General features: G+C 42.5%; 3 protein-coding genes across 10 annotated transcripts in view; all 3 read right to left on the bottom strand.

Moving 5' to 3' along the window:
- rnf224 (ring finger protein 224) overlaps nucleotides 1–2,873 on the bottom strand; it is a 5,681-nt gene extending 2,808 nt beyond the window's left edge. The window contains exons 1-2 of one of the 2 annotated variants that reach the window (XM_046318003.1): nucleotides 2,350–2,873; nucleotides 1,379–1,655 (exon numbers count right to left, since the gene is read on the bottom strand). In XM_046318003.1, the coding sequence (XP_046173959.1) occupies nucleotides 1,379–1,654 (276 nt within the window). In that variant the 5' untranslated portion in view covers nucleotide 1,655; nucleotides 2,350–2,873. The remainder of the gene's footprint in view (nucleotides 1–1,378; nucleotides 1,656–2,349) is intronic. The other variant, XM_046318004.1, reaches the window with a different exon arrangement.
- A 12,302-nt stretch (nucleotides 2,874–15,175) lies between these two features.
- Nucleotides 15,176–17,064, bottom strand: si:ch211-202f5.3. The gene is made up of 2 exons (XM_046317868.1): nucleotides 16,699–17,064; nucleotides 15,176–16,299 (listed from the first exon to the last, which is right to left on the bottom strand). The coding sequence occupies exon 2, from the start codon at nucleotides 16,126–16,128 to the stop codon at nucleotides 15,808–15,810; it is 321 nt and encodes a 106-aa protein (XP_046173824.1). The 5' UTR covers nucleotides 16,129–16,299; nucleotides 16,699–17,064; the 3' UTR covers nucleotides 15,176–15,807.
- A 4,946-nt stretch (nucleotides 17,065–22,010) lies between these two features.
- On the bottom strand, nucleotides 22,011–64,466 carry pisd (phosphatidylserine decarboxylase). 7 transcript variants are annotated; one of them, XM_046317135.1, is made up of 8 exons: nucleotides 64,295–64,466; nucleotides 62,361–62,431; nucleotides 58,896–59,071; nucleotides 33,198–33,434; nucleotides 28,497–28,644; nucleotides 28,060–28,209; nucleotides 25,639–25,799; nucleotides 22,011–24,352 (listed from the first exon to the last, which is right to left on the bottom strand). In XM_046317135.1, the coding sequence occupies exons 1-8, from the start codon at nucleotides 64,396–64,398 to the stop codon at nucleotides 24,128–24,130; spliced, it is 1,272 nt and encodes a 423-aa protein (XP_046173091.1). In that variant the 5' UTR covers nucleotides 64,399–64,466; the 3' UTR covers nucleotides 22,011–24,127. The 7 variants fall into 7 exon arrangements, with proteins under 7 accessions (XP_046173091.1, XP_046173092.1, XP_046173093.1 ...); XM_046317136.1 differs by lacking the exon at nucleotides 64,295–64,466 and adding an exon at nucleotides 63,245–63,341; XM_046317137.1 differs by lacking the exon at nucleotides 64,295–64,466 and adding an exon at nucleotides 63,238–63,308.
- Between the last annotated feature and the right edge of the window lie 7,623 nt (nucleotides 64,467–72,089).

Here is a 72,089-nt window from a genome sequence, read left to right as displayed (position 1 = left end):
GCCACAACATTGGAAGTACGCTTGGGGTCATTGACCATTTGGAAGACCCATTTGAAACCAAGCTTTAACTTCCTGACTGTCTTGCTTCAATATATCCACAATTTCCCCTGCTTATGATGCCATCTATTTTCGCCAGTCCCTCCTGCAGCAAAGAAACCCCACAACATGATGCTGCCACCCCCATGCTTCACGGTTGGGATGGTGTTCTTCAGCATGCAAGCCTCCCCCTTTTTCCTCCAAACACAATGGTCATTATGGCTAAACATTTCTATTTTTGCTTCATCAGACCAGAGAACATTTCTCCAAAAAGTACAATCTTTGTCCCCATGTGCAGTTGCAAACCGTAGTCTGGCCTTTTTATGGCGGTTTTGGAGCAGTGGCTTCTTCCTTGCTGAGCGGCCTTTCAGGTTATGTCGATATTGGACTTGTTTTACTGTGGATATAGATACTTTTGTACCTCTTACCTCCAGCATCTTCACAAGCTCCTTTGCTGTTGTTCTGTGATTGAGGCACTGAGTTTGAAGGTAGGCCTTGAAATACATCCACAGGTACACCTCCAATTGACTCAAATTATGTCAATTAGCCTATCAGAAGCTTCTAAAGCCATGACATCATTTTCTGGAATTTTCCAAGCTGTTTAAGGCACAGTCAACTTAGTGTATATAAACTTCTGACCCACTGGAATTGTGATAAGTGAAATAATCCATCTGTAAACCGATCGCTTTGGAAAACTTACTTGTGTCATACAAAAAGTAGATGTCCTAACCGACTTGCCAAAACTATAGTTTGTTAACAAGAACTTTGTGGAGGGGTTTGAAAAATGAGTTTTAATGACTCCAACCTAAGTGTGTGTAAACTTCCGACTTCAACTGTATCTTGATGCAATCCATTGCTCTGCAGCTATGGTCATCTACAAATTAGTTTGAGATGATGCGTATTGGCTGATCTTCAACAAATTAGTTTGAGATGATGCTTATTGGCTGATCTTCAACAAATTAGTTTGAGATGATGCTTATTGGCTGATCTTCAACAAATTAGTTTGAGATGATGCTTATTGGCTGATCTTCAACAAATTAGTTTGAGATGATGCTTATTGGCTGATCTTCAACAAATTAGTTTGAGATGATGCTTATTGGCTGATCTTCAACAAATTAGTGTTCCTTTTCATGAAGAGAACAGGTGAGCTATAGTTTGACAAATTACTGCACGTTTTGGGGAAAAGGCCCAGTCTGAACTAGTCTGGAACTGGTACAAAAATATTGAATATCTATCAAACATATTTTACAGTTTAACTAGCGTAGCCTAGTCCATTGAGGTAGACTCACACAGAGGCAGGATCTATGGTGGGACCGGTGTCGTGACAGTCAGTCAGACCCACCTGTTCATTGAGGATGGTGTCGAGGCGTCTCAGGCAGGCCTGGCAGAAGGTGTGGCTGCAGTAGAGCTTGCGTGGCAGCCTCTCAGTCAGGTTGAAGGCACAGTAGCAGATGATACAGTCCAGTTTACGGCTGTCTCTGGATGGCTGAACTCCTCCGGCCTCCACACCACCCTCTACTGGGGGATCTTCTGGGGCCCCTAGGTCAGGGGCCTCTGCTGGGTCCTCTGGGGCAGGAAAGTCTGGGGCATCAGGAACTGGGGCTTCCTCCCCGTCCATCCTGTACAGGAGAACAGATGATGAATGGGTGCTTATTGCTATGACCCAGAGTTTTTCCTGGTTAGGTTGGATTCTCAAGAAAAACTCAGGGCCCTTTAGTGACACTACTACTACTACTACTACTACTACTTTACAGTTAACATTTCAGATAATCAAACACACACGCAACCAAATTACTGAAGTAAACGGTTACAGTTCATCAATAGAAAAACAGAGGAATTGAATTGCTAGTAAATTTAGACTCAAGGAAAGGATTTGAGACCCAGATGTTTGCTGTGAACTTCCCATTACGATCTCTGTCCGTTCAGTCAGTTGTGGGACGATACAACAAAACAGGCTGGTTGTAAGCAGAGACACAGATATCTATTCACTGGCTGAAACTATGTCACCGAATAGGGGAGATGGTTATCCTGATGTGCTCGGTGGTTCTCCCTTTCTGCCGTGTCTGCATCGAATACTCCATTGAAATGGTCCCTACTATGTAAAGTATTTTTTAAACTCCTAGCTAACAATCTGTTGGAAATGTATTCAATACATTTGGACGTCGACTCGGTGAGGGGAAAAAATGTGTCAGGAACATTGAATGTGTCAGTCTCACTCAGATCTTCTTCACTACCCGCTGATAGAAAACTGGCCTCAACCCAAAAGCATGGGTAACAGAACTGACAAAAAGGGGGATAAAAAAAATTACATACCTTCTAGTTTGTCCTCCAAACCCCCTGAAGGTCCTTGGTAGTTCTCTGGAGTCCTGCCATGGCTTCTGTTTTCAAAGCAACCTTCCCAGGACTTGTCCAGTGTAGTATTCCTTTACTCTTTCCCACTATGACAAACTAATGCTGCACTACTGATGTACATTATAGGATCAGATAGTAGAGAGAGAACCTTTATTACCTAGTCCCCGTGGATCCCGAGCACAGCCCGCTGGGGGTTACGTCCTCCCTTCATCTCCCCCTGCTGCTCTGCTCTTCCACAGAAACTGCTCTCCTCTCTAATGAAGGGCAAACAATGTGAGCCTGCAGCAGGTCATCAGGCCCTTTAATATTTCAGGCCGCCCTTCCATGTGAACACCCACTCGTAGGCCTGTCAATGGAGCGTGTTACATATTAAAGAGGCCACAGAGAACAGTGGGGTTCTCCAGGGGGAGAGCGGCTCCGATGGGATGGCCCCTCTGCTTCTCTGCCCGAGCATGTATGCAATCAAGCGCACATTGGCACAGGTGTGCATGAGAACACGTGTGTGTGCTAACAACACATACTGCACTGCGAGCAAACAGGCGTAAATGTGCACGCGCTAACACGTGCGCACGCACGCACACACACACACACTGAGCCGGTTGTGTCACAAGTCCATCCCCCCCTTTTCCACCTCCTACCTCTTGTTATGAGTATCCCAACAGTCTGACCAGCTGAAAGGCAAGCCAGGCTCACATTCCTGTATGGAGGGAGCAGGCAGCAGATCAGCTTACACTGGCAACAATAGACCAGCAGGAACCCGACACTCTCGATCCACCAGCACTCACAGGAGCCAGTTACCAGCACAGTGGGTTGGCCAGCTGAGTCCATAAGAACCAGTCACCCAGGGCCATAAAGCAAAAATACTGCAGGTATCCTAAAGTAACCTTTACAATGTGACATTTCCTTATCCAGGCTGAAAATGACCCTAGTCTCTTCTCCCAGCAAGCCACATTCAGTTCTGAAGAGACTGGATAAGCGAAAGTAATTATATGGCGATGGGCTTCATAGAACTTACACCTATCCAGTTCCTAGGGATCTGAAAACACCAGTGTCACGAACAAGGTTACCCTTCTTTAGGTTACCCTCTTGTCTATGTTGTAAACTCTAGGTTTGTTCATAAACAATGTACAATATAGACATGTATGTTAGTACAAAGCGTTGTTTAATTGCAGGCTTGAGGAACGTTTTAAATGGACTGTCATGAAGAAAAGAAAAACGGTGCTTGATGTGTTGGTGTTCAGACACTAGATGGTGCCAAAGATTAGCTAGACAGCCAGAGATATACATTTCAAGCCAACTCCACAGCATGTCCAGGGTTGTCGGCGGCCGGGCAAATGACTGTCTACACAAAGACTGACCACTGCAACGTATGATTGAGGGAAGTTACTGTTGTTTGTTTGTCGAGTGCGTTCCTTGCTTGTGACCGTAAAACAGGTCTGTGAAGGATGAGTAAAGGATGAAATCAGCTGATTCTTATCTTAATAACCTTCAGAAGATTCCCCTGTCCCTCTGAACTTCTGTAAAGTGTAAATTCTCACCAAGTTATCCCAGAGAGTAAATTGTAGGTAGTTTACTGTAGGTTATTGTAGTAGATTAAATGTTTTGTTATAGCGGAACAGTCCTTCATACAGAGATTCATTTCCACCATATACTGTCTCCTATGTGATGGAAATACATCGTGCTTGATTTTTAATAGATAGCCTCTGTTCAATCCTACAAAGTAATAGCACTGTTAATGTTTGATAGACAGTCACCTCCAAAATGATTGGCATCCTTGATAAAGATGAGCAAAACAGACTGTAAATAAATAATACAAATACTGAGCTATATTTTATGCTGAATTTGATTTTATACTAATACAATTGATAGGTGTAAAAAGTATTGGCACCCTGTTTTCAATAATGTAGCATCCTCCTCTTTCAAGGATAAAGGCAATGAACCTTTTTCTAAACTGTATTTTTTTCTAGATTGGAGAGGGATCTTAGTCAAGTCGTTCGTACAGAATCTCGTCGTTTTCATCATGTTACTGTTATTTGTGAGATAGCGTTGCAAAATGTTGATTTTGTGGTCAATTGACCATTTATTTGTGGATTTTGATGTGTGTTTGGGGTTATTGTCTTGCTGAAAGAGCCACTTGGGCCAAGTTTCCGCCTCTTTTAGTTTCAGGAAATATTCTAAACGTGTGCAAAGCAGCCTTTGAGCTACCATTCCATGAGGGTGGGGATAGTAGTGATCTTGATAATTATTGACGCATTTCCAGGCTCCATTGTCTTGCGAAAATACTATAATCATTGGTTAACAAACAGCTACGTTATTTTCTATCTGTAAATTCTAGATTTACTGTTAATCCATCCGGATTCAGACCTTAAATAGTACGGCTACGGCGCTTGTTGTAAATCACGCGTCAAACTCATTCCACTGAGGGTCGAGTGGGCGGGTTTTCGCTTAATTTACTAATTAAGGTCACTAATTAGTAAGGAACTACCCTCACCTGGTCATCTAGGTCTTAATTGAAAGGAAAAACTAAAACCAGCAGACACTAGGCCCTCCATGGAATGAGTTTGACACGTGCCTTAGACGATTGAAATAATTGTGCTGCCATGTTTGTAGACTTGTCAAACGCTTCTGAAACTGTACACCATGTTATTCTGCTGAATAAAACTGTCCTCGACAGGGTTGGTTACTGTTGCTTGCCAATGGTTTCATAATTATGTCAATGACAGAAATCAGGCCGTCAAGGTAGCTGTGGTCAAATCTGAGGTCATTGAGTTACATAAAAGGGCTGCCCCAAGGTTCGATACTTGGCCAACTACTGTTTGCAATCTATATAAATAACATTTGTAATGCTGTAAAAAAATATATATCTATATTCATTTGTATGCAGATGATGCAGTGTTGTAGTCCATTGCGCCATCGTTAATCTGATCCCAGATCAGTGGTTGGTTGGGCACAACTTCTCCCTCGGTCCACGTCAAACCTTACCCGTCAAGATCTCCTGTGCTGCACAGCTGAGGGAATGAACGGCAAAACACTCCTCACAAACGTTATTAGGAAAGAACCGACCACGGGTGCTTCCAGTGCAGAATGTGTGCTAGTGTCATGGGGAGGAGTGTTTCAGTAGCTGGTGGATTGTATATTGAAACTCGTATAGATACCAACATTTAAACAGGCTTTACATGAGCACACAAAGGACAAAATGTGAGCTCGTGCTGATTCCCTCATGTAAAACACGTTCATGTATAAATAAATAAATCCCTATACTGAGAGATTCATACCAACATTGGGTCAGCAAAGAGGAAATGTTCAACTATCTGATTTGTTAATCATTTACCCTTACAGACCACCCAATTTATTGATTTGCTTATTTGAATCCATGTTAGCTTTTGCAGAAGCAGCAGCTACTCTTCCTGGGTTCCACAAAACAAAACAAAAAACATACGCAAGTAAGTGACTTCTTGGTCTCAATAGCTAATAAGGCAGCAAAGAGCTTCTGTTTCTGTGAATTGCCAAAAATAAAAACCCAGACTACCATTTCCCCTGTCACGTGAGGTTACTGGAGGCCGTATGTGGGAAGAACAGTCAACTGACTGGCCAAGACCAGTATGACCACCATATCTTTCAAATAGGATACCAGTTGAAATAAAATGCAGATTTGAAGCATCACAAGTCTTAGCTGATCAAGGTGACCTATGTTGAATCGAATGCAAATGTGAATTGTGACGTCAACTTGAGTCTTTCAATTCAATTCAATTTCAATTCAAGGGCTTTATTGGCATGGGAAACATGTGTTAACATTGCCAAAGCAAGTGAGGTAGACAACATACAAAGTGAATATATAAAGGTGAAAAACAACAAAAATGAACAGTAAACATTACACATACAGAAGTTTCAAAACAGTAAAGACATTACAAATGTCATATTATGTCAGGTAGTCCTGGGGCACGGTCCTATCAGGTCCTCCGAGAGAGAGAAAGAAAGAGAGAATTAGAGAGCATATGTGGGGTGGCCAGTCCTCTTCCGGCTGTGCCGGGTATATATAAGATGTTCAAATGTTCATGACCAGCATGGTTGAATAATAGTATTGAAACTGGAGCAGGAGCATATATGGTCCTATATATATATAGCAGCAAATCATATATATCATATATATATGGTTCTAGGGCTAGGTCCTCCGATATATATATATATATATATATATATACAATGTACAAATAGTTAAAGGACACAAGATAAAATAAATAAGCATAAATATGGGTTGTATTTACAATGGTGTTTGTTCTTCACTGGTTGCCCTTTTCTCGTGGCAACAGGTCACAAATCTTGCTGCTGTGATGGCACACTGTGGAATTTCACCCAGTAGATATGGGAGTTTTTCAAAATTGGATTTGTTTTCGAATTCTTTGTGGATCTGTGTGATCTGGGGGAAATATGTATCTCTAATATGGTCATACATTGGGCAGGAGGTTAGGAAGTGCAGCTCAGTTTCCACCTCATTTTGTGGGCAGTGAGCACATAGCCTGTCTTCTCTTGAGAGCCATGTCTGCCTACGGCCTTTCTCAATAGCAAGGCTATGCTCACTGAGTCTGTACATAGTCAAAGCTTTCCTTAATTTTGGGTCAGTCACAGTGGTCAGGTATTCTGCCGCTGTGTACTCTCTGTTTAGGGCCAAATAGCATTCTAGTTTGCTCTGTTTTTTTGTTAATTCTTTCCAATGTGTTAAGTAATTATCTTTTTGTTTTCTCATGATTTGGTTGGGTCTAATTGTGCTGTTGTCCTGGGGCTCTGTAGGGTGTGTTTGTGTTTGTGAACAGAGCCCCAGGACCAGCTTGCTTAGGGGACTCTTCTCCAGGTTCATCTCTCTGTAGTTGATGGCTTTGTTATGGAAGGTTTGTGAATCGCTTCCTTTTAGGTGGTTGTAGAATTTAATGGCTCTTTTCTGGATTTTGATAATTAGTGGGTATCGGCCTCATTCTGCTCTGCATGCATTATTTGGTGTTTTACGTTGTACACGGAGGATATTTTTGCAGAATTCTGCGTGCAGAGTCTCAATTTGGTGTTTGTCCCATTTTGTGAAGTCTTGGTTGGTGAGCGGACCTCAGACCTCACAACCATAAAGGGCAATGGGCTCTATGACTGATTCAAGTATTTTTTAGCCAAATCCTAATTGGTATGTTGAAATTTATGTTTCTTTCGATGGCATAGAATGCCCTTCTTGCCTTGTCTCTCAGATCGTTCACAGCTTTGTGGAAGTTACCTGTGGCGCTGATGTTTAGGCCAAGGTATGTATAGTTTTTTGTGTACTCTAAGATGGAATTTGAATTTGTGGTCCTGGTGACTGGACCTTTTTTGGAATACCAGTCTTTCTCCTGCCACAGAATTTGACTGTACAGCATCACAGAGATTCATAACATATCCTAGAGGCTGTGTGTGGGTTGCTCTACCAATTTGGTGCCTTTTGAGAAGCGTAACTTGGTAAAAAAAAAAAAGGAGAAAAAAATCACATGGTCAACTTCATAAAAAACGAGTTTTCCCATTTCAAGAGGTAACATTTAAAAAATGACTTGAATAAGTGCCAATTAAGTGCCAAATAAAGTAATAGGTTGCCCTTAACAGGGTTGCGATTTCATCTTAAATTAGCCATAAATCCTCTTGTGACAGAGGAAATGGAAGCGTCTTATGTGCAACAAGGAGGGGCAATTGAATGCAAGCTTCAATTGTTTTTATTTTACTGTTAAAGGTCCAGTGCAGTCAAAACTTTATTTCCACAATATGAGGTTGGAATAATACTGTGAAATTGTAAAATGCTGCTAATGCCCTTTTAAGTCCATGGTGACATCACAATGCGGTAAAATAGTTAATAGACCAATAAGAAATAGAGTTCCAAACCCATAGAGACCCCACATGCAATTATGTCTAAACCTCTCTGCCAATAACAGCAAATCTTCATTTTTTTTCTTTGCTTACCTAGACCTCTCCCTGACAGTCCTAGCAAAATTCTTGCTTGAGAAATTGTCCTTTGCCTATAAGAAGCTAAAAAACGTTTTTAAAAAAAAAACGATTTTAATTGAAAACGCACACAGAAAAGTATTTAATGGTTACCCAGAAGTGATTTGATATTGACCTTGTGAAGATACCATTGGACCTTCTCACCCCCCCCCCCCCTTAAAAGATTTAGATGCACTATTGTAAAGTGACTGGTCCACTGGATGTCATAAGGTGAATGCACCAATTTGTAAGTCACTCTGGATAAGAGCGTCTGCTAAATGACTTAAATGTAAATGTAATGTAAATTTCTAGCCTGTCTATCTATGGATAAGAGGGTTGACATGTTATGCTGGACCCGGTCGGTTTTCTACCACAAAACAACAGCAAACAGCCCAAAACAAAAAAAGAGTAGAATCAGCTCACCTGCTTTCACACCAGTTGACTATTAGATTTTCAATGTTCGTTTTGAAAATAATATTTAAAAATGAATAGTTTCACCATATTAAAATGAGATTTCAGTTTGCTTGTGTAACTGGGTTGACTCTAAAATGAGGGACAGACATAAATGAAACACTAATCACAAATAATACTCTTCAGAAATGACTTTGTCAAAGCAACAAAATAACTCGAGCTTTACAATGATGTTGAAAATGTAAAACATTTGGGGGTTAAGTGGGTTAAAATCTTCCTAGAAGTCACAGATGGAGCACTAAATGCTGAATTTTGGCACTTTAGCAAGTCTTTATTCATATTGAAAATCAGATTTATTGAATTCTCCATGTGGTCTATATTAATATAACAGATTTCAAAAATTCAATATTGGTGCACAATTTCTACTTAAAAATATCAAAGGGAAGCAAAAGGCACTCATTTCGTGGAACTACCCAGTTACATTGACAGACCTATCCTCTGCACTTTTACATTAAATGTTGGCAAATGTTATCTTTCTGGGTTGTTGTATGTGTACAAGCAAAACAGACTTCCCTTACAGGGACAATAACATTGTATATTATTGTCTTGTTGTGTGATTACTGTGAAATGAAGAGATCTATAATGTACGAGGTTGTGCAAGTCATGAGAAGTACATTGCATTTGGTGGACGTTTACTGGTGTGTTATTATTTTCTAGCTTTGACCGAACTCTGTTTATACTGTCAACCATCTGTGGGAAGTAGAACAAATACACTCTCTCTGTGTTGCCATGGATACAAATGGTTTTCACTAGCACTTAAAGAACCTATTCATCTTGGTGCCACTGATAGCTACAGTGCCTGATCTAACAGCATGTACACATAAACATAGAGGACACTGTGAGAGAAATGACATCTTATTATGCAAATGTCTGTATCTTATTTACACATTGTCAGGACAGCTCGAGGTGGCCCGCAACCGACCAATGATTGGTGTCTTTGAGTCGACTAACTCTCAGATCATCCTTCACTGACTGGGCCCTGTTTACGCCTCCAAGGTGCTCCCTCACACAGGAATACGCACTCAGAGCCTACGTAACAAGAGGCTTTTCTTAAAAACTCCACTTTGCGTGTTTCACTCACCTCTTTCTTTGAAAAAGAAAAACTATGTTTGAGATGTGGCATCCACTCGCCTCTCTGCCTCTCAAAACATGGGTGGGTCCATCTGCTCCGTTCCCAAAGTGCGGTCTCCCTGTGATCCCAAGTTTGAAGGATCCCTCGTCTACGATTTACCCGGGTCATCAGGAGTGTTCACCAAGTGAAGATTCACATCAAATTAAATCAAACTTCATTTGCCACATGCGCCGAATACAACACGTCTAGACTTTACCGTGAAATGCTGAATACAACAAGTGTAGACTTTACCTTGAAATGCTGAATACAACAAGTCTAGACTTTACCTTGAAATGCTGAATACAACAAGTCTAGACTTTACCTTGAAATGCTGAATACAACAAGTCTAGACTTTACCTTGAAATGCTGAATACAACAAGTCTAGACTTTACCTTGAAATGCTGAATACAACAAGTCTAGACTTTACCTTGAAATGCTGAATACAACAAGTCTAGACTTTACCTTGAAATGCTGAATACAACAAGTCTAGACTTTACCTTGAAATGCTGAATACAACAAGTCTAGACTTTACATTGAAATGCTGAATACAACAAGTCTAGACTTTACCTTGAAATGACTTTACCTTGAATACAATACAAGTCTAGACTTTACCTTGAAATGCTGAATACAACAAGTCTAGACTTTACCTTGAAATGCTGAATACAACAAGTCTAGACTTTACCTTGAAATGCTGAATACAACAAGTCTAGACTTTACCTTGAAATGCTGAATACAACAAGTCTAGACTTTACCTTGAAATGCTGAATACAACAAGTCTAGACTTTACCTTGAAATGCTGAATACAACAAGTGTAGACTTTACCTTGAAATGCTGAATACAACAAGTCTAGACTTTACCTTGAAATGCTTACTTTACAAGCCCTTAACCAACAGTGTAGACTTTACCGTGAAATGCTTACTTTACAAGCCCTTAACCAACAGTGTAGACTTTACCGTGAAATGCTTACTTTACAAGCCCTTAACCAACAGTGTAGACTTTACCGTGAAATGCTTACTTTACAAGCCCTTAACCAACAGTGTAGACTTTACCGTGAAATGCTTACTTTACAAGCCCTTAACCAACAGTGTAGACTTTACCGTGAAATGCTTACTTTACAAGCCCTTAACCAACAGTGTAGACTTTACCGTGAAATGCTTACTTTACAAGCCCTTAACCAACAGTGTAGACTTTACCGTGAAATGCTTACTTTACAAGCCCTTAACCAACAGTGTAGACTTTACCGTGAAATGCTTACTTTACAAGCCCTTAACCAACAGTGTAACTTTATGAAATGCTTACTTTACAAGCCCTTAACCAACAGTGTAGACTTTACCTGAAATGCTTAACAAGCCCTTAACCAACAGTGTAGACTTTACAAATGCCCTTAACCAACAGTGTAGACTTTACAAGCCCTTAACCAACAGTGTAGACTTTACAAGCCCTTAACCAACAGTGTAGACTTTACAAGCCCTTAACCAACAGTGTAGACTTTACCGTGAAATGCTTTACTTTACAAGCCCTTAACCAACAGTGTAGACTTTACAAGCCCTTAACCAACAGTGTAGACTTTACAAGCCCTTAACCAACAGTGTAGACTTTACAAGCCCTTAACCAACAGTGTAGACTTTACAAGCCCTTAACCAACAGTGCACTTCAAGAAGAAGAAACTATTTACCAAGTAGGCTAAAATAAAAAAGTTATAATAAAAAGTAACACAATAAGAATAACGAGGCTATATACAGGGGGCACCGGTACCAATATCCCCGTCGCCAAATGTGGTGGCTAATTTCTTTATTATCAAATGAGGAGAGACAAACTTATCACACAAGTCAGTTATACTTAAACTAAATATTTATTCACTTGTTAATAAGGGAGCAGGTCAATACAACACATAAAGTGAATCGATTGAGCGCTCTACGTTAATGATGGCTGGTCGACGAATTGAGAGGCCCGAGACAAAAGTACAAAGGTCTTTTATAGCCAAGATGCACCCCCTTCAGGCTACATGACAAACAACAGATGTATGGAGTGGGTCACAAGGTTAAGATTAGTATGAAAGATACTGTCTGCTGTGAATTATAAGTATCTCATTGTGTAGAGACCAGGGTCTGGCCCTGGGGTCGTCTCTCCCTGGTACCTTATAGAAAAGAAACATTAACTCATGCTCTGGAATGCGGTATCACCCAAAGACATCGTAAATCTTCCAGAGGCCCATCCTCAGTAGAACACACACAGATGAGCGTTGTAACAACCCCTTATTCCATAAAACAACCATTTGATGCAATAACAGCATTGTAATATCATCTTGTAATTTCTCTCACAACACTGGCGTAGCTAGCTCGTTGCAGCTGCAACATTTTCTCTCAGCCTCATGGCAAAATGTGTAGTTAGATTAGCAGGAAATGAGCTCTAAAACAGCAACATTTTCTCTCAGATGAATGGCAAAATAGGTTTCGCCTTGCGAAACTGTGTGATAGAGAACACAACATTCAATGTTGACCAGACTGAGGGCAGGGGCCTATGGGCAAAGAGCAGGTAGGGCCAGTTATTCCAGTAAGTATCTTGGTGGAGAGACTTGTAAGGCATGCATGTCATAGAAAACAGACACACCAGTGGCCTATCCGGTTCCACTAGCCGGGACCGGGATGTAGATACAGCCATATATAGTACATCCTACTCCAGAACACTTACGTATTACTCCGGAATCACAGCCTCTGACGGAGCCGGATCAGGTGCATTAATTGTTCTGACAAGGTTCCGAGCAATGCACTCAAACCTGTTATTGGTACTCTGACAGCTCACTGAAATGTGTTGAGGACCATTAAGGACAGGAATGCATTCGTGTCCTCCCACAGACACAGTAGTAAAATGGTCTGTGGCTAACAAGTGGCATAGTTACTGGGTGAACGAAAATGGGGTAGTAAACTTCATGAATTCAACAAGTCGTGTATTTCAGGATCCACATAAGTGCAGCATGACATAATGATCATAATTATAGTCACCAATAATGTGAATGAATGGCAGTGAAAGTGCTAGATTCATCTGTAGCTCATTTTGTCTGAGGAGCTGAAAAAAAGTCTACGTTTACCCACTGCCTTTATTTACAAGTGTCTACCTACTATTTTGAAAACACAAAGCCTCAACTTCCTGCTCTGAGAAGCACAACAAGTTCAAACTAGACTGGTTCTGTCGCTGCCGTCACCATCCTGTGACTGTTACACCTCAACCTCTAACCTTTAACCTATCGGTGTTTGACTGCATCACACACCGGAATGAAAAAGGCCAATATTTGGGTCAAACAATAATTCTATCGGGTCACCTGACCAGGAAAAGCTCTTAAAAAAACAACACTAATGCAGTTATGTACACTGAACAAATATAGAAACACACCATGCAACAATTCCAAAGATGTTCCTGAGTTACAGTTCATATGAGGAAATCAGTCAACTTAAATGAATAAATTAGGCCCTAATCGGATTTCACATGACTGGGAATACAGATATACATACATCTGTTGGTCACAGATACCTTTAAAAACAAAAGTAGGGGCTTGGATCAGAAAACCAGTCCGTATCTGGTGTGACCACCATTTGCCTAATGCTGCAGGACACACCTCCTCCGCATAAAGTTGATCAGACTGTTGACTGTGGCCTGTGGAATGTTGTCCCACTCCTCAACGGCTACAAAGCTGCTGGATATTGGCGGAAACTGGACCACGCTGTCGAACACACCGATTCAGAGCATCCCAAACATTTTCAAATGGGTGACAGGCCATGGAAGAATGAGGATATTTTCAGCTTCCTGGAATTGTGTTCAGGTCCTTGCGACATGGCCGTGCATTATCATGCTGAAACATGAGGTGATGGCGGTAGAGGATTGGCACGACAATGGGCCTCAGGATATCGTCATAGTTTCATCAGCTGTCCGGTTGGCTGCTCTCAGACCATCCAGAACAAGCCGGATGTGGAGGTCCTGAGCTGGAGTGGTTACAAGCGGTCTGCGGTTGCGAGACTGGGAGGATGTACTGCCAAATTCTCTAAAACTACTTATGGTAGAGAAATTAACATGGCAACAGATCTGGTGGATATTCCTGCAGTCAGCATGCCAATTGCACACTCCCTCAATACCAGAAGGACCAGTGGCATCTATGTTGTGTGACAAAACTGCACATTTTAGAGTGATCTTTTACTGTTCCCAGCACAAGGTGCTCCTGTGTAATGATCATGCTGTTTAAATCAGCTTCTTGATATGCCACACCTGTCAAGTGGATGCATTATCTTGGCAAGGAGAAATGCTCACTAACAGGGATGTAAACCTATTTGTGCACATTTTAGAGCAATGAGGAGCTTTTTGTGCATATGGAACATTTCTGGGATCTTTTATTTCAGCTCATGGGACCGATACTTTACATGTTGTGTTTATGTTTCTGTTCAGTGTAGTTTATACCACAGTCCCAATTATCATTCGCATATGCTTTATTGAAAACATTTTATTCCACTTTATCATTATACAAACTCAATCATACATAGTGTCGACCTTTGCAATACATTCTTTTAATCCTGGGTCCTAGTAACCTTTGCTGAGTAGTTGTAGTCCACTGCTGACTGGATAAAAAAAAAAAAAAACAGTTCATGCATTGAAGTTCTAACTCCTACACATGTCATGTAATCCTGTTGGGGGATTAGGGGCTTGAACTAAGAGGGTTTTTTATACATGAGACCAGTTCATGAGGTGACCCTAATAAGCTGTACAAGTTCACCCCCCCAAAAATTCTATCAAATTTCTAAAAACGAACAATGCAGAGTAGAGTTTCAGAAAGTTTCACAAAGCTAAACTATGGGACGTACAGTGATTGTGTGACTCATACAAACAAGACAGCATGAGCATGGCCATATCACATTTCAATTCTCATCCAGTCAGGCCTCGCTTTCAACTCTTTATGGTCAGGGGGGACAGTGAGGTACTGTTTACCACACACACAGAGCAAAATTACTGGGGTTTGAGCTGGGGCTGCGGGGGCTTGTGGCCTGGTTTCCTGGGACCCAGTTGCACAAAGGCAGCATTGTAAACCAGCAGCAGCAGAGCGACCAGCCCAGCAGGACGGAGTGGTGTGTTATGGTGTGGTATGGGAAGACTGGACTCAGTAAGGCCCATAGAAACGAACCCAGCCTCTGAGCTAGCTGCCCCTCCTCTAGATCCACCTCTCTGGTTCGGTCAGGTCTGTCCATGACAAATCAAAAAAGGCCTAGCATGTCATCTTTTGTGACGGGTTGGTTTGACAGAGCAAGTAAAAGGTTGTTGCATATTAATTCCTTGACATGTGTACTGTGGCATTTTGACTTACTCTCTACCACTCCCTGAACACTGGCTAGTTGCATCATCCACCCAAGTGGCCTTTTTTGACGTCATTTCAAACACTGACAGATAAAAAAAATCTAATAAGGCATGAAGAGATTAGGGTATAAATATTTAACAAAAAAACCCCTAGCTATATATGGCACAGTCTTGTCGACTAGAAGAAAAACAAGCAAGCATACAAAGTCGTAAGTGAAAGGCTTATGCAAAACACTTCTGTTTCAAAGGAAGATTCTGCCATAGTGGCTGAGTGCATCTTGCATCCAATCTCAATAAGAATCCCTTTGGAAATTGCATAAAATTTAAATGATACCACTGATGAATCCTTCAAAACTATACATTTCACCAGTGATGGCTTTGGCTTTTAATCCAGCTGGTAACACCAGGTTCGACAGTGTCTTCCGACAGTGTCCCTTGATTGTCTTAGTTCATATACCCTGAACCTTTGTAGCCGGTTGTTGTTTGACAGTTTCCTGATCTGGGTGGAAGTTGCCAGTTCACTTCCTTCGGCAGCGCAGGCAGCAGGCCCGAGAGCGACCCACCTCCTCTTCCTTGTCTTCCTGCACTGTGTAGGAGGACTGGCCGTTGTAGCGCGAGGGGTTTGAGGCGTCACCATCCCCACCCTTGGTAACGTCTGAGGGGGCTTGCGACTCCTCATTGGGTTTGAAGGCACCGTACGGGTTGAGGGAAGAGTTGCGGTTGCTGTAGGTACTTTCCAGGGCCATGGGGTTGATGATGATCGTGCTGTCCTCTGCAGAACGTAGCTTGGCCCGAGGGATGGTCACGTCTCCATAAGAGCTGCCCAGAGACAGATTCATGATGGCTGGTTAAAGGCGGCTGAGAGGACGAAACACAGGTAGATGGGGTCTGTGACTGTCAATGTCAGATCTCAGACACGGTATTGAGGCTCTTTTCTGAACATTAAGCTTTGCTGTACCCAGTTGTTCTGGTTTTCTCTGGTGACTTGAACTGGCCTTCCAAGAATAGTCCTGTAAAAGACAGATTGAAAAAAACAACTGTATAGTTATAAAGAGAATTCTGAAACTACAAAAGCTCTGGGTTTTTTTCTGCTTGACATTTGAGAAATTTGGGGAAGAGGAGTATCACAGAATAAAATAAAAATCATTTTCAGTCCCTCTGCTTCATAATGTTCCTGCATATTCCTGATCCAAACAAAGCTCACTGTAGGATCTTGCTCACGTGAGGGTTTATCCATTAACTCATCTTACTGCTAGAATTGTTCTATCCCATTCCCAAATCATTTTCATGATCCTATGTCACGTTGACACTGAAACATCTTTTATACGGAACTTTTAACAAGCACCGATTGTAACAAGCACCGATTGTTCACGCACCGATTGTAACAAGCACCGATTGTTCACGCTTACCTCTTCAACTTGTGTAGTTCCGCAGCAGTCAAGTGTTGTATGACATCCAATGTCAATTCCCCAGGTCTTTAGATGGGTCATACAATCCAGTGAGCACTTAAAGGTTTAATGGTTTGTCTCTTGAAGACCCTTCTAGGTGCACTTCCTCAGTGTCTCTTTACAGGAAACGGGAGCCACACCTGTATCGGTGTGTGTCAGAGTAAAGACTGAGATGGCCCACACACACGTGCTCCGGTGAGGTAGAGTGCTGTTGGTGTACCTGGGAACCACCTGACCCCACCCCTATGAGAACAGAGCAGACGCCCGAAACCCTGAGAGGGTGTGGTGACGACTGGCAAGCCTCAGTCCTGGAATGTCATTCCTCTCGCTGCTCAACACAGGCGCATTTGTCACGGTGACCAGGTCACTCCTCTCCCTTTGTCTCTCACAGTATCTGTAGCCTGCTTGCTAAGTTACGCCGCCCATTGAAATGTAACTGGTAAATGAAGTGTGACCACTCACAGCTATAGTCACACAGGCACAGTGTGTCATATTGACATGACCGTCTTGTTTGTTGTATTTGATACTTTTTGAGTTGCAGAGAGTGGTCTACAGAGACCACTCTAATTGAAACCATGATACGACAGGATTACTGACATAGCTACAGTACCTGTATGGGTTTTGTTGAATTTAGGTTCATTTACCTGGTTCCATATGAAACACAATTCAAGTGGCTATTTATTCTGCTTTCACCCAGAAACTTTACATTTCTATGCTCAGCATGTTTGTGAAATGAGTCAAAGTGAACAAGCGCATGCAGACAAATGGACACACAAATGCAAACAAACACATGCACACACACACATTCTTGTGTAACTAACCTTGTGGGGACACACAAATGCAAACAAACACATGCACACACAGTCTTGTATAACTAACCTTGTGGGGACACACAATTCAGTCCCATTCAAAATCCTATTTTCCCCTAACCCTAGCTCCTGACCCTAATTTTAACCTTAACCATAAATCTCCTAGAAATAGTATTTGACCTTGTGGGGACTGACAAAATGTCCCCAGTTGGTCAAAAATCCTTTTTAAAATTTACTAGTTTTGTGGGGACTTATGGTTCTTATAGTTAAACACAACCGCAGTCATTCTCTCACACACATACGTACAAGCATGCACACACACACACACACACACACACACACACACACACACACACACACACACACACACACACACACACACACACACACACACACACACACACACACACACAGGAACGTACAAGCACACACACACACACACAACCACACACACACATACGTACAAGCACGCACACACATACAAGCATGCACACACACGTACAAGCATGCACACACACACACACATATACATACATACAAGCATGCACACACACGTACAAGCATGCACACACACACACACATATACATACGTACAAGCGCACACACACACACACACACACACACACACACACACACACACACACACACACACACACACACACACACACACACACACACACAAGCACACACACACACATACGTACAAGCGCACACACACACACACACACACACACACACATACGTACAAGCGCACACACACACACACATACGTACAAGCACACACACACACACACACACACACAAGCACACACACACACACACACACACACACACACACACACACACACACACACACACACACACACACACGTCATGATTTTGTAAGATAACAATTCTATGGCCCTTTGTTTCCCTCAAGTGGTTTAACTGGTCAATGGGTTTCACTTTACAGCAACTAAGGTTTGGTACTTTTTTTGTACATTTATGCTATTGAGTATATTAGTCTCCATACAGTTGAAGTCAGAAGTTTCCACACACTTAGGTTGGAGTCATTAAAACTAGTTTTTCAACCACTCCACATCTACTTTGTGCATGACAAGTAATTTTTCCAACAATTGTTTACAGAGAAGATTGTTCCAGTGGGTCAGAAGTTTACATACACTGAATTGACTGTGCTTTTAAACAACTTGGAAAATTCTAGAACATGATGTCACAGCTTTAGAAGCTTCTGATAGGCTAATAGACATCATTTGAGTCAATTGGAGGCGAGTATAAACACCATGGGACCACGCAGCCGTCATACCGCTCAGGAAGGAGACGCGTTCTGTCTCCTAGAAATGAACGTACTTTGGTGCGAAAAGTGTAAATCAATCCCAGAACAGCAAAGGACCTTGGGAAGATGCTGGAAGAAACAGGTACAAAATTATCTATATCCACAGTAAAACAAGTCCTATATCGACATGACCTGAATGGCCGCTCAGTAAGGAAGAAGCCACTGCTCCAAAACCACCATAAAAAAAGACAGACTATGGTTGGCAACTGCACATGGGGACAAAGATCATACTGTTTTGGAGAAATGCCCTCTGGTCTGATGAAACAAAATAGAACTGTTTGGCCATAACGACTATCATTATGTTTGGAGGAAAAAGGGGGAGGCTTGCAAGCCGAAGAACACCATCCCAACCATGAAGCACGGGGTGGCAGCATCATGTTGTGGGGCGCTTTGCTGCAGGAGGGACTGGTGCACTTCACAAAATAGATGGCATCATGAGGATGGATTATGTGGATATATTGAAGCAACATCTCAAGACCTCAGTCAGAAAGTTAAAGCTTGGTCGCAAATGAGTCTTCCAAATGAACAATGACCGCAAGCATACTACCAAAGTTGTGGCAAAATTGCTTAAGGACAACAAAGTCAAGGTATTGGAGTGGCCATCACAAAGCCCTGACCTCAATCCTATAGAAAGTGTGGGCAGAACTGAAAAAGCATGTACTAGCAAGGAGGCCTACAAACCTGACTCAGTCACACCAGCTCTGTCAGGAGGAATGGGCCAAAATTCACCCAACTTATTGTGGGAAGCTTCTGGAAGGCTAGCCGTTTGACCCAAGTTGAACAATTTAAAAGGTAAGGCTAGCAAATACTAATTGAGTGTAAACTTCTGACCCACTGGGAATGTGATGAAAGAAATCAAAGCTGAAATAAATCTATACTATTATTCTGACATATCACATTCTTAAAATAAAGTGGTGATCCTAACTGACCTAAGACAGGGAATTTTTACTAGGATTAATTGTCAGGAATTGTGAAAAACTGAGTTGAAATGTATTTGGTTAAGGTGTATGTAAACTTCTGACTTCAACTCTATATTTCATCTTTTCACTTTCAGAATTAGCCTCAATTCTGGGAGTTACCCTACAAGTATGTGGATACCTGCTCGTCGAACATCTCATTCCAAAATCATGGGCATTAATATGGAGTTGGTCTCCCCCTTTGCTGCTAGAACAGTCTCCAATTTTCTGGGACGGCTTTCCAGTAGATGTGGGAACATTACTGCGGGGACTTGCTTCCATTCAGCCACAAGAGCATTAGTGAGGTAGGGCACTGATTTTCGGCGATTAGGCTTGGCTCTCAGTAGGCGTTCCAATTCATCCAAAAGGTGTTCAATGGGGTTGAGGTCAGGGATCTGTGCAGGCCAGTCAAGTTCTTCCACACCAATCTTGACATACCATTTCTGTAAGGACCTCGCTTTGTGCACAGGGGCAAAGTCATGCTGAAACAGGAAATGGCCTTCCCCAAACTTTTTCCACAAAGTTGGAAGCACAGAATCGTATAGAATGTAATTGTCTGCTGTAGCATTACGATTTCCCTTCACTGGAACTAAGGGGCCTAACCTGAAACATGAAAAACCTGCCCCAGACCATTATTCCTCCTCCACCAAACTTTACAGTTGGCCCTATGAATTTGTGCAGGTAGCGTTCTCCTGGAATCTGCCAAACCCAGATTTGTCTGTCGGACTGCCAGATGGTGATCGATCACTCCAGAGAACGCGTTTCCACTGCTCCAGCGGTGGCGAGCTTCACACCACTCCAGCCGACACATTTTATGAAGATCCTGACAAACAGTTTCTTTACGTGCTACAGCACTTTGCGTTCCCGTTCTGTGAGCTTGTGTGGCCTACCACTTCACAGCTGAGCAGTTGTTGCTCCTAGATGTTTCCACTTCACCATAACAGCCCTTGCAGTTGACCGGGGCAGCTCTAGCAGGGCTGACATTTGAAGAACAGACTTGTTGGAAAGGTGCGATCCTATGACGGTGCAATGTTGAAATTCACTGAGCTATTCAGTAAGGCCATTCTACTGCCAATGTTTGTCTATGGAGATTGCATTGCTGTGTGCTCGATTATGTGTGGCTGAAAATAGACGAAGCTACTCATTTGAAGGACTTGAACCGGGTGTTTTTACACTTGGTTACTTTTAGCAAGTTTGTGAACTTTTTTTGTGCAGTGTGTGTGACCACTCCAAAGGAACTCAGACCCCTCAAAAGAGCACCCGAAGGGAATTGAACTGAGACCATCTTGAGGTGATCGGAGTTCAGTTTGCTTGAATTCTGGTTCCCTTTATTAGCGCAATGTTCTCGTGATTATTCCCGCACCACACACTAGACTACTGCAACACCGTTTCCCCTGACATAAGCCCTCACATTGGTGCCACAAGAGAGAAGATATGCAGGTTCGCGGAAAAACCGTGTGCCACTTTGGGATATTGATTAGCAATTGATGCACAGAAATTAGTGTTTTTAATTCAGATTATTTTTTTGCAATATGTGATCTATAGGCTAAGAGCGTCCTAGGCAGTTTATTCAATTGTGGGGTTTGAATAGTGTGAGAAGAAAACATTGGGTAAGAATCATATCGTAGCGCTAGAAATGGACTTTGTAGCCTTAACGGGGAAGTAGCCTACACTGGGGTGTACAACTTTCAATTACATCACTTAAATCTGCAGTTACTCTGCTATTTATTATTTTACCAATATTATTTACATGTTAACAGTATCTTATTACAATTATTATGTGTCTCACATTTTAGATAAATGCAATCAATTAGCTTCCAAACTGTAAGTATCAAGTATCAAGCTGTCCAATAACGCAATCTGATGGAATGGCTCATCTCGCACCTTGTAAAAACCCAGAGTGCATTGAGTGAATATTGGAAAAATATCCATCAACATTAGGATAGGAGAATTTGATCCTAAATCTGTGGTTTAGGGTAACTTCTATCTCAAGCTAATTTACATAGCAGACCATTGCTCCCATGAACCAATTGATGTCCTTTGGGACATTTTCCCTTGTGCTCCAATTAAATCACTCCTCTAAATCACTCCTCTAACATTAAAATTGAGCTCCAGAGATCAACACCAATCCTATAATGTGTGAAGTACAGATTTTCTTGTCAAACATTTTTTAAATTTTTTAAGAATACGGCAAAATTTATTAGACATGTTTTCCTGAATCTAAAAAAAACAATGTGAGATTAAAGTCTATGCAGTGTTGAATGAGTCACATGATTCAAGTATATTACAATGTACATATAAAAACAAGTGTGCAGCAGGCAGTGACCCTGGCGTTTGGTTTCTGTATGCGACACCATTTGTGGAACGACGACGTAGCTCAGGGGTTTGTCACCGGCATCTCCCCGGTCCATCACGTCTGTGACCACCGCTCGGCTAGATGTCAGAATTCCTTGACCGAAGGGTCAGAGTCAGAAGAGGCCGCGAACCCCCTCCCTCCAAACAGAGTAATAGTTCAGCAGCAGAAACACAAAAAGCACCAGGAAGTCGACATTTGTTCAAAGCTATTTTTTGTGTGTGAATACATCGAAAAACAACCCCAAAAAACAAATAGTATTTTTGGCACTACTAGAAAATCTAAAACAAACACAGGAAAAAGATAGCTTTAAATAGCTCAGCCCTGGGTATCTGAAGGGTGTCACAATCGTTAGTATCGATATCAGCATAAGTTTTAGTCTTAAAAAGGGTTTAGCCCAACTTATTTGAATATTATCACTGGCAGATAACTTCCAGTTGAACAACTTATTCCAATTCAACTGAACAGAAGACAAAAAGTTACCAGTACCAGCTTGCACATTCTCTCCCATGATCCTACCCACCAGTGCTGCACTTCGGATTTGTTTAGTAATGATAGTCAGAAGGCTGTGTATCAGCATAGAATTAAAATGGCTCCATTCAGAGGAACACATCAGGATTTAGTCCATTGTTGAATTGGGTTAGATTAACACACGTCACCGTAAATCATCGCCACAGAAACCACTGAAGACATCATCACATGTTAATGTCTACTCTAAAACGTGACACGCCCCTTTCTGCAGTCATTTACGGTTCGGGTTACAGGATAAATAATTGGCAGCAGGCAGAGCTACTAGCTACCTCTAATGGTGATGAATAATGCATGGCTGTGATGGCAGAGGTCGTACACCATGGGCTTAATACAACAGGGAATTTTCATTAGGGCACACCATAGAAAACATTTTTTTTCTCTTCATCACACTGAAAATAAGAGGTTCCTATTGGACCAAGTCCAGGTACTCCTGGCTGGTTTCAGACAGTTTACTTCCTGCAGGTGCCTAATGAATACAACCCAGACACATTTGACTGGGAGGAATCGTGCCAGTCTTTACCTACATGACAGGAAGGGGGATGAGTCCACATAATCACCCCAACACAAGCACCTTCTCTGGGGATGACAGAAGAGGGAGAGCCAGCAGCGCGGACGGAGAGTGTATGAGAGACAGAAGGAGAGGAGGAAGGCGTTCAGTATCAGAGTGAAGGAGGGAGGGAAAGAGAAGGAGGGCAGCTCTGTATATAGTCTCTGGTACATTCCTTCTTCGTGGTGTGTTTACTGTAGGTGTGTATACTATATAGGGAAGCCTGCCCACATGATAGTGGCTTAGTGTGGCAGGGTTTACCTGTGTGTGTGTGTGTGTGGATGTGTCTCGCTGCTCGCTAGCCTAGTCCCAGATCTGCTTGTGACGTATGGCCAACGGACAAAGGGAGTCGGGCTACACGGCACTAAGCAGATGTTTAAAATCAGTGCTGCTCGTGTCTGAAACCGCAGAGGAGCTCCCCATTGACGAGGAGACCCCTGACAAAAGGCAATATGGGTCAAATGTATCAAAATAAAATAAAAGATGCTAATAAAATTGAAAAGCTATGTTGTTCTTATGGAACTAAAAAGTAACTAATTGCTGTAAACTATCTTGCTTTTGCTGGTCGTAATCAATGGTCAAAATAAGTAAATAGTTATTTGAAACTAGTCGATGGAACAGACCCCCTTGTTAGTAAAGCAAGAGTGGTGGCTTGTGAGTTTTTGCTGTGAGTCAGTGTATGTTAGCTGAACATCTCTCAATTCCAATGTACAGTACATGTACTGAATGTCAGTGTATGAATGAGTGTGTGCGCACGCAAGTCCACGTGGATCTGTACAAGCACGTTAGCGTGTCCATCAGTTTCTTATAGTTTAGTCCGTTTCCCCCAGAAAGCGTCTCTCTCGGTTCAGCCATCTTGGCTCACATAGTCCCCAGGGGTTCTCCGTAGCGGATCTTCTGGCCGGCCTTCAGGTTGAAGGTGAAGTCGTGCGGAGCCTCGAAGAGCAGGACGATGGTGGAGCCCAGGTTGAACTCTCCCAGGTGCTCCCCTTTCCTCATGCTCACACCCTCCTGGTTGTTGTTAGACAAGTAGCTGAAGTCGTTGTATGAGCCTTTGCTGTAGCGCGGGCTGTTGGTCCGAAGCTCCTGGGGGGGAGAAAGTGGGGCCAGTTTAGTAAATATATAATAATGATCATATATTGGTTATAGAGCATAGCTTTATACCCCCACATAAATTCAGTGTCCATCCATGTGATATGGACAAAAAAAAATAAAAAAATGGGGAATTGGAGGACAATAGCTGAATTGGACTAATTCCCATTAGACAATAAGCAGCGCAGCTGAATGAGGTCATATCCTCCTGTTGCGTTGACTACTCCCAGATGGAAACAGCTTTTATCGCTGGCCCCCTCACTCATCTCCCCAGTCTTTCTCAACCTCCTTTATCCTCCCTTCCCACCTGTTGAATTGACAAGGAAAACTGTAGGGCCTAATCTCATGACAACTGAATCTGGAATCCTATGACTGGGACCCAAAAACAAAGGAGTTTTTCCTGGTCAGGTCACAATGTCACATGGTGAGGAGAAACTCCTGTACCCATCTACTTCAGATGAACATCCCCTTATTGGTCTGCTCTCTGTTGACTGACCCAGAGAGGCAGCCCACTGGCAAGCGTTGATCCAGAGGACCAAACGAATTAGCCTGTCTGCCCCTGAAGCCGAGATCCTATTGACCTGCAGTAAGGAAGTGAGAGATGGTGGGCTTTTAAAACGTCCACGTCATCCTAAGCCTCTGCTCTAATCAATGGGAGATCAGTCAGTTTGAACACAGTGAGTGTGGAGATTAAATAGGCCTACCAGTGTGTGTGTGTGTGTGTGTGTGTGTGTGTGTGTGTGTGTGTGTGTGTGTGAGCAGCTTAGGGAAATGGCCTGACGTACAGGTAAGTGAGACAGGAAGCAGAGGGAGCTTAATGGAGTGATAATAAGTGTAACATGGCTCAGAGAGACAAGGGGTCAGAAACCCAGAGTCAGGCTGGTCCACTCTCAGCTTCGTCACACTGACTTTGTACTGTTATGTCCTAATAGGTTAAGCAGGTGACCCTTATCTGTCCTCACAATATCAGAGAAAGAGATCGCCACCAGTAACACATCGAACGCCAGTTTAAAAATGTGTACGTACACTATAATTGAAGAGCTTGTCAACAGTATAGAATTGCGGTGTAAATACATGTTTAAGGAACAATAGTGGGAGCACTAACTTTGATCCTCCCATTCAGAACCTCCTCCATGTATGGACAATGCCACGGTCCCTAAATACTATGACGTGGAGTGACATTGATGCTGCACTATGCACCAGCCCGAACAAAATGGACGAATGAGTGGTTATATACTGTGACAGCACCAGAACAGGTTCAGACTGGTGAAACATCCAACCTTGTCAAAGTAGATGCGTATGGAGCCCACATTGGTGGCTCCTACAGCGGTGAGGGAGAAGAAGCCGTGTGTCCACTCTCCGCTCAGCACCACTCTCTCGTTATGGCAGAACAGTTCTTTGATCCAGCGAGCCACGCCAGGGTTCACTGACATCAGAGAGCCTGGGAGGGACACAGAGGAAGCAGGAAATAAATACACAGGTACACCGACAGATACAAAACCTAATACAAACACTGCAAGCAGCACTATACACCAGTTTATTAGGTACACTGACAGATACAAAACCTAATACAAACACTGCACGCAGCACTATACGCCAGTTTATTAGGTACACCGACAGATACAAAACCTAATACAAACGCTGCAAGCAGCACTATACGCCAGTTTATTAGGTACACTGACAGATACAAAACCTAATACAAACGCTGCACGCAGCACTATACGCCAGTTTATTAGGTACACCGACAGATACAAAACCTAATACAAACGCTGCAAGCAGCACTATACGCCAGTTTATTAGGTACACCGACAGATACAAAACCTAATACAAACGCTGCAAGCAGCACTATACGCCAGTTTATTAGGTACACCGACAGATACAAAACCTAATACAAACGCTGCACGCAGCACTATACGCCAGTTTATTAGGTACACCCTGTTTACGAAAATGGTTTGCGCCTACAGGCCGTGAGTCACGTGGCTGTGGCTTGCTATATAAAGCAGGCAGTCAGGCATCGAGGCATTCAGTTACTGTTCGATTGAACATTATAAAACGGCAAAAGTAGTGACATAAGTGACTCAGGGCGGTATGGTTGTTGGTGTCAGGCGCGCCGGTTCCTGTATCTCGGAAATGGCCAGCCTCCTGGGCTTTTCACGCAACACAGTGTTTAGGTTTTACAGAGAATGGTGAGACAAACAAACCAAAAAACGTCCTGTGGGCAAAAACAGCTCGTTGATGAGAGGTCGAAGGAGAAGGCCAAGAATCGTGCCAGCTAACAGATAAATAAATACATTTGATTTAATTTAACAGGTGGGCCACAAAGGGGCAAATAACGGCGCAGTACCACAGTTGTTTGCAGAATCTCTTATTCCAGTAGATGACCACACCGGGTTCCACTCCTTATCAGCTAAAAACAACAAGAAGCGGCTCCAGTGGGCAACGCCATCACAAACACTGGAGGAGTGGAAAAACATTGCCTGGTCTTGTGAGGCGTCCCAGGACAAAACAACTCATGAGAGTCGCATCTTTCCACAGGGGGCAAACCATTTGGATGCTACAGAAGTTTTTTTTCCGAGAAGACCGATTTTCAGGATGCCTCATGATCTGACAAAACACCACTCTAGCTCGCATCTGCAGAAGGGCGATATTGGCGGATTGAGACACAGCCCATGCAAAAAACAACATCTTAAAACCTCTACAGGATCGGTGTGTCCCCCCCCCCCCCCCCCCGCGGGACGGTTGAGCTAACATAGGGGCTAATGCATGAGGTTGTAAGAAACAAAAAATTATTCCCCAGGACAGAAAGATTAACAAGCTAACTACACTGTCCAATTTACAGTAGCTATTACAGTGAAATAATACATTGCTATTGTTTGAGGAGAGTGCACAATTATGAACTTTAAAATGTATGAATAAACCAATTATGCACATTTGGGCAGTCTTGATACAATATTTTGAACGGATACGCAATGGTTCATTGGATCAGTCTTACACTTTGCACATACAAAGCTGTCATTTAGTGGCCAAAGTCTAATTGCACCTGGGCTGGAATAATACATTATGGCATCTGCTGCATTTCAAAGATGGTACAAAAAAAATACAAAAATCTTTTACCAGATCTAATGTGTTATATTCTCCAACATTTATTTCACATTTACACAAACTTCAAAGTGTTTCCTTTCAAATGGTATCAGAATATTCATATCCTTACTTCAGGTCCTGAGCTACAGGCAGTTAGATTTGAAAAAGGGGGGCAGATCCTTAGAGGTTTTAAATAGACGGATGTTTATGTTTTTTATTATTATGTTAATTCGATTTATGCGTGGCCACGGAAATCGTAGGAGAAGAGTTCAAAAAATAACCACCAGTCAGGAGGATACAGAGGTATGATTAGATATGCAGAAAAACCTACGTATATCATTTTAAACATAGAATGAAGCATAATGATTATTGCTCTAGATTGCAGGAAGCCGTTTCGGGTTTTTCGAAAAAACAGAAAAAAACAATCCAATTAACCAGCCCCAGCCATCCTCACATACTTTGTGCCTCCACATGTTTTGGGGTGTATGACGCCCCTGTTTATGACGTGTGTGTCCTGAACGTCCTGGGATTGTCCTAGCATAGCGGAGTAATTCTGGTGTTTATATAGGGGAATATCAATGTCAAATGTATGAGCAGAACAGTCCTAACAGCAAACTGACCAGGGAAGTGTCTTCTGTGGGCCACCCTCCAGTCCGTGGGGGAGTGGAAGCAGTGGTAGTCTCCTGGAGCCAGGTACACCACACAGTGGAACAGCTCATTCCCCTCTTTAGTCACCAGCAGGTCCTGGAATGAGCTGGGGTCCTCTTCATCTGGGGAACCCGCACATAATTATGGTCAGCAGACAGGGTGGTAAGGTGCGTCATATAAACCAATCCTAAATCCCTAGCCTCTAAACAAAACAGGATTAGATGTATCTAATTCTGATAGGATGTATAAAAATTATTAGTGGGTATATCAGGTCTACAACATCAGTTATACTGTATTTACCCGCCCAACCCTTTGGGATCAACAAGTCTCAAGGGGATGAAGGTTTAAATTAGGATAAGGTATTAGATCCCATTAGACCGGGGTGGGGGTGAAGGGAAGAGGTTCTCACTTGATGGCTTGATGGTGCAGTTGATGGCCTCAGCCCAGGTGTGGGGTCCCAGGAAGGTCTCCAAAGAGTAGGTGACACCTTTGACTTGCTCCACCTCACAGTTCCGCACACGCCCAAAGTGCAGGATCTTCCCATCTGCTGGGCTGATCTGAAGAAAAAAAAGACCAACATTTACGGCTTAAGCCAGGGATCTACTCCTCTGTGTCTAGAATATACAGTACCTTCCTCTGTGTCTAGAATATACAGTACCTTCCTCTGTGTCTAGAATATACAGTACCTTCCTCTGTGTCTAGAATATACAGTACCTTCCTCTGTGTCTAGAATATACAGTACCTTCCTCTGTGTCTAGAATATACAGTACCTTCCTCTGTGTCTAGAATATACAGTACCTTCCTCTGTGTCTAGAATATACAGTACCTTCCTCTGTGTCTAGAATATACAGTACCTTCCTCTGTGTCTAGAATATACAGTACCTTCAGAAAGTACTCCTACCCCTGGACTTATTTCACATTTAGTTGAGTAACCGCTTTAATTCAAAATGGATTCAATATCGCTTCTCACTCATCTACACACACACACACACACACACACACACACACACACACACACACACACACACACACACACACACACACACACACACACACACACACACACACACACACACACACACACACACACACACACCTCATAATGACAAAGTGGAAAAATGTTTTGAGAAATGTTCGCAAATGTATTGAAAATGAACTACAGAGATCTCATTTACATAAGTATTCAAACCCTGGCATCAATACATATTAGAATCACCTTTGGCAGCAATTAATTAAAGCTGTGCATATTTCTGGGTAAGTCTCTAAAAACATTGCACAAATGGAGTGTACAATATTAGCACATTTTAAATTCTTCAACCTCTCAAGTTGGTTGTTGATCATTGCGAGACAGCCATTTAAGTCTTGGCATAGATTCTCAAGCCGATTTAAGTCAAAACTGTAACTAGGCCACTCAGGAACATTCAACGTCATCTTGATAAGCTCGTCAGCTGTATATTTGGCCTTGTGTTTTGGGTTATAATCCTGCTGAAAGGTGAATGGTCTACCAGTGTCTGTTGGAAAACAGACAACCAGGTTTTCCTCTATGATTGTGCCTGAGCTTAGCTCTATTCCATTTATTTTTTATAAAAATACAAACAGCCTTGTCCTTGCCAATTACAAGCATACCTATAACATGATGCGGCCACCACCATACTTGAAAATATGAAGAGCGGTACTCAGTGATGTGTTGGATTTGCCCCAAACATAAAGCTTTGTATTCAGGACATGAAGTTAATTTCTTTACTACATTTTTGCAGTTTTACTTTAGTACCTTATTGCAAAAAGGATGCATGTTTACACTCGGTCATTTAGGTTCGTATTGTGGAGTAACCACAATGTTGTTGTGCCATCAGTCTTCTATCATAGCCATTAAACTAACTGTTTTAAAACCACCATTGGCCTCATGGTGAAATCCCTAAACAGTTTCCTTCCTCTCCGGCAACTGAGTTAGGAAGGACGCCTGTATCTTTGTAGTGACTGGTTGTATTGATACACTATCCAAAGTATAATGAATAACTTCACCATACTCAAAGGGATATTGAATGTCTGTTGATTTTTTTTAACCAATCTACAAAATAGGTGTCCTCCTTCATTGGAAAAACTCCCTGTAGACAAATCTGTGTTTGAAATGTACTGCTCAACTCAGGGACCTTACAGATTACCTCATCTCTGTATCCCACATATCGGTTATCATAAAAAAATGATATTTATTGCACATACGGAGTCCATGCAACTTGTGACTTAAGCACATTTTTTACTCCTGAACTTAGACTTTCCATAACAAAGGAGTTGACCATTCAGCTTTTAATTTTTTATTAATTTGTTAAAATTTCTAAAAACCTAATTCCACTTTCACATTATGGTGTGTAGGCCAGCACAAAATACAAATTAAATCCATTTTAAATTCAGGCTGTAATACCATTTTTTGGGGAGAAAGTCAGGGGGTGTGAATACGCCACCTTTACGCCACCTTTCAACTTTACCAATGCCGCCAAATGTTTCCGCATTTTCTTTATATATCTGCCGGTAACAAAGCCTGTACTTTTACTTCCACCAACCGACCAGGTCATGATTGCGGTAGCGTATTTAAAAGTCCCGTTGGGAGTTAGAAAAAGAAAGTGCGAGAATGTGATCACGTCCAACGTGGATCAGTAAAGAATCTCTGATAATCATCCTACAGAGGTTAATCCAGGGCAGAACATTTCCTGGATAGAGCAGATAATGCTTCTAGAGCAAAAAATTAACGGGAAAGAAAATGTTATGACAGCGGTTCCACACATTCTAAATATTTTCTATTTTATTCTGTTATATTCCATTATATTAAATCTTACTATAAAATATAGGCCCTGTGTGTTGACTGTGGTCAGGGCAGGGGAAAGTAGGAAAAGTGTGTCCCCTGTTTAGTTAACAAAATAAGAACTATTGATTTAATTTGCCTTGCACAGCTATGGGTTGAACAGACCAGTAGTCTAACATTACACTCAAAATATGCTATTCTATTGAAAATAAAATGTTAGTCTCATCTTAGGACCTGCATAAACACATTTCTAGATTTGTCTATCCACCTCATAATTACCAGAACATCTGACAATGTTGTGAGTAGCCAACTTTTTATTCACCGTAAAAATAAATTACAAATCATTATTTACAACTATAAACTGGGTGGTTCGAGCCCTGAATGCTGATTTGCTGACAGCCGTGGTATATCAGACCGTATACCACAGGTATGACGAAACGTATTTTTACTGCTCTAATTACATTGGTAACCAGCAATAAAGCACCTCGGGGTTTGTGGTATATGGCCAATACGCCACATCTGAGGGTTGTATATAAACACTCGTCACATCCATAACGGCCAATTTTCCTTTAAAGTACGACAATTTTTATATTTTCATCATTGTCGTTTTTGTGTGTAGCCATGCCTTACTATCAAAGTGGCTATTAATATTTAACCCTAAGACTGAGATTCAGACCTCCGAAAAATGCCTGTCCCAAGTCTACACGATGTGTTTACAATACTGCGTCGCTAATAAGGCATTATCTGTTCCACCGAATGGGAGCATTTGAAATAAGATCAAGCTCAAACGAGAAGGATAAAAACATAAAAATAAAAATATATATGCATTCATTATCAATATTCTTAGCAATGATTTAGAAATCCATGTAAGTATTAGCTAAGTAGCCATTTGTTCTCGAATTGAAATCCTACTTCAGTTCATAGAAATAAAGCTAGATAACAAACCCCAGGCTAACCTTATAAGCAGCTAGCTAGCTTCATCTGGCTAGTGCGGCTTGACCGGACCGGGTTATGTGTTGTGGAGCTAGCCACAATAAGGATTAGCCACAATAGTGGAATTCGTCCGACTTCAAACAATCCGCAAAAAAGTCCCTCTATGAAAGTGATGCAAATGGTTACAATTAGCGAAACCATGCCATATTTAGACTAGATAATGTTAAACAACGTTGGAGTGTAGAGCAATGAAATTAGGTTTCAGTCTACTTGGTGACACCCGCAGAACATAACTGAAGAGTTCACACAAATATTAGCATCTTAGCTCCTATTGCGGGAGTTTGACTGTGGTAAGTGAAATGGGGTATCAGTCTGCTCAGTACCCATGTCCTCCACGGAGTTCAGACTCCAAAACATCCTCGTTGTATTGTTTTTCCTCTGGAATAGTGTTCAAACCAAATAGCAGGTTGGCTGGTATAATAGACGCTGCTTATTTCACAGTGGTTTTAGAGTCACGCAATAAGAGCTACGATGCTAATGTTCTGTGGATGTCACGGAGCACACTGACACCCCGTGCCAGTGATCCACAATCCATAGGCTGTACAGTGAAATAAGTACGCGCCCCCAATGCAATTCTCAAGTCAAACACGTGATTTTGGTCAAATTAACAAAGTCTCTGATGAATTTATCATTTATAATCTTTCAATTAGAGACATATTTTGAAGGTGAACCGCAAATTCCACTGTTGTGTCTACTCCTTATTGTGGCCAGCTTCACATTGGTGGGTCTAATACCTACACTGGAGTTGCTTACCAACAAGTCAAAAGTCAGGTTTTGAAAATCTACTTGTTCAAGACCTGAAAATGGTTTTCTAGCAAATGATCAACAACGACGACATGAATAGTATCTAACCCCATGTGGCTAGTTACAGTTTTGACTTAAATCTACTTGAAAATCAAATGGCAAGACCTGAAAATGGTTTTCTAGCAAATGATCAACAAGGAAGACATAGCTTGAAGAATTCTGAAATTAATACGCGTGCAAATGTTGCACAATCCAGGTGTAGTAAAGCTCTTAGAGACTTGCCCAGCAACACGTGCAGCTGTAGTCGCTGCCAAAGGTGCTTCTACAAAGTACTTATTCAGGGGTTGAATACTTATGTAAATTAGACATCGCTGCATTTAATTTTCAATACATTTGCTAACATGTTTTCACACTGTCATTATGGGGTAGTGTGTGTAGATGAGTGAGAAAAAAAAAATATTTAATCCATTTTGAATTCAGGCTGTAACACAGAATGTGGAATATGTCAAGAGGTATGCATACATTGAAGGTACAGTAGACACGGACGCATACACACACACACACACTCACACTCACCACGCAGTGCGAGTTGCACACGGGCCGGACAGCCGGTTTGAGTTTCCGTCTAAAGAACTCTCCCAGGTTCCTGTACTGAATTAGGTCTTCCACGGCCGCCTCCTGCATGTTGACGCCAAACGTCCAGATATACAGACTGTAGACTGGCTTTCTCAGCCAGGTGGGTAGTTCCACCTGGTTCAGGCGACCCCAGGCCCGAGACAGCAGCCGTGTTGGGATGGTCTTGTACAGAGCAACCTGGGCCAGGGAGGGAGAGATTGGGTTAGCCTACACATAGTTAAATGGCATGCTTTCACATTGGCTGCATCCTGGCTTATCCCAGATCGGTTTGTGCTGTCTGGCCAACTCCCTATGCTCATTGTTACACCAAACAACCATAGGAATTGGCAAGACTACACAAACAGATGAGACAGGGCTACTACTTCTCTACTGGGTGAACTGTAACAGGAGAAGCTAGAACCATGGCAGATGAGGCTAGAACGTTGACTAGATCACTAAGCTTAAGGCAAGGCGCCATCTCAACTCTGAAAAGAGCATTTAAAGTCAACTGCATCAAGGCCATACGCAGGATAGGTAGCAAGCGAGAGTTGACCGTGTTTTAACGCGCCTGAATAGATTGACATTTTGCACTCCTGAACTACGGTCTTCGTTTACAGGTGTATTATGGAAGCCAAACGTGAACCATCAGAACTCGCACAGATCATGTACATTTCCAAATTAAACTTAAACTTTAAGAAGAATACTTTAAGGACAGCTTTTTTCCATCTTCATAACATTGCAAAAATCAGAAACTTTCTGTCCAGAAATGATACATTTTTCTGCATCTATGCTTTTGTCACTTCTAGATTAAACTACTGCAATGCTCTACTTTCTGGCTAAAGCACTAAATTAACTTCAATTAGTGTTAAACACAGTTGCTAGAATCTTGACAAGAACCCACACTGGCTTCCTGTTAAGGCTAGGGCTGATTAAGGTTTTACTGCTAACCTACAAAGCAGTACATGGGCTTGCTCCTACCCATCTTTCCGATTGGGTCCTGTAGTACATACCTACACGTACGCGACGGTCACAAGACGCAGGCCTCCTTACTGTCCCTAGAATTTCTAAGGAAACAGCTGGAGGCAGGGCTTTCTCCTATAGAGCTAATTTTTTTATGGAATGGTCTGCCTATCCATGTGAGAGATCAACCTTTAAGTCTTTATTGAAGACTCGTCTCTTCAGTAGGTCCTATGATTGAGGGTAGTCTGGCCCAGGGGTGTGAAGGTGAACGGAAAGGCACTGGAGCGACGAACCGCCCTTGCCATCTCTGCCTGGCCGGTTCCCCTCTCCACTGTGATTATCTGCCTCTAACCCTATTAAGGGGGCTGAGTCACTGGCTTACTGGTGCCCTCCCATGCCGTCCCTAGGAGTGGTGAGTCACTTGAGTGGGTTGAGTCACTGATGTGATCTTCCTGTCCAGGTTGGCACCCCCTCGGGTTCGTGCCGCGGGGGAGGTCTTCGTGGGCTTACTCAACCTTGTCTCAGGGTATTAGGTTGGTGGTTCAAGATATCCCTCTGGTGGTGTGGGGGCTGTGCCTTGGCAAAGTGGTTGGGGTTATATCCGGCCCCTTTGGCCCTGTCCAGGGGTATCGTCGGACAGGGACACAGTGTCTCCCGACCCCTCCTGTCTCAGCCTATTTATGCTGCAATAGTTTGTGTGTCGGGGGGCTATAGTCAGTCTGTTATATCTGGAGTATTTCTCATGATTTATCCTGTGACCTTTGTGAATTTAAGTATGCTCCCTCTCACTCTTTCCTCCCTATCAGAGGACCACGCCTCAGGACTAACTGGCCTAATGACTCCTTGCTGTCCCCAGTCCACCTGGTCATGCTTCTGCTCCAGTTTCAACTGTTCTGGAAGTGGCTATGGAACCCTGACCTACTCACGCCCAGTGAGTAGGACCAGTGCACGCCCAGTGAGTAGGACCAGTGCACGCCCAGTGAGTAGGACCAGTGCACGTCCAGTGAGTAGGACCAGTGCACGTCCAGTGAGTAGGACCAGTGCACGTCCAGTGCTACCAGTCCTGGACTCTCTACCACACCTGCTGTCTCTAACTCTGAATGATCGGCTATGAAAAGCCAACTGACATTTACACCTGTTGCACCCTCTACAACCACTGTGATTACCATTATTATCTGACCCTGATGGTCATCTATGAAGGTTTGAACATCTTGGCCATGTTCTGTTATAATCTCCACCGGGCACAGCCAGAAGAGGACTGACCACCCCTCCCTCATAGCCTGGTTCCTCTCTAGGTTTCTTCCTACGTTTCAGCCTTTCTTGGGAGTTTTTCCTAACCACCGTGCTTCTACATCTGCATTGCTTGCTGTTTGGGGTTTTAGGCTGGGTTTCTGTACAGCACTTTGTGACATCGGCTGACGTAAAAAGGGCTTCATAAATAAATTATTGAATTCTAATTGGTTAACTGTGCACTTTAGGGATCAGCCGCCTGGGGATCTTCCCCACCCCTTATCCCTGCCGAACAGCTGAAGCCCTTAATGATATTCCATCTCAAATCCAACGCGGCTACGAATGGACCGTTGGCACAGTAAAAAAATACATTGAAATAGCCATTTCTTTACGTGGTCTCAGATGTGAGGTCAGGGTAATACACGTAGAAATCAGATTTAAAATAGACCTGCGATAGAATAGGAGTTAACAGGTAGGTAGGAGGGTCTCAAAAAGCCATGTGACCCCAGGATTAAAAACCTTAAAGCTGATCAGAGTTCAGACTGTAAAACAGAAAAACAGTGGAGAAATACTGAAGCTTATTTTGGTGCTTTACATTGCCAATAGAAATATAATGTATAGATCAAACTGACAAACCGATTCAATGTGCACAATAGAGAGAAGTGTGTCTGTCTACAACATTTCAATGCAAATTCTCTGGAACTTTGCGCACCCTCCTGAATTTAAGCCAAACCGGTGCTGCATGCGGAGTCTGGAACCGCCCACATAACTCACTAGGCAGTAAGGTCCTGTAGCTCCAGAGATGATCACAGATCTTGTCCAAACTGCAGGAAATAGATCAGCTGAGGATACGGGTGGCAGATAAGTTCTCTCCCCATGATTAAGTATCCACTTTGATTAATAGGTCAAGGGACGCGGAATAGATCAACATTACATTAATAACATGCAATGCTTATTGGCTGATGGTAAGGTGGGAAACAGCATCCATTGAAACTTAGGCCACTCACTCGCCCCTTTGCCCCGACAGTGTGAGCGAGCACAGCAGGAGGAGAAAACAAAGCATTCCTCCCGTTATTGTGTGGATCACACAAAGGGCCTTTGATAGGCGTTACGATAGAGCCTGGGCCGAGATCAGAGCTCCGCAGGTCCATATGGGTCCGGCCATCTGTGACGGGGGGCGCACCGCACACATCAGTGGCTCTCTAGAAGAGCACTTCGCCAAGAAAACCTGGTGCCACGACGCAGGGGAAACAAACTGTTTGGTAGGAACTGTAATGAACATAGGGGTTTATTAAAGTGGATTTAAAGTGCTTTTTCAAGTGTTCCAGCTGCGATTTACTTTGTTTGGGAGGAACTGGTGTCCTCACTCAACTAGTATTATAGGACTTGGTACCTCTGGATGCTGAGATTGACATTCAGTCATTCATTCTCACACACACACACACACACACACACACACACACACACACACACACACACACACACACACACACACACACACACACACACACACACACACACACACACACACACACACACACACACACACACACACACACACAGGAGAAAACGCTGTAGTAGCGCGTTAGTAGGGTAGTACTCACCCTGCTTGTTGGTCTCCAGCCGACCTTGGCCAGGGGCTTGAGTGCGCCGAAGGTCAGGAAATAGTAGAGGAAGCTGAGCGGCCATGAGCGCAGCCGCAAGACGGGCCGGGACATGCAGCTCAACTGGCCAAGACGACGCCGCAAGGCCAACTGAGGGAACTGCAACCTGCGCAACCATACAAAGCCCTGGGTTGGCACAGGTATGGCAGTGTACACACAGAGTCTCCGACTCACAAAACACAGGCAGGGCAGAGACTCACATTCACAGACACCCACAAAGTCTCTCACCCACACACACCCACAAAGCACATGAAAAATGACAGAATGCACATGCGTGTCCAAGCAAAGACGTGGGTAAATACACGTATAACGGAAACTAAAACGACAACAAAGCACAAACAGAAATACTTGACAGATGATGCCCTCTTACGTTACACTGTTCAAACACAGCACATTCCTATCGGCAAATAGACTACTGAGACGTCACACGTTCTGACTGCACAACCTACCCCAAATCCCCTCAACCACGCAGATGACATACTGTGGAAGGCTCATCTAAACCCCAACGTGGTTGGTTTCCGAAAAAATTAATATTTCATACAGAATCCACTCTACTCTTCGGGCTGCTTTTAGTCAAGTCAAATGTCTCTCCTTAAAATATCCTCATTCTAACTCCCATCCATCCAGATCTCTCAATATGCCATGTAAAAATATGCATCACTTTATTCGCTTAGCCTTAGGCGATAAACGCGGAGAGGGATTTTAAATGACAAAACTCTGTGCTCGAAGTGTGTGGGTGGTAAACACACAGCTAAAAATGCATAGAAAACAGCATATCCACCCAACAGTCAAATCCATAATCTGTCCATGACCATGCCTGGCCGCACTGCATACGTCTATTAAAATACGCTTCAGTGGTGCTCGTGTTGTCCTGACTCTGTACAATAGGAACAACTAGGGCAGTAGTGGTGGACTGGACTCTAAGGGGGAGACCAATGTTCTCAACAAGGGACATCCAACACACACAAAATGTACAACACCAAAGGATTTTAGATGGGATATGGGGGGGGGGGGTATAGCTAGTTCTCAGCCAAGTGACACATGGAGGTGCTGCAGCCGTAGCTCTGCAAAATCCAGACTTGTGAAAAGAACGTGAGCGAGTGAGAGAGTCCAGACTTGAGAGAAGAGGTGGTATAACACAGGCTAGGCTGTATAGCCTCAGTGGGGCTATCTATAGGCCTAAAGAGGACCAGTCTCCACTAATCAGGATCAAGGCAAAGCGTGAGGCCATGCCATGCATGGTTTAGCCACTGACACCCTAACGGACAGCCGTCAGTCAGCAGCACCTTAACGCCACAATCACTGGCATACAGTAGGTTGCATGGGTCATCTCCTGTGGCGTCTATATTAATCCCTGTGTTATTATAGACCCGTTTGGCCTCTGCGTTGAATCGGATCAATTGAATGGTGCTTCACAGGCTGGTGTTGATGCCCCCTTTGTGAAACTGCTGCTAGTGCTGAGTGATCGTCTCCCAGCACAGCCGTTCAGACAACACTGCCCATATTGTTCCACTATTTGAATACACATGTATCGGAGGATGGCCTATAGATCTGGAGCAGCATGTGGAGCTGTGAGGTTCAGTGGGTCCGCGCAGAGAGCCGCACACCCCACCACATTTTACTGTGTAATTCCTCAAGGGTTTGATGACCACAGCACGGCAGTCATGAAAGAAAAGGCTACCGTTAAACACATCTGAATGATCCACAGTGATTTAAGATCGCCCCATTCTGGAAAACTGGAATGAAATTCCTGATTCATCAGGGAAAATCTCATCTCTGATTACTTTGGCTCCATGGTAGCTGGGTACGGGATTACTTCCACTGAGGCACACTGCTGTATGGTGCCTAGTGTACTGGAGATAGCGACTGCTCTCCTCATAGTCACCGCTGGCTGGCCTAGTTTGGACTGCAGAGCGTTAGACTGGGCCACTCATCCTCTCTAAGCTCTAAAAACAGGAAAGCAAGGTTTACTACAGAGCCTGGCTGGGTACACAGCCTATAATTAGATTCTAGCTAATGGCGCTAATATAGATTTAGGGCAATTCCACGATAACGGAATTGCATTGAGACTCAGATTTCTCACTTAAAAAAAAAACATATGCCAAACAAATACCATTGATTTTTAAAAAGTTTCACAAAACCATACAACTCTGCACAATGACTACTTTTAACAATTTATACAATATTTTACAAAAACATTTTTTTTTTAAACTAAAAACAGAAAAAAATTACATGTCCACGGTTTCCAATAACTGCTCCAAATTAACATTCAAAAGATAAAATGACAAAAGAATGGGGTGTCAGCTATGACATGACACATTGAATTCAATGAACTACAGTTGATTTTACCTTTATTTAACGAGGCAAGTCAGTTAAGAACTAATTCTTATTTTGAACTACAGTGAACTGCAGTAAGTGAAGTGGATTTACACCCGGTAACGGAATTGGCTCCCTGATCTGTACTACACAGAAATGCACAATTATGGATATAAATTTCACACTTTATAGAGATGTATACTAAATAGGGACCAAAAGAAAGGTAGAAATGTGCAATATCCAATGCATATTTAGATATTATTCCACACACTGGCTTTTATTTTAATGAGCCCCCCCCCCCCCCCCCCCAGACACCGACCTACATGTTTCACAAGTTAAACATCAAAGTACATCAGAGTATAGTTCAGTACAACTCGTGTGCTCTACTGAACTTTTAAATACAGTATTGTACTCTACGCTGCTTTTCCTTACTGTATTGTACTGTCCAAACCTGTGAACCAAACTGTGGTGTAACTATGATTTTCCATTGTAGCCAATTCAATTGCAGAAATTCCGTTACCGTTTTTTCTGAAATTCCTTGAAGATTTGGTAACGGAATTTAGAGTTCACTTAATTCATCAACAAAATTGATATCAGTAAAAACACCAAGTAATTGACATAACTTCCTTCACTTGTTCCTTCTGGAAACGTTCATTATCCTCCCACATGAGGAAGAGAAATTAGAAAACATCTTAAAGACACACTACACACACAAACACATGTGGACACCCCTTAAAATGTGTGGATTCAGCTACACTCGTTGCTGACAGGTGTATAAAAATTGAGCACACCGCCATGCAATCTCCATAAACAAACATTGTCAGTAGAACAGCCTTACTGAAAAGCTCACTGACATTAAAGCGTGGCACTGTAACAGTTCTGCCCCGGTCAACTGTAACCGTTGTTATTGTGAAGTGGAAATGTCTAGGAGTAACAACGGCTCAGCAACGAGGTGGTAGGCCACACAAGTTCACAGAACGGGGCTGCAGAATGCTGAAGCGCGTAGAAAAAGTCTGTCCTCGGTTGCAAGACACTACCGAATTCCAAACTGCCTCTGGAAGCACTGTTCGTCGGGAGCTTCATGAAATGGGTTTCCATGGCCGAGCAGCCGAACAAAAGCCCATGCACAATGCCAAGCATCGGCTGGGCTGGTGTAAAACTCGCCGCCATTGAACTCTTGAACAGTGGAAACACGTTCTCTGGAGTTATGAATCACGCTTCACCATCTGGCTGTCAGACGGACGAATCTGGGTTTGGCGAATGCCAGGTGAACGCTACCTGCCCGAATGCACAGTGCCAACTGTAAAGTTTGGTGGATGAGGAATAATGGTCTGGGGCTGTTTTTCCACAGTTAGGGTTGGGGCCTTAGTTCCAGTGAAGGGAAATCTTAATACTACAGCATACAATGACATTCTGGACAATTTTGTGCCTCCAACTTTGTGGCAACAGTTTGGGGAAGGCCTTTTCTGTTTCAGCATGACATTGTCCCCGTGCACAAAGCGAGGACAAAAATATAAATGGTTTGATGAGATCGGAGTGGAAGAACTAGACTGGCCTGCACAAAGCCCTTACCTCAATCCCATTGAACACCTTTGGGATGAATTGGAACGCCGACTGCGAACCAGGCCTAATCACCTAACATCAGTGCCTGACCTCACTAATGCTCGTGGCTGAATGGAAGCAAGTCCCTGCAACAGTGCTCCATCATCTAGTGGAAAACCTTCCCAGAAGAGTGGAGGCTGTTCTCGGAGCAAAGGGGGGACCGACTCCATATTAATGCCCACGATTAACATCTACTAAAAAGTCTTAAGGTTTCTAAGAGACACTTTTCCATCTGTTTGACCAGAAATCAAAGCCTTTACTTAATCTTAATATTTATAATGGAAAATAGTTTAAAAATAAATAAATAATAATAATAAACAACAAAAAAAATCTTACATTTGATCTGACATGCTCCTATGAACTTTAAGTTGGTACTCGTGGGTCCTTTTACATGGAAATTGCCCTGAAAGTCGTTAATTTGATGTAATTTAATCTAAATTCTCATACAAGTCAATCAGTGCAGTATCATTTCATTATTATTTACCGTAGAACCTTGGTTTCAGCAATCGCAAAGTATAGCTTAAATATCCCAGCCAACCACATAAACGCAACAAAAGTAACAAAAAGCCAACACGTAAAGAATACACATCTGTATTTGTTTTATTTCCTGGCTATCCAGTCTCCCTCCACCACACAAAACGCAGGCTCCAACAGCACCCCCCCCCTCTTCAATGCAGGCACATATTAGCCAATCACTGGCTGCATAGCATTCTCTCTCTCCTGCTTCGCTCCATCTACATCAACAGAGTCTCTCAGCCGCCACACAGATCTCTAAAACTCCATCTATCCCTCACTTCTTTCAGACCCACTTCAGAGGTTGGCTGGGTAAGGCTGGCCTTAGCCTGGCCCAGATACATTGTTCCTCCTTAGACTGGCCTGCCTGGATGGGGCTTAAGGGCATTACGCTGCAATTAGGCCAAACAGAGGCTTTGTGCTGCCTGGAACAGAGAGAGAGAGAGAGAGAGAGAGAGAGAGAGAGAGAGAGAGAGAGAGAGAAAGAGAGCGAGAGAAAGATCGAGAAAGACGGAGCTTTGGGAGAGCGGACCGACTGGACACTCAATATTCAGGCCCTCGGCTCATGGTCGTCGCTCTTCTCATGTAGCAGCTCAACACGCGAAGTGCACACAACCCCCCACTGACAAACCATAACTGCTAGAGCTTCAATCTCACAGCAGAACATTACATTAATCATCCCCTCTATGCTCGTTCTGTTCATCTCACTCGCCTTTAATCCATCTCTCACATACTGTAAACAATCACTTTATAGGCTGAAAACCATTCGTTCCCTCTCCGCGTCAGTCCTGTCTTTGTCATGTCTAACAAGCATGTTATACACATGCTAAGGCATCCTGTGGTCATTCATCTCTTGTTCTCGCTCTCATTCTCTCCCGCTCTCAGCATACCTGAATCGGTTCCTGTGGCTGAGTGCTTGGGCCCCGTGGCCTGAGACGGTGCCGCCGTTGCCTCCCCCCTGCTCCCCGGCAGCTCCTGTGGAGCTGATCGTCCGGAGCCGGCGCACATCAACCCTAACTCTGTGGAGATTGTAGCAAGACGGAGGGCTATGCAAAGGCCTGCAGCATCTCACCATTTCCCTGAGCTCTGCGCTGCCGCCCGCTGAAGGCTCCTGTTCTGACACATGATCACTGAAGGCGTGGGGGGTGGATTACAGGCGCTTCTCTCTCGCGCTCACTGGGGCTGCCGCTCTAGCTCGGTGTGCGCACTTCTGTTCTCTCGCTGGAGCTCGTTCAATCGCTCTGCTACTCTCAAGCCCAGCCCCCTTCTCTGGTAGGACGGATGTGACGTGGTGGAGGGGGGTAATCCGTTCGCTCCTCTTCTCTCTCAGGGATCCAAGGGCCTCTTAGAAGTGATTTTGTACTAGAGAATGGACATCTTCTGGGTGGGCTGACTGTTTCACGGCTGACCTGAGAGGAACTAAAGCAGACTGGTGACGGTGGGAGACTGGAGGAGGACTGGTCTGCCTGGGGGAGGGGCAGCTTGATGATAGGAGGGAAATGCGACAAGTTTGGTTTGCGATTCCTATGGTTGTTGATGTAAAGAATATTTGCTGGTCTGTGGTGTGTAATGAGGAGCAACCAGACGCTGCTGGTCTGTGGTGTGTAATGAGGAGCAACCAGACGCTGCTGGTCTGTGGTGTGTAATGAGGAGCAACCAGACTCTGCTGGTCCGTGGTGTGTAATGAGGAGCAACCAGACGCTGCTGGTCTGTGGTGCGTAATGAGGAGCAACCAGACGCTGCACTTGACACATTTATGAAATTGCTTATCCCAGTTACTAATAAGCATGCACCCTTTAAGAAAATGACTAGAAACTGTTAAATCCCCAAGGATTGATAAGGAATTGAAAAACTATGGTTGAGAGTAAAGGTCGACCGTTTAATCGGAATGGCCGATTAATTAGGGCCGATTTCAAGTTTTCATAACAATCGGAAATCTGTATTTTTGGACACTGATTTAAAAAATATGTATTTTTAAATGTATTTTTTACACCTTTAATTAATCTTTATTTACCTAGGTAATTCAGTTAAGAACATGTTCTTATTTTCAATGACGGCCTAGGAACGGTGGGTTAACTGCCTTGTTCAGGGGCAGAACGACAGATTTTCACCTTGTCAGCTCGGGGGATCCAATCTTGCAACCTTACAGTTAACTAGTCCAATGCAATAACGACCTGCCTCTCTCTCGTTGCACTCCACAAGGAGACTGCCTGTTACGCGAATGCAGTAAGCCAAGGTAAGTTGTTAGCTAGCATTAAACTTAAAAAACAATCAATCATAATCACTAGTTAACTACACATGGTTGATGATATTACTAGTTTATCTAGCGTGTCATGCGTTGCATATAATCGATGCGGTGCATATCGTTGCTCCAATGTGTACCTAACCATAAACATCAATGCCTTTCTTAAAATCAATACACAGAAGTATATATTTTTAAACCTGCATATTTAGCTAAAAGAACCGTTAGCAGGCAATATTAACCAAGTGAAATTGTGTGACTTCTCTTGCGTTCATTGCACGCAGAGTCAGTGTATATGCAACAGTTTGGGCCGCCTAATTTGCCAGAATTTTACAGTTATGACATAACATTGAAGGTTGTGTAATGTAACAGGAATGTTTAGACTTAGGGATGCCACCCGTTAGATAAAATACGGAACGGTTCCGTATTTCACTGAAAGAATAAACGTCTCGTTTTCGAGATGATAGTTTCCGGATTCGACCATATTAATGACGCAAGGTTCGTATTTCTGTGTGTTATCATGTTATAACTAAGTATGATTTGATAGAGCAGTCTGACTGAGCGATGGTAGGCACCAGCAGGCTCGCAAGCATTCATTCAAACAGCACTTTCGTACGTTTGCCAGCAGCTGTTGATGACTTCACGCCTATCAACTCCCGAGATTAGGCTGGTGTAACCGATGTGAAATGGCTAGCTAGTTAGCGGGGTGCGCGCTAATAGCGTTTCAAACGTCACTCGCTCTGAGACTTGGAATGGTTGTTCCCCTTGCTCTACAGGGGCGCGGCTTTTGTGGCGCGATGGGTAACGCTGCTTCGAGGCAGGCAGTTGTCGTTGTGTTCCTGGTTCGAGCCCAGGTAGGAGCGAGGAGGGGGACGGAAGCTACACTGTCAATACTAAAGTGCCTATAAGAACATCCAATAGTCAAAGGTTGATGAAATACAAATGGTAGAGAGAGAAATAGTCCTATAATTCCAATAACTACAACCTAAAACTTCTTACCTTGGAATATTGAAGACTCATGTTAAAAGGAACCACCAACTTTCATATGTTCTCATGTTCTGAGCAAGGAACTCAAACGTTAGCTTTTTTTACATGGCACATATTGCACTTTTTCTTTCTTCTCCAACACTTTGTTTTTGCATTATTTAAACCAAATTGAACATGTTTCATTATTTATTTGAGGCTAAATTGATTTTATTGATGTATTATATTAAGTTAAAATAAGTGTTCATTCAGTATTGTTGTAATTGTCATTATTACAACTAAATTAAATCGGCCAATTAAATCGGTATCGCCGGTTTTTTTGGTCCTCCAATAATCGGTATGGGAAAATCATAAATCGGTCGACCTCTAGTTGAGAGGAATGTGGCAAAAGAGATGGCAAATAGGTCTGGCTGTACAACCGATTGGCAAACGTCACATGATTTCTCAATTTGCAGTACTAAACTGAATTTTTTAAAGTAGTTAATACACTATTATTAAAGACAGATGCATGCCTAAGAACAATATTAAAAAGATTTGGAGCACCCCCAAAAAAACGTTGTCTATCAACAATGACAAGCCACCAGGGTCTGACAACTTGGTTGGAAAATTAGTGAGAATATAAGTGGACAATATTGCCACTCCTTTTTGCCATATCTTCAATTTAAGCCTACTGGAAAGTGTGCATCCTCAGGCCTGGAAGGAAGCAAAAGTCATTAACTTACCTAGTAAAGGATAGTAAAGTCCCCTTCACCGGCTCAAATAGCTGACCAATCTGCCTGTTACCAACCCTTAGTAAAGTTTTTGAAAAAATAGTGTTTGACCAGATACAATGCTATTTCACAGTAAACAAATTGACAACAGACTTTCAGCACGCTTATAGGAAAGGACATTCAACAAGCACAGCACTTACACAAATGACTGATGACTGGCTGAGAGAAATTGATAAAAAGATTGTGGGGGCTGTTTTGTAAGACTTCAGTGTCACTATAGACATTATGGATCATAGTCTGCTGCTGGAAAAACTTGTGCGCTGGCTTTACACCCCCTGCTATATTGTAGATAAAGAGTTACCTGCCTATCAGAACACAGAGGGTGTTCTTTAGTGGAAGACTCTCCAACATAATCCAGGTAGAATCAGAAATTCCCCAGGGCAGCTGTCTAGGTCCTTTACTTTTTTCAATCTTCACTAATGACATGCCACTGGCTTTGAGTAAGGCCAGTGTGTCTGTGTATACAGATGACTCAACACTATACACGTCAGCTACCACAGCAACTGAAATGACTGCAACACTTAACAAAGAGCTGCAGTTAGTTTCAGAATGGGTGGCAAGGAATACATTTGTCCTAAATATTTCAAAAACACAAAATATGTATTTGGGACAAATCCTTCACTAAACTACAACTAAATCTTGTCATGAATAAGGTGGAAATTGAGAAAGTTGAGGAGACTAAATTGCTTGAAGTAACCCTAGATTATAAACTGTCATGGTCAAAACATTGATAAAACCGCAGCTAGGATGGGGAGAAGTCTGTCCATAAAGTGCTACTCCAACTTCTGAACAACATTATGAACAGGGCAGGTCCTACAGGCTCTAGTTAACGCACCTGGACTACTGTTCAGTCGTTTGGTCAGGTGCCACAAAGAGGGACTTTGCCATTGGCTCATAACAGGGCAGCACTGCTGGCCCTTGGATGTACACCGACAGCTAACATTAATATGCATGTCAATCTCTCCTGGCTCAAAGTGGAGGAGAGATTGACTTCATCACTACTTGTATTTGTGTGAGGTATTACCCCACCCCACGTCTCTTCACAGTCCCCAAGTCCAGAACAGACGACGGAAGGCGCACAGCACTACATAGAGCCATGACTACGTGGAACTCTGTTCCACATCAAGTAAATCACGCAAGCAGTAAAATTAGATTTAAAAAAAATAATTCCACCTCATGGAACAGCGGGGAATATGAAGCAACACAGACACATGCATAAAAACACAATAACATGCGTACTATACACACACACACACACACACACACACACACACACACACACACACACACACACACACACACACACACACACACACACACACACACACACACACACACACACACAGATTTTGTATTGTGAATAAGTGGTAGTAGATTAGGGGCCTGAGGGCACAGTGTGTTGTGAAATCTGTTATACAATTTTTTTAAACCCATTACAATACATTCATAACTGCCTTAATTTTGCTGGACCACAGCAACAAGCTGTGGCCTTGGCAGCAGCTAATGGGTTCCATAATAAATACAAACGACCCCATCAGCTATAGTGTTCACGGACCCCGTTATAGAATCCTGGCAGCTCCCCTATACTGCTGATCTATATGGTATTTGGCCTGATTTAGGGAGCCTGGAGTCCACTGCTTCCCACCTTATCCTATCATTAGCTCAGCAAAGCTCAGTGTGTGGGGGGGGTAAATCTATTCACTATCTGCTGTTTTGTCAGTTAATCATTTCAGAAAGTTAAGCGTCATAATTAGAGATTGTTGCCTGACTGGTCATTTTTCAAGTAAGATTTTAAAAGGCTACTCAAGATGCAGTTCCAGTGTTTCCCCTATATTCCTTTAGCAGCGGTAGCCCACCACTGCTAAATTGTTGCCACTGCTGCAATTACTGCTGTAATTTAAATAAGATTCAGTACCAGTCAAAAGTTGACAGCTACTCATTCAAGGGTCTTTATTTACCATTTTCTACATTGTAGAATGAAAGTGAAGACATCAAAACTATGAAATAACACAGAATCATGTAGTAACTGAAAGTGTTAAATCAAAATCTATTTGACATTCTTCAAAGTAGCCACCCTTTGCCTTGATGACAGCTTTGCACACTCTTGGCATTCTCTCAACCAGCTTCATGAGGTAGTCACCTGGAATGCATTTCAGTTAACAGTATTTCAACATCTGGATGAGAAGCTTGCCCAAAGTAAACTGCCTGTTACTCAGGCCCAGAAGCTAGGATATGCATATAATTGGTAGATTTGAATAGAAAACTAAAGGTTCCAAAACTGTTAAAATAATGTCTGACTATAACAGAACTGATATGGCTTGCGAAAACCTGAGGAAAATCCATCCAGGAAGTGGGATTCTTTTGATGTGGGTACTTTTCAATTGAATGCCTATAGAGTTTCTAATGGGTTAGGACCCAGATTGCAGTTCCTATGGAATCCACTAGTCCTGTACTATTAGGATGTATTCGTCTGCATGTTGAGACAGCCTTTGAGCCTGTGGATTACTGAACGAAACACGCCAACAAAACCGTTTTTTTTGGGATATAAAGAGGGACTTTATCGAACGAAACCAACATTTATTGTGTAGCTGGTACTCTTTGTGACTGCAACCATATGAAGATCTAAGGTAAGTGATTAATTTTATCACTATTTCTGACTTTTATAATTCCTTTACTTGGTTGTAAAATGTTCGTATGCGGGGCGCTGTCCTCAGATAATCGCATGGTATGCTTTCGTCGTAAAGCCTTTTTGAAATCTGACAAAGCGGCTGGATTAACAAGAAGTTAATCTTTAAAATCGATGAAAAACACTGGTAATTTTTTAATGAATGTATATGACAATCTCTGTATTTTAAATGTATTTCCTTAATGTGTTTGAGCCAATCCGTTGTGTATACAGAAGATAACAAATATGGTTAAAATACCATATTATGGCAAGAGCAAATCAAATAAGCAGAGAGAATGACAGTCCATCATTACTTTAAGACATGAAGGTCAGTCAATGCTGAACATTTCAAGAACTTTGAAAATTATTTCAAGTGCAGTCGCAAAAGCCATCAAGCTCTATGGTGAAGCTGGCTCTCATGAGAACCGCCACAGGAAAGGAAGACCGAGAGTTACCTCTGCTGCAGCTCAAATAAATGCTTCAGAGTTCAAGTAACAGACAACTGTTCAGAGAAGACTGGTGAAATAGCAAAGAAACCACTACTAAAGGACACCAATAAGAAGAGACTTGCTTGGGCCAAGAAACACGAGCAATGGACATTAGTACGGTGGAAATCTATCCTTTGGCCTGAGTCGTCCATATGTGAGATTTTTGGTTGCAACGGCAGTGTCTTTGTGAGACGCAGAGTAGGTAAACGGATGATCTCCGCATGCGAGGTTCCCACCGTGAAGCATGGAGGTGGTGGTGTGATGGTGTGAGGGGGGGGTTGCTGGGGACACCAAGTGATTTATTTAGAATTCAATGCACACTTAACCAGCATAGCTACCACATTCTGCAGCGATACACCATGCCATTTGGTTTGCGCTTAGTAGGACAATAATTTGTTTTTCAACAGGACAACGACTCAACATACCTCCAGGCTGTGTAAGGGCTATTTGACCAAGAATGAGAGTAATGGAGTGTTGCATCAAATGACCTGGCCTCCTCAATCACCGGACCTCAACCCAATTGAGATGGTTTTGGGATGAGTTGAACTTTTAGCATGAAGGAAAAGCAGCCAACAAGTGCTCAGCATATGTGGGAACCCCAAGAATGCTGGAAAAGCATTTCTCATGAAGCCGTTTGAGTGCCAAGAGTGTGCAAAGCTGTCAAGGCAAAGGGCGGATACGTGGAAGAATCTTTCATATATTTTGATTTGTTTAACACTTGGTTACTACATGATTCCATATGTGCCATTTCATAGTTGAGGTCTTCACTATTATTCTGCAACGTAGAAAAACCCTTGAATAGGTGTCCAAACGCGTGTATACAGTTGAAGTCGGAAGTTTCCATACACTTAGGTTGGAGTCATTAAAACACGTTTTTCAACCACGCCACAAATTTCTTGTTCACAAACTAGTTTTGGAAAGTCAGTTAGGACATCTACTTTGTGCATGACAAGTAATTTTTCCAACAATTGTTTACAGACAGATTATTTCAATGCATCACATTTCCGTCATTGAAAATAAGAATTTGTTCTTAACTGACTTGCCTAGTTAAATAAAGGTAAAATAAATAGAAAAATCAGTCAAAGCTGGGTCGCAAATGGGTCTTCCAGATGGTCAATGACCCCAAGCATACATCAAAGTTGTGGCAAAATGGCTTAAGGACAACAAAGTCAAGGTATTGGAGTGGCCATCACAAAGCCCTGACCTCAATCCTATAGAACATTTGTGGGCAGAAATGAAAAAGCGTGTGCGAGCAAGGAGGCCTACAAACCTGACTCAGTTACACCAGCTCTGTCAGGAGGAATGGGCCAAAATTCACCCAACTTATTGTGGGAAGCTTGTGGAAGGCTACCCGAAATGTTTGACCCAATTTAAACCATTTAAAGGCAATGCTACCAAACACTAATTGGGTGCATGTAAACTTCTGACCCACTGGGAATATGAAAGAAATAAAAGCTGAAATAAAAATCACTATTATTCTGACATTTCACATTCTAAAAATAATAAGTGATCCAAACTGACCTAAGACAGGGAATTTTTACTAGGATTAAATGTCAGGAATTGTGAAAAGTTTAAACGTATGTAAACTTCTGACTTCAACTGTATGTATGTATGTATGTATGTATGTATGTATGTATGTATGTATGTATGTATGTATGTATGTATGTATGTATGTATGTATGTATGTATGTATGTATGTATTTATGTATGCATGTATTCTTCCAAGACATGCTTTTAAATGGATAGTCATTGGCTCAATGACAGGAAGTCTATTGGAGCAGCTAGCATGTCATTGCGCTAACGCTAGTAGTCGCACACTATAGGCCTATTATACTCCCAACAGTGTGCAACTATTTTCTCACTATCGTTTATCTAGCAGTCTGATGTTGGACTTTAAGGGTCGAGTTCCTACTCTAGTCTCTCAACAAACCTGTCTCAGCCAAACAGAAAGACGGTCCCTAAAAGCCACAAAAAGCAGGAAACGGGACCCACTTCCTTATCTGAAACACTGATGCTACAGACGACCGACGTACCCTGTGAGATGACTCATCTAAAACAGTTACCGTAAACACAGGAACTGTGCAGATAAAAACTTAAGTACAGATTGTTTATCCCTAAATCCACTTAGGTTTTTGACCACTACTGTAACCGTTCCATATTAAAACACTGTTCGGTTTAACTAGAATACATTGAACAATTTCCATAAACAGTTACGTATTTCAGCTAATGCATTATACCAAGTTCATCAAACAGTATTGAGCTTATTTAAAAAAGAAGAAACTCAGAGCCTTACCTTCTCTTGGGAGTTTTGTCTGAAATGTGAATAAAATTGACAAAAGGCGAAGTTAGGTCTCTCACTGCGTGCTAGTTAAAAGTGAAGGCTCTACTCTCACAACAAAGTGCTGCATGCTGACTAGACAAGCCCTTTAAGAGACTAGAGGGTGGGTGGGCAGATATCACATTCAAGAGTGTCATTGGTGGATGATGTCATCAGAAAAAGTAGCCCGATGGGCCAGACACACAAATCTACTGTCGCTGTACAATATCTCATCATACATCAAGTTTACAGCAGAGCTAACTTAAAAACTAGAATCCTTAATTGATACAATAAAGTGTTCTGCTATGGGTACAAGGACTGACCATCCAGGATATCAAATGTATAGTTTTTAAACCATGTTTGTTAACATATGTGGTTTCCAAACATTGACCTAAAACAAGCTTATATTCTGAGTTCTGATGGGGTATGACAGTTGAACTAAGCTCATGAAGCATTTATAAAAGTTATATTCTTCTAGAATCAAATGGGTATATCGTTACATTTATAAGTAATAAAATGTAGCAACTAAGGATTCTTCAACGATTTGGGGTGATGAACTGTATTCAACTAGGCCGACATGCATCCATGAGCAGAGATAGAAAGCGCCACAATTAGCCTATTTAAATATTTGGTCATTTTATTTGGAGTAGTCTGGACTTTCCATCGGTAGATGGTTTACAGATTGTTAGTACTAACTACAACCATCTGTTGATAAGCAACTGCTTGCTAAGGTTACGGTAAAGGTTACCGATGTTGCTAGGGATGCACGATATAAAAAACAGTGAAAATATCTGGAATCGGACGATATTAGCTAGAATGACAACATCGGTATCTACCCAATGTCTAGTTTAACGCCAATGTCATAGCTGACGTGCATACTAGAGGTTGACCGATTAATCGGAATGGCCGATTAATTAGGGCCGATTTCAAGTTTTCATAACAATCGGAAAATCAGTCTTTTTGAGCGCCGATTTGCACATTTTATTATTATATATATTTTTTTTACACCTTTATTTAACTCGGTAAGTCAGTTAAGAACACATTCTTATTTTCAATGACGGCCTAGGAACGGTGGGTTAACTGCCTCGTTCAGGGGCAGAAAGACAGATTTTCACATTGTCAGCTCGGGGGATCCAATCTTGCAACCTTACAGTTAACTAGTCCAACGCAATAACGACCTGCCTCTCTCTCGTTGCACTCCACAAGGAGACTGCCTGTTACACAAATGCAGTAAGCCAAGGTAAGTTGCTAGCTAGCATTAAACTTATCTTATAAAAAACAATCATAATCACTAGTTAACTACACATGGTTGATGATATTGCTAGATATTATCTAGCGTGTCCTGTGTTGCATATAATCTGACTGAGCATACAAGCATCTAAGTATCTGACTGAGCGGTGGTAGGCAGAAGCAGGCGCGTAAAAATTTATTCAAACAGCAGTTTTGTGCGTTTTGCCAGCAGCTCTTCGTTGTGCATCAAGCATTGCGCTGTTTATGACTTCCAATCTATCAACTCCCAAGATGAGGCTGGTGTGACCGAAGTGAAATGGCTGGCTAAGCGCTAATAGCATTTCAAACTTCACTCGCTCTAAGCCTTGGGGTGGTTGTTTCCCTTGCTCTGCATGGGTAACGCTGCTTCGATGTGGTGGCTGTTGTCGTTGCGTTGCTGGTTCGAGGAGCGAGGAGAGGGACGGAAGCTATACTGTTACACTGGCAATACTAAAGTGCCTATAAGAACATCCAATAGTCAAAGGTTAATGAAATACAAATGGTATAGAGGGAAATAGTCCTATAATTCCTATAATAACTACAACCTAAAATATAATAATAATAATAATAAATGCCATTTAGCAGACGCTTTTATCCAAAGTGACTTACAGTCTTCTTACCTGGAAATATTGAAGACTCATGTTAAAAAGAACCACCAGCTTTCATATGTTCTCATATTCTGAGCAAGGAACTGAAACGTTAGCTTTCTTACATAGCACATATTGCACTTTTACGTTCTTCTCCAACACTTGGTTTTTGCATTATTTAAACTAAATTAAACATGTTTCATTATTTATTTGAGGCTAAATTGATTTGATTGATGTATTATATTTATGTATTATTGTATTATGTATTTAAGTTAAAGTGTTAATTCAGTATTCAGTATTGTATTCAGTATCAGTATTGTTGTAATTGTCATTATTACAAATACATCTACTAAAAAAAATATATATATTTATAAAAAAATATATATATATTTTTTTAAAATAAAAATCTGCCGATTAATTGGTATCGGCTTTTTTGGTGCTCCAATAATCGGTATCTGCGTTGAAAAATCATAATCGGTCGACCTCTAGTGCATACCTATATCTGGTAGGTACGTGATGTAATGACTCCATGTAAAATGCTGCGGTACACGTGCAACACAGCATTTCTAACCTAACCCACAATGTCTGCTGTGTGTATCGAGCAATCAACAAGTCGAGCAGTCATTTGAAAGAGTAACAACATACTCAAACGCCAAGATAACAGAATTCATTGCCCTTGAAAATCAACCGTTCTCTGTCGTGGGTGATGTTGGCTTTCGCCGACTGGTCGAGCACCGGTACACGTTGCCCTACCAGAGTTACACAGTAATAGCATCACGACATACTATGAAACGCCGTTTGGGTCTTTACGTGTCAAAAGATACATGTCAAATAACAGTTCTATTATAGAATGTTGCGTGTTCTGAATTTGCACGTGCAAGCCAAGCACCACCACTTCTATCAGTAGCACGATCAAAGCTGCACAAAAAAAAGTCTGCAAACAAGCAAACACCGGCCACGAACGACGTGTTTACAATACGGCCTTGGAAATAACTCATTATTTGTTCGACCGCAACTTCTGTGGTAGCTAGCTTTAGATTGGTACCTAGCTAGCACCAATAGCCTGAAATCAATGACCAGTAGAAACGGCAGTCATTTCATTATTCTTAGCTATGAACTAGGAATCCTTAGCTAGGTGGCCACTTGTTGTTCGCCTATTGAAATTGAACTTCAGTTCATGAAAATAAATAGCTAGCCAGCTACTTAGCTTTGGGCAACAGGGTTATCGTTATAAGCAGCCAGCTAGCTTCAGCTGGCTATAGTGAGGCTCGGCCAGACCGGGTTGTGTTGTGAAGCTAGTCACAATAAGGATTAGGCACAATAGTGGAATTTGCAGTTCGCCTTCAAAATAAAAGTACCTCTTTGAAAGCGATGAAGGTTACAATCGGTGGAATCATGCCATATTTAGACTAGATAATGTTAAAAACAAGGTTGGAATGTGAAGCAATGAAATGGGGTATTAGTCTACTCGGTGACACGCACAGAACACAATTGAAGAGTTTACACAAATATTTGCATTGTAGCTATTGCGGGACTGTGAAATCACCTCAGTCAGGCTATTGTGTGTATTGACATTCATATTGCAGTGTACAGGTTTACCTAAGGATTGGGGATCAATGCAATGGGTTATCAATCTACTCAATACCAAAGATATTTTCTCCCAAAGTCATCCTCAGAGTTAGACTCCAAAACATCCATGCAGTATTGTTTTCCCTCGAAGTGTTCAATACACAAAGGTTGACAATACATGTGGCTCAACGCAGTTGTTTCAGAGTCCAGCAATAAGAGCTACGATGCTAATATTCTCTGGGTGTCACCGAATAGACTGATACACCATGTCATTGATCCACAATCATAGGTAAGACTGTACAGTGAAATAAGTACGCCCCCAATGCAATTCTAAAGTATAATACATCCAGTGTGAATGCAGATTGTAGTCAAATTATCTTATATCTGTCTTATTGATTTTATAAGACATTCCAACCTCGTTTAGCATGATCTATTCAATTATGGCATAATTCTACTATTTGTATTAATTTGCATCACTGTCATTGAGGTACTTTTATTTTGAAAGCTGACCGCAAAGTCCACTATTGTGGCTAGATTCACATAGATGGACTCGCTATCACAGCCGGATGTGATACAGCCTGGATTCAAACCAGAGAGTTTAGTGACACCTCTTGCACGGAGATGCAGTGCCTTAGACCACTGCGTCCATGTGTAACTATTTAACAGTACTAGAATGCTTAAAAAGCAACAAAAATTTTAAATATCAGTAATGACCAAAAATGTTGTATTGGTGCATCACTAGTTAGAGCTACGGATAGTAGATATAGTTGAAATCTTAGTCCATCTGTAGATGCTCTACAGACTCCGTATCAAAATAAGGGTGTTATGAAATATTTAAACGTATCCATCCACACAAATGTAAAATATGTTGCACCAATACCTCAGTGGCACTCTTTGCAGACATAGGAACTGCTAAATCTTTGGGTAGAGACTAGAGAGTGAGACAAACAGTGAATGCTCCTATCCCTGTAGCTGGCTCTGAATTGTGCATGAGTCTTTGGCTTGTCCGAGGGAAAAGTGAGGGCCCCTCTCCAGTCTGCTCATTACCATTCCAGTCACGTCTCAGCCCAAATTCACCCGGAGAAAAACTCAGGCCATTGTTAGGAGGGCATGTGCATTTGGTTCTTTGAGAAGCGTGGGCCAAACTATGTATTTGTTCCAATGGGTTGTGTGTGTTGAATAGGGCTGAGCGATAAACTAAAACGGTATTCATTCACGGACCAGTTTGGATTTTTACATTACCTTAAAACGGTATTCATTCACGGACCAGTTTGGATTTTTACATTACCTTAAAACGGTATTTTAAAGTTTTATTTGTCACATTAAATATTTCAGAGTTGGGCCAAAGATACATCAAAATGTATCTTGTTACAAATACAAGACATCAAACCAAAACACTTTTTCAAAGTATTGTATTACGATTAAATACAGATATATTGGAGGTAGTCAGTCATTTCGAAATACATTTGCAACATCAACAGTAACAAAAAAACATTTCACTTGCTATGTCGGTGATTGTTTATCTACCTTAGTCGAATGCACAGACTCAGTCGCTCTGGTTAAGTGTGTCTGATAAAATGACCATAACGTAAAACAATTCCAAAGCACACTGGTTATTATTTTAGGCCTTGTTTCAGGGGTGGAGCTCATTCAAATAATACCCAGCGTGCTTTGCAAGTGTTCATTTAGCAGACACTCATCACACCATAGTGCCATGAGACTTCTGATACGAATGCAGGGTGAAATGGGGCCAGAAAATTGTGAATCGCACAAAAAGAAATATAGAAAACAATTTTGAAAACAAATTACAGTTATCAGAAATATCTTGTTATGAAATACATTGGATTTTAATGTACATTTAAAATACTAAAGTAATTTAAATACACATTTCAAAATACAAATACAGTATGAAACTGCCAACAGCTAAGGCCTGCTAGCAAACTTGCCAGCACAAGTCAACTTCAGGAAGGTACGCTTGCCAAATAGAGACCCCTGGAATTCCCTCGTGGCATGTTGTACTGAACAGTTCACAGGGGGTGGAACCGAAAGTCCATCATGTTTGCTGTTCCATGTTTATCTACAATATAGCGAGAACTTCAAATCCCCAAAACAATCCCCCATACCAGTCAATGAGCTTGCATTTCCACTGGGAACCTCACCCCACACTCTATTCATTGCAAATTCCTATTGAGCAAGTCTGCTGGCCGGGCCCCCCAAAGAGTACATTTCACAATAAGCAAACAGTTTTGGTGAATAAATAATCACCCTTTTGTAGCTACAGCAAATAAGACCACCAAACTGTCAGTTTACATATCACTTTTAAAAACGGGATGTTTTGTCGGGTTGAATTCTGTCAAAAGCAAGTCTCTCGCTTAACAGTACAGTAGTAGAAAAGTATAAGAGACGTAAGTCCATAAATAGTGTGAACAAAGGCACTGAATCTACGGAGTGGGAAAGAGAATAGAAAATGTCCTCATACTAAAGAAATAGCATTTTATTTGGTCTATTAGGCATGTCTTGGGGGTATGATATTTGTGTGTGGACCCCAGGAAGAGTAGCTGCAGCTTTTGCAACAGCTAATGGGGATCCTAATAAAATACCAAATCTGACAGAGCTTGAGAGGATCTGCAGAGGAGGAAAAAAGGGGGAAAAGGGGGGGGGGGAAACTCCCCAAATACAGGCGTGTCAAGCTTGTAGCGTCAAACCCAAGAAGACTTGAGGCTGTAATCGCTGCCAAAGGTGCTTCAACAAAGTACAGAGTAAAGGGTCTGAATACTTACGGAAATGTGATACATTTTTCTATATATATATATATTTTAAAGTCTAAAAACCTGTTTATGCTTTGTCATTATGGGGTAATGTGTGTAGTAGATTGATGAGAAAAAAAAGTAATACATTTTAGAAAAGGCTGTAACGTAACAACGTGGAAAAAGTCAAGGGGTCTGAATACATTGTGTGGAATCGGGACAAATCGCAATACGTATCGGCACCCAAGTATTGTGATAATATCATGAGGTTCCTGGCAATTCCCAAACCTACCTTTCAGGCCATCACTTGACCTCAACTGTACACATTGCTTTATGCCTACACACACACACTTGCAAATACAATACTGCAACCTGGGCTTTACCCGTGATTATTTGTGCAAGAAGTGAGATCTATATTGCTTCATGTATAGGCTACATTATTGCTGCATCTTGTCTCTACAGCGCTGTAATTCTCTTGACATTCATGTTGGTAAATGCCCTAAAGGCTTTAAAAATGGACCGTTATAGAAATAGATAGGTGATTTTCAAGTCTGACTTTGTACAGTATCTAACGCACTCATGGTAACATGATAACACTACAGAAAGAGGGAAAAGGTCCCCGAAACGGCATGAAAAACAGGCTTATAACCTATGATTAGCCCATCCGATGTTACGGAAGTTATCTGCAATGACATCACCTATGGTGCCACTTGGCGCTCTCCCATGTTAAATAGCCTAAGCAAACAAACAATAAGCTTTGTGAAGCCTGTTGTGATTATTCCTATGGCACACAGACAAAGGGCCTGTTTTGATTACTCCTATATGACACCAACACTATGGACACTAAGAAAACGGTGACCCTCCTCACTCGTCACTAATCTAACAGTAAAATCTCACAGAATGAGCCTCAGTATCACTTCTGGATCAGGTTCGTTAATCCAGCTGTTCCAAACCAACTTGATTAAGTCAAAAACGTGTAGGGCATTAGAGGCCCGAAGTGAGGAACAAATAGGCCTAGTTCCTGACTCAGAAAAACAGAACTAACACGGAGAACGTAAACTAATGAAGCCAACATACCTGGCATAATTCAAAGCAATGTTGTGATCTCAGCAAACAACATTTTGCCTACATTGGCTAGAGCATAGGTGCAACAGAACTGAAAATGTCTTCATGTGAAAGCAATGCATTTCGCAACAGCTGCTCATCTTGAACATGAGGGTAGGTACTTTCCAACTATTGGGGAAGGAACAGCGTTATGGCAACACAAACATATTCCCTGTGGATCCACAAAACACAGACAACGCAAAACAGAGAAACAGAACACAGACAATGCCAGCAAGCAGGAAGAAAAGAAAGCAGCATCGAGGAAGATCACAAATGGACAGCATCCGACAGACAAACACGTAGGAGCTCAATCACACATAACGCACACATCCTTTGAGTCTTAGCAATGTACACACTTCTCAGCATCCAGAGGTGTCAACTTGAGGTTGAGCGTTGGTCTTACACGGAGGGACTGAAAAACCACGGTGCTCAATCATACCGGGTGTGGATTTTCCTGGCTGGCGAGTTGTAATTCAAGTGAGCTACTCAATTCCAACCAGTAAACAGTGCACTGAATTAGTGTTGACAGCAAGCATAAGACAAGTGATATTTTTCTGCACAATATCCATACCTGGGACCATGAGCAGCTCCAAAGATACAGTACAATAGATTGACACTTGAATTTACCCTACCTGGGTGTCATTGGCGATGCGTGGAGGCACCTCCACGCCAATCTTCGTTAACTGGCGGTCCTTGTAGCGACTGTACTGGTCGTATCCCATGTAGCCTCCGCCGGTGGCGATGAGGAGGGGAAAGGGCCTGATGCGAGCCTGAAGGCCTAGAGAGGCTGCATTGAACTGCCCTCGCCCTGAATATACACAGAGGTTTATATTAGGAACAGTTTAAGCATTTCCCCATAACAAGTATCGCATATAAAGTACCAGTCAAAAGTTTGTACACCTACTCATTACAGGTTCATTATTTTTACTATTTTGCACACTGTAGAATAATAGAAGACATCAAAACTATGAAATAACACATACAGAATATTGTAGTAACCAAAAAAAAGTGGTAAACAAATACAAAATATATTGTATATTAAAGATTCTTCAAAGTAGCCACCCTTTGCCTTCATGAAAGCTTTGCACACTCTTGACATTCTCTCAACCAGCTTCATGAGGTAGTCACCTGGCATGCATTTCAATGAACTTCTTATGGCTTGGGGGCGCTATTGTGATGTCCGGATGAAAAGTGTGCCTAAAGTAAACTGCCTGCTACTCAGGCCCAGAAGCTAAGATATGCATATCATTAGTAGATTTGAATAGAAAACACTGAAGTTTCTAAAACTGTTTGAATGACGTCTGAATATAACAGAACTCAGGCAAAAACCTGAGAAAAATCCAACCAGGAAGTGGGAAATCTGAGGTTTGTAGTATTTCAAGTGATTGCCTATCCAATATACAGTGTAAATTTGATTTGATTGCATTTCCTAAGACTTCCACACGATGTTAACCTCTTGCTTCTACCTGGCACGCAGGCGTCCCATCTAGAGCTCTGGAAATGCAAATGCGCTACGCTAAATGCTAATAGTATTAGTTAAAACTCAAACGTTCATTAAAATACACATGCAGGGTATTGAATTAAAGCTACACTCGTTGGGAATCCAGGCAACAAGTCAGATTTTTAAAATGCTTTTCGGTGAAAGCATGAGAAGCTATTATCTGATAGCATGTAACACCACAAAAGAGCCGCAGGGGACGTAAACAAAATAATTAGCATATTCGGCGCTACACAAACCGCACAATAAAATATAAAACATTCATTACCTTTGACCATCTTCTTTGTTGGCACTCCTAGATGTCCCATAATCACTATTGGGTCTTTTTTTCGATTAAAATCGGTCCATATATAGCCTAGATATCGTTCTATGTATACTGTGTGATAAATGAAAAAAAATAGCGTTTCATAATGTAACGTCATTTTTTAAAATTCAAAAAGTCGAAGATAAACTTTCACAAAACACTTCGAAATACTTTTGTAATGCAACTTTAGGTATTAGTAAACGTTAATAAGCGATCAAATTAATCACGAGACGTAGTGTTTTCTATAGGGATCCATCTTGAAATACTGTCCGTCTATTTCTCAACCAAAATATCCGGTCGGAGACCGGAAGAAATGGGCTGTCTCTTGTTCGTTTGACCAAGAAACAAATCCTAGGCAAATGACAAGACTGTTGACATCGTGTGGAAGCTGTAGGTACTGCAACCTCAGCCATATTTAATGTCTTTCGCCCATAACAATGGGTTGAAGCGGCGGATGGATATATTTTTCCACTTTCAGTGATCAGATTTTCCTGCACTTTTCAATGAAACACACGTTATGTTAAAGCCACAGCCGTGATTTAACCAGTTTTATAAACGTCTGAGTGTTTTCTATCCACACATACTAATCATATGCATATACTATATTCCTGGCATGAGTAGCAGGGCGCTGAAATGTTGCGAGATTTTTAACAGAATGTTTGAAAAAGTAGGGGGTAAGCTTAACAGGTTAACAGTCTTTAGAAGGTTGTTTCAGCCTTCTACTGTGAAGGGGGAGTGAATAAGAGCTGTTTGAATCAGGGGTCTGGCAGAAAGCCTCGAGTTTAGTCATGCACGCGGCCATGAGCGAGAGCTCCGTTCCTTTTAATTTATAAAGACAAAGGAATTGTCCAGTTGAAATATTATTGACGATTTATGATAAAAACATCCTAAAGATTGATTCTATACATCGTTTGACATGTTTCTATGAACTGTAATAGAACTTTTGACTTTTCGTCTGGACTTAGTGCCCACGCCTTGTGCATTTGGATTACTGGACTAAACTTGCAAACAAAAAGGAGGTATTTGGACATAAATGGTGGACTTTGTTGAACAAAACAAACATTTGTGGAACTGGGATTCCTGGGAGTGCATTCCGATGAAGATCAAAGGTAAGTGAATATTTATAATGCTAATGCACAGCATGCAATAATCTCAGTTACAGCGCTCAGAGACCAAAACAAGCCATACAGATACCCGCCATGTTGGAGTCAACAGAATTCAGAAATAGCATTATAAATATTCACTTACCTTTGATTATCTTCATCGGAATGCACTACCAGGAATCCCAGTTCCACAATAAATGTTTGTTTTGTTCGATAAAGTCCACCATTTATGTCCATTCACAAATCCAAATTCATGAGGCACAGGCACTTATTTCAGATGACAGTTCCATTACAGTTCGTAGAAACATGTCAAACGATGTTAGGAATCAATCTTTATGATGTTTTTATCATAAATATTCAATAATATTCCAATCGGACAATTCCTTTGTCTTTAGAAAGGAAATGGAACGCAGCTAACTCTCACGGGCGCACGTGAGACTGAGCTCATGGCTTTCTGCCAGACACCTGACTCAAACAGCTCTTATTCTCTCCCCCTTCACAGTAGAAGCCTGAAACAAGGTTCTAAAGACTGTTGACATCTAATGGAAGTCTTAGGAATTGCAATCGGACCAAATTTTACACTGTATCTTGGATAGGCAAAGACTTGAAAACTACAAACCTCAGATTTCCCACTTCCTGGTTTGATTTATTTCTCAGGTTTTTGCCTGCCATATGAGTTCTGTTATACTCACAGGTATAATTCAAACAGTTTTAGAAACGTCAGAGTGTTTTCTATCCAAATCTACTATAATATGCATATATTAGCTTCTGGGCCTGAGTAGCAGGCAGTTTACTCTGAGCACCTTATTCATCCAAGCTACTCAATACTGCCCCCCAGCCATAAGAAGTTAACAAGATTTTAAGCTTTCAGCCAATGTAAGACATTTATATGTACCTAAAAGTTTAACCACTATAATAACTATTCAAATTTTTTAATTACGCACCCTCCAATTTGACAGGAAATTGTACTGCCAGCGGTACAGATTCCCAGACAGGTTAAAAGATCGTTTGTAAGCGATACAGCAGGGTAGAGGGCCTTAAAGCTAGAGTGTTCACCTAGTGTGCTCATCTTATTAGCACAGAGACTAATGCGAAGGTAGCCTAAGAGTGTGTCAACAGCCTCAGTCATCAATATGTGGGTTGTAAAAACCTGGGTCTGGTCTGGGACTGAAGATGTCATTGTGAAACTCACCACTGGATAATGAACACCATGGCCACTGCTGAAACTGCCGGGCTCTTTGTGCTCTGAGGAGGAGCCAGTCACTGCACAGACAGACAGAGAAGCAGCACATATTGTAAATGTACCCAATGAGATGGACTCAAAATGTAGTTTTTCCTACTTGTCTGCGTCAAACTTATTGGCATTATGATACAATACACAAACCATTGCAAACTATACCAATAACTGAGGAGTGGCTGTTTGACAGCCAGATGAAGTCAAAAAGGAACTCACAAAAACAGCAACCCTCCTGTTCGGGTTGGACATGTCTGTAAGGCTATTAATACTAAGGCATGTTCCTGAAACTGTCACTGACAATTTGACAGACAATGCAGAATCATAAAGTAGGTCGGTGTGGTATACTTAAGCAATAAGGCACGAGGGGGTGTGCCCGGATACAGCCCTTAGCTGTGGTACTGGATAAGAGCGTCTGCTAAATGACTTAAATGTAAATGTATACTGGCTATATACTACAAACCTCTGAGGTGCCCCATTGGTGTTATAAAACGGGTTAACAACGTAATTATAACATTTGTTTTAATGTTTGTCATACCAGTGGTACACGACACATTTTAGCCAATCAGCATTCAGGGCTCGAACCACCTAGTTTATATAAAAGTCTATAATATACTATATTGCTGAAAAGTAGATTTGTTGACACGAGTAACAAGATATTGGCATCATACGGTAAGCGCTTGCTAGTTAGCTTACACTAGCTGGCTAGCTAATGTTAGCTGCAATAATTTATGAAATTAGCAAACCAGAATTCATTTTTCTCCCAAGACAGCTACGGTGTCTTTGCGACTATTCCAATAGTGTGTAGCTAGCACACATTGAAATAGCAATGTACCTATTACCTGCCAAATCTCCCTGCATTCAGTGGCAGCTGACAAGAGCACACCTTTCCTAAGGACGCTGCCATCTTGTGAGTGTGTAGAACGCTAGAGTTCTTCTTTAAAGTGTTAAGGCAGACATTATGGTGTATTGCCGCCACCTACTGTACGGAGTCTTTATTAGTTATTATTTTTTAAATATGACTCCCTAAACGAACGCTATATGTGCATGCTGCCACCTACTGTTTTGGTTGTATATCAGCCCAAATAATTAAAATAAAACTAAACAAAATAAACTCAATGTACTCCTTTATTCAGATTCAACTGTGGACGCCCATCCCTACAGGAAGAGCATCTTCGGACATGCGTTGCAATGCTTCAACAGTGAAGTCCTGGTCCTTGTGTAATGTGATATTGTACCCCCTAGCCCAATTGTCCTTTGTATATTATTTGATAATACATACACACACACACACACACACACACACACACACACACACACACACACACACACACACACACACACACACACACACACACACACACACTTGTGTTCCCACATGTACTTCCTGTATTGATTTGTTGTTAATTTAAAAAATGGGAGAAAAAAAAGTGAAGTCCTGGAATCTACAACTTGTCAGCCGCAGATACGGTATCGTTACAATGTCCAGTTTCTTTGACTTTTTGTTCAGTACAATTTATCATATGTGCAATAAACACCATGTAAAAAAAATCCACCTTCACCATCAGCTCCCCTCAACTGTTGAACAACACTGAATCTACGGTCTAGACAGATGGGTATACAGAGAAGATTTACTTGGGTCCTAACTGTTGAACACTGAATCTACGGTCTACGGCGCATCCACCGCCATATTTTCAGCTCCCTTCGCTCCTTCAACTATTTCACGTGCATCAGTGTAGGAGCCCTGCTGTGTAGCCCTGGCCACTTTACACGCGTTTACCCCAAACGGGCACTCCGGGGAATTGGGCAAGTGTTTTCCGTCACAATTACACCATCGAACACCCTCAGATTCTTCAACATTCCTCCGGCACACACTTGATACATGTCCATACCTTTTACAATTCCGGCAAAACAACGGATTGGACACAAAAGCTCTCGCCGCATATCTAACACATCCCATCTTCACATGTGAATGGGGATACTCTTCGTCAAACATCAATAATACCGACGGGCTTTTTAATTTCTTCAAATCCACTTCAAAAATTCCAGCGTGCTTCAACTACTCCTGGTATGCTCTTTATAAACCACGAGGCCTCCACATCCAACGCGACGCCTAGAAGGCTAGCGTTAACAACCAATCACAACTCGGTTTTGAGGTACGCTGCTGCTTCTTCTTCTTCTTCGGGATTTATCGGCGGTTGGCATCCACGCATGGTGCTTTACCGAGACATACTGTACTGGAGTGTGGGCCAGAGACAGGGAGAAACTAAATCCTACCTACCAGCCCCATTGCTCTTAAACAAAGATAACATATTTGAGACTATATCTAATGATGTTCTACTCAGTATACTCACATACTAGATATCAGCCTCTCTCTTTCCCTCTGATATAATGCCCTCCACACTGTAGTAATACGTGCTCCATGGTCTCTGTTTCCTGGCAATAGTCAGACTTTCCTGCTGGATGCTTTCCCATCACAATTAAAGTCTTATTCGACTGGCCGTGTCCCACCCTTAATCTTGTAAAAAATATCCTCTTCTCTTCTGTCCCTTCCTGCTGTCCTCCCCTCCCTGACGTTCCTCTGTACTTGAAATAAATGCCTGTCCTTATGCAACAGTATAACTTCAGACCGTCCCCTCGCCCATACCCGGGCGCGAACCAGGGACTCTCTGCACACATCAACAACAGTCACCCCTCGAAGCATCGTTACCCATCGCTCCACAAAAGCCACGGCCCTTGCAGAGCAAGGGGAACTACTACTTCAAGGTCTCAGAGCAAGTGACGTCACCGATTGAAACGCTATTTAGCACGCACCACCGCTAACGAAGCCGCTTCACATCCGTTACACTTAGTATCTCTACTCCACTGCTCCTGCCATCTCTGCACCATCACTGTCCATATCAGGCTTTTAGCCTCTGCCTTGCTTATCACTTCCACATGGGGTAGGACCCAAGTAAATCTTCTCTGTATACCCATCTGTCTAATCCTGCCATGGATTTGTTGCACCTCAAAGCAGGTTGTGGCTGCTATGTGAGCTAAAGGACTGGAGACTCAACATTACACATGAATCAGAGCAAATAACTACTCTGTCTGGCTTGACTTCCTCCACCCACTGCAAGGTCAACAGTAGCTCCATCTGACTGCCACTCCACATTCTTGCACTACAAATGCTGACCCAGTACGTCCTGTCCTTGGATCTTTTGAACCATCTGTGTAAATGGCCACAAAATCCTGATACAATTAGGTAAGGCTCTTAAACAAGTCAGATGGATCAACACCATCCCTATCTTTCTGTAGTCTCTCCAACACTTATAGTTCAACTACTAGAGGTGAGAGTAGCCATAGTAGATTTACAGGAATAGCTACTGTTGGACTAAACTCCCTTTCATACAGTCCCATCTCCTTCGCCTGGGTATTACCCACCCACCCACCAAAAGCTTGTGTTCTGTCTTTGCTCATGTTAACCAGCATGCCTGTAGAATACCTTTTGCCGGATGACACACCCCATGTCCCTGTAGGTTGACCCAATAATTAATTTCCAGCTACTGTCTCCTAATCTGCAATGGCATATCCCCCATCTCCACCAATCGTGCAGCCACTGGGGACGTCCAAAACGCCCCACTACATATTCTGAGTCCTTTTAGCCTTTCCAATGATGTCCGGGCTGCTGAACCATACGCTATACTACCATAGTCTATTACAGATGAGGTCTGGGCTGCCGAACCATACTCTATACTGCTATAGTCTATTACAGATCAGATCAATGCAACATACATGGTCCTCAATGAGGAATACCCAGCACCCCACTCCTTCCCCGTCAGACAGTGCATCGCATTTAGCACCTTCTTACACGTTCCCAGCCCTCTCTCAATGTGTTCTGCTCAGGTCAGTCTAGTGTCAAAGTATACCCCAAGGAACCTGAAGGCCCCCACCCTCTCCAAGTTTCTCCCATATAACCTCATCTCCCACCTTCTTCCTGGTAAAGAACACTGTCTGAGTTTTCTCTACAGAGAACCTGAATCCCCACATTAATGCCCACCGCTCTACCTCTTCAATTGCTTCCTGTACCTTCCTGACTATGTATGGCACATTTCTTCCCCTCTTCCATAAGGCCCCATCTTCTGTAAATAACGACCTCCCAATATCCGGCCGTACCTGAGAGTAAACATCATTGATCATGATTGATCTTCCTCCTACCCTCATTATATCAGCATGAATAACGACCCCTCCTTCCACATCATATCATAGACCTTCTCCACATCAAAAAAGACAGCTGCAACAGTTTCCTGCTTCACCTGAGCCTTCCTGACCTCTGCTTCTAAGCAGAGCACTGGGTCCATAGTTCCCCTACCATTCCTGAACGCACTCTGATGTGGCGATACTAGGCCCCTGCTCTTCAAGAAGTAAGTTAGCCTCTCCGTAATCATACGTTCCATAATCTTACATTCATGCAATGTTAAAGCTATTGGCCGATAGCTTGTTGGCCCCGTTGGGTCCTTCCCTGGCTTCCGGATTGGTACCACTACTCAATCAATCAATCAAATGTATTTATAAAGCCCTTCTTACATCAGCTGATGTCACTAAGTGCTGTACAGAAACCCAGCCTAAAACGGTGGCTAGGAAAAACTCCCAGATGACGCACTATTGCACTCCACACTGCTCTTTCCCACCTGGATAAAAAGGATAACCTGTGTGAGAATGCTATTCATTGACTACAGTTCGACACCATAGTGCCCTCAAAGCTCATCACTACGCTAAGGACCCCGGGACTAAACACCTCTTCTGCAACTGGATTCTGGACTTCCTGACAGGCAGCCCCTAGGTGGTAAGGGGAGGTAACAACACATCCGCCACAGTGATCCTCAACACGGTACCCCTCAGGGGTGTGCGTGCTCAGTCCCTTCCTGTACTCCCTTTTCACCCATGACTGCATGGCTAAGCACGACTCCAACACCATCATTAAGTTAGCAGACGACACAACATTGGTAGGCCTGATCACCGACAACGATGAGACAGCCTATAGGGAGGAGGTGAGAGACCTGGCAGTCTGGTGCCAGAACAACAACCTCTCCCTCAACGTGATCAAGACAAAGGAGATGATCGTGGACTACAGGAAAAGGACGACCGAGCACGCCCCCATTCTCATCGACAGGGCTGTAGTGGAGAAGGTTGACACTTCCTTGGTGTCCACTGTCATGGTACAAACCACACCAAGATAGTCGTGAAGAGGGCACGACAATGCCTATTCCCCCTCAGGAGACTGAAAAGATTTGGCATGGGTCTTAAGATCCTCAAAAAGTTCTACAGCTGCACCATCGAGAGCAACACCACCTTGTATGGCAACTGCTCGGGCCCCAACCACAAAGCAATATAGAGTGTCAAAGCTTCCTGCCACCCAGGACCGCTATACCAGACAGTGTCAGAGGAAGGCCCTACTGCCTCCTTCCATCCAGTACCTCATCACTAAGACTGGCCAACATAACATAGCACACCTCATCTTTCCCAGGTGAGGTTAACCCAGCCTTACCTATTGCCCTTTTCACCTCTGCCATGGTAAATGGTGCATTCAACACATCATTTACATCCTTCCTCCTATCCAGCACTCCAGGATGCTCCTCTCTTGTTCTCTCTCTCTCCCCCATCTGCCCCATTTGCAAAGTTATGCACTTGGACAAAATCTCTGCCTTCTCTCATCTGTTACTGCCACGTCCTTCCCACTCGTCAACACTGGATAATCCCACTCCCTTCTGACCCCACTCATCCTCTTAATCATCCCCCACACTTCTTCCACAGGTGCTGTCCTTCCAATGGTGTCACAGAACTGATGCCACCAACATGACCTCTTTGCCTGACGGATAGTTCTCCGCACCAGGGCCTGGGCCTGCATACACTGAATCAGATGTTGGAAGTTATGCCTCCCTTTCAGTACTTTAAATGCCCTGTTCCTACTCCTCACCATTGCCCCACACTCCTCCGTCCATCATTGGACTGCTTTCCTCCTCCCTGAACTGTTAGGTATATCCTCAGTAGCTGCCCCCACTAACGCTGTTCTCACCCAGTTATTCAGACTATCCACATCCCCTCTCATATCCACCCGAGCCATCACCTGCTCACTCAGCACCTTAAACTGATGCCATTGTCCCTTCCAAACACCCACCTGCCTACTCTATCCATTGACACCTCCTCCTCCCTCTGGCCTACTGTGCATACTATGGGATAATGGTCAATCCCCACTGTCGACTCCTCCCATACCTCCCACTCAGATTCCTGCCATTGCACTAGATACCAGAGTGAGGTCCAAGGCAGACTCTTCCTGTGGCTACATTAATACATTATTCAGGCACACCAGATCTTTCATTTTTATCAGATGTTCCATCACTTGGCCTTTTCCATCCATCTCCACACCACATACCTTACTTCCATCCTGGCCCTCCACCATTTCCAGCACTTCCAGGTCCAGTATCTGACACATATTATAGTAGTTCACTACCCCTATCACCACTCCTCTCAACCACACCTGCACCACCATATATTCCTGTTCAATACCTTTATATCCCTGTTTATCATACAGGGATATGTAGTGGTTCGTAGGAAGTCCTTGCTTTATGAACGTTGTACATCCCCCTCTAGCCTACATCACTGTCCCTACGAACCACTACATATCCCTGTATGATAAACTCCACAGTCAGTTTGAACCATGTTTCCTGACAAGTTAAAGGGATAGTTCACCCAAATTACAACATTATATGTGTTTCCTTACCCTATAAGCAGTCTATGGACAAGCTATCGCCCCGTAGCGCTCACTTCTATCATCATGAAGTGCTTTGAGAGGCTAGTTAGGGATCATATCACCTCCACCTTAACCAATAGCCTAGACCCACTAAAATGTGGGTCTGAACCCCACCCTGTGCAACTGGGTGCTGGACTATGCTGATCATCAACATGGGGGTCCCACAAGGGTGTGTGCTCAGTCCCGCCCTGTATTGTACTCCCTGTTCACCCACGACTGATTGGCCAACCATTTCTCCAACTCAATCACCAATTTGCAGATAACACAACAGTCGTAGGCCTAATTACCAACAACTATGAGACAGCCTACAGCAGCGGTTCCCAAACTAGGGGTGCGACCCCATGTGGATTTTCCTGATATGAAAATTGTGTCACGGGAGAATATCCAAAATCCTGAAGAAAAAAACATACCTACAAAAAAAGATATACCGTCTTCGTATCTCAAAATCATTGCAATGTGGTTAACCTTAAAAATCTAAATGAAAATGATTCAGATCTAAAACTAGAGAGCATCCTTAGATAATGGGAAAAGGCCGCACTTAACCGTTGCACTTGAATAATTCCCACGGTGAATGGCCAGGCACACTACACTGTGAAATAACACACTATTGCAGAGACTTTGATATTACTGTCCACAATTGATATGGTGAAAACAAGGTGCGGGGAGGCAGATGCACAGAAACTCACATCAATACCTTTGTCAGATAACACTGTTAAACAATAAAATGTATGCTATTGCTAACAATGAAGAGGAAACTGACTGAACGAGTCAAAAACTCCCTGTGTTATGCTCTTAAATGGACGTTAGCTGTGAGGGCCGAGATGCCCATGCATTGACTTTTGTTCGCTATACATGTCGGGGGATGCTATTCACAAAGACATATTGTTCTGTCTCACGATTCCCCGAGCATGGCATATAGCATGGCTATATTGACGAAAAACAGATTCCGTGGGATCGAATTATGGGCTTTTGCACAGATAGGCCTCCATCTATGGCGGGGCAACGCACAGGCCTCTGTTACGGAGTCTAGTTGATAGGTAATCGACTATCTGGGCTGTTCCCCCAGACCCCGTATGTAGGGACTTGTACAATGCTTGAACATGGCTATTGGTCTTGACATTCGTGTCTGTCGTTACTCTTTAATCTAACATGTCATACAGAAACAGCCTCTGCACTCTAGTTATGTGTCTCCCTCTGCCATATTGAAGCATCGTAGTATGATACATGGAGAGCAATTGGCGACAAAAGAGCTGAGCACAGAACTCTGAGATCTACTACAGCAGGTAACTTCCATTGTAAACTACATCAAACCACATCAACTGTGCTCACACCTGTTCGCAAAACTATGTGGAGACATGGGATCAGAGCATGACAGTGTTCTATTTCATACGAAGGCTTGGTGGTTATCGAGGGGGAGTGTTGGATTTTTTCCACATTTTAGAGTAACTGTTGTCGTTCACAATGGATGTAAAACATTTTTTTTTTGACTTGGTTGACTTTCTGTGTAATGAAAATAAAATGTGTCTCCTATGTAACAGACATATTTGGACGAACACAAGCATGCTGGGAAAATAAAAAAACATTCTACAGATGAGTGACCGAATTGACAGAGCACTTGGGACCCACTTCCCAATCCGTTGTGACTGTGAATCCTGGCTCAGTTGACATGTCTGTAAGTGAAATCGAACAGCTGATCGTGCTGTCATGTGACCAAATGCATTTTTTGTTCCTGACTCAAAGGGAATAAATACCCTGCCATACGCCTCTGAGCATTAATGCCGCGTTCAAAACAACTGGGAACTCTTCGACTTCTGACATCAGTGCATTCAAGACAACTCTGAAAATTCATTTTGAACAGTCATCCAACTTGGAATTCCAACTCAGGAACTCGGTCCTCTTTCTAAAGCGCCGATATTCTGACCTGAAGATCACTGATGTCATGCTTTGACCTCGTATTTTTCAGTTCCCAGTTGTCTTGAAAGCACCATAGAACTTGTGGTACGAGCTCATATCTGTGTGAAGCTGGCTTCAGTGCTCTCGTCTGCATCAAAACCAAATATCGATTCTGGCTGGATGTGACAGCAAAAATGAGGTGTGTGTGCAGTTTACCACGCCTCGACTTTGAGAAGCTCTGACTTGACACGCATCAAGCACACCCATCTCATTAGTAGTGGTGAGATAATGTATCGTATGTAAGAGTCATTTCCAACTGACTGTCATAGTCCCAAATAAAAAAGTAAACTGTCTGTTAATTTGGTCACTCAAATGTTTCAAAATGGGAACCCCTGTCCTACAGGGAGGAGGTAAAGGCCTTGGCAGAGAGGTGCTAGGAAAATAACCTCTCCCTCAACAAAACGAAGGAGCTGATCGGTAACTTCAGGAGACAGCAGAGGGAGCACGACCCCATCCACATTGACAGGCCGCAATGGAGTGTGAAAATCTTCACGTTCCTCGACGTACACATCACTGACAACCTGAAATGGTCCATACATTGACAGTGTGGTGAAGAAGGCGCAACAGCACCTCTTCATTCTCAGAAGGCTGAAGATATTCGGCTTGGCCCCTAAGAACATCACGCACTTCTACAGATGCACCAGTGAGAACATCCTGGAGGGCTGTAGCACCGCCTGGTATAGCAACTGCACTGTCTGCAACTGCAGGGCTCTCCAGAGAGCGGTACTCAACCCTGCACCTTAGAAACTGCTGTAAATATCATTCAAGTGACCACTTCATACTGATTTACCCACTTCATTTGTATATACTGTATTATAGACAAGGCTCATCCTATACAACTAATGCTGTACACAACGTTTCTATTAATATGCTGTCCACAATGTCTGTACACACAATCATATACATTTATATTCCTGACTCTGACATATTTTTGGGGATTTGCG

This window comes from Oncorhynchus gorbuscha, linkage group LG20 (assembly GCF_021184085.1).
Source record: "Oncorhynchus gorbuscha isolate QuinsamMale2020 ecotype Even-year linkage group LG20, OgorEven_v1.0, whole genome shotgun sequence".
NCBI lineage: Eukaryota > Metazoa > Chordata > Actinopteri > Salmoniformes > Salmonidae > Oncorhynchus > Oncorhynchus gorbuscha.
The sequence above is the reverse complement of the archived record's forward strand: the minus strand, read 5'-3'. Positions and strand labels throughout refer to the sequence as shown.

What these genes read in the sequence shown, in the direction of transcription:
- si:ch211-202f5.3 (XM_046317868.1), bottom strand. Translation starts at nt 16,128, where the DNA reads ATGAATCTGTCTCTGGGCAGCTCTTATGGAGACGTGACCATCCCTCGG.
- pisd (XM_046317135.1), bottom strand. Translation starts at nt 64,398, where the DNA reads ATGTTTGACGAAGAGTATCCCCATTCACATGTGAAGATGGGATGTGTT. An exon ending in CTGCACCATCAAGCCATCAA is followed by an intron (nt 28,210 to 28,496) that starts GTGAGAACCTCT and finishes CGGGTTCCCCAG; the next exon opens with ATGAAGAGGACCCCAGCTCA. An exon ending in TACGCATCTACTTTGACAAG is followed by an intron (nt 24,353 to 25,638) that starts GTTGGATGTTTC and finishes TCTCCCCCCCAG; the next exon opens with GAGCTTCGGACCAACAGCCC.